General features: G+C 41.9%; 1 protein-coding gene and 1 pseudogene across 2 annotated transcripts; both read left to right on the top strand.

The window, feature by feature from the left end:
* Nucleotides 1-520: 520 nt before the first annotated feature.
* On the top strand, nucleotides 521-891 carry LOC132647955 (chromobox protein homolog 3-like; annotated as a pseudogene).
* A 24,679-nt stretch (nucleotides 892-25,570) lies between these two features.
* On the top strand, nucleotides 25,571-54,283 carry LOC110566940 (cytochrome P450 3A9-like). Of its 2 annotated transcripts, XM_021664860.2 has the most exons (13): nucleotides 25,571-25,757; nucleotides 27,943-28,036; nucleotides 32,205-32,257; nucleotides 32,816-32,915; nucleotides 36,759-36,872; nucleotides 37,094-37,182; nucleotides 39,850-39,998; nucleotides 42,405-42,532; nucleotides 44,978-45,044; nucleotides 48,557-48,717; nucleotides 50,613-50,839; nucleotides 53,418-53,580; nucleotides 54,004-54,283. In XM_021664860.2, the coding sequence occupies exons 1-13, from the start codon at nucleotides 25,687-25,689 to the stop codon at nucleotides 54,097-54,099; spliced, it is 1,512 nt and encodes a 503-aa protein (XP_021520535.1). In that variant the 5' UTR covers nucleotides 25,571-25,686; the 3' UTR covers nucleotides 54,100-54,283. The 2 variants fall into 2 exon arrangements, with proteins under 2 accessions (XP_021520535.1, XP_060223954.1); XM_060367971.1 differs by lacking the exon at nucleotides 36,759-36,872.
* Nucleotides 54,284-60,948: the final 6,665 nt, after the last annotated feature.

Raw genomic sequence — 60,948 nt, 5'->3', positions numbered from 1 at the left:
CAGAGGACAGGAAAGAGGGGAGGAGCTAGAGAGCAGGAAAGGAGTGGGAGAAGGGGTGAGGGGAGAGAGAGGAGAGCAGAGCTGGAGGAGAGAGCTTGGAGGACTTGGAGCAGGAACCAGACCTAAGATTTCACAAAAAGCAAGTATAATGTGGGAAATCTAAATGTTAGGAAACTGAGGGCTTAGAGGTTTAGGAGGGAGTAAATATTGCCCAGCATTGTGTTCTAGGTTAACTAAAAACCCAGTCTCTGTGTGGTGATTTGGTTATACAGCTACTGAGGATTAACAGCAGCATTACTAGAAGATAAACCAATAGTAAATTTCAACTGCCTACAACAAATATACCTTCATCTCAGGACCTTGTGGAATTTTCTCCAAAACTGACCACACAGGGCCTGGTGTGGGTGTTGCCCTCCCCACTTTGGATGGGGCTGAGCTAAAGTGCTCAGCCAAGAGACTCTGCAGTCTCTGAGGCCCTGAGCATCTGAAAGGTTCTCTTCAAATCTTTGATTAAAAAGAAATGGCTTCCAATAAAACCGCATACCAAAAAATTGGATAGAAACAGAATGGGAAGAGTAAAAATGTTGAAGAGGCAGAAGAATTTGTGGTAGAAAAACTACTGGACCATTGTGTAGTGAATTGGAAGTTGGAATATCTCCTGAAGTTGAACAAGGGGTTCATAGATGCTGATAATACTTGGGAACCAGAAGAAAATTTAGATTGTCCAGAATTAATTGAAGCATTTCCTAATTCTCAACAAGCTGGTAAAGAAAAAGATGGTACAAAAAGGAAAACATTATTTGAGTGTGAATCTGACGATAGCAAATCAAAGCAAAGACGCTGCTGACAAACCAAAGGGCTTTGCCAGAGGTCTTGATCCTGAACAAATAATTGGTGCCACAGACAGCAGTGGAGAATTACTGTTTCTCATGAAATGGAAGGACTTGGATGAGGTTGATTTGGTGCTGACAAAGAGAAGAATATGAAGTGACTTCAGATTGTCATCGCCTTTTATGAGAGAGGCTGACTTGGAATTCTTGTCCCAAAGATGAAGAGCTGAAGTGCAATAATTGTTTGCATTTATATATACAATCTGGATCTTGGGTTTTGAATTACTAGTGTGAAAAAACAGTGTTCTAATGAAAATCGAGTTTGAGATGCTGGTTTTGAAAGTATTGACACTAGTTGGGATATTTGGGGGTTTTGTTCTGCATCAAAAAACAATGATTTCATTAAGCAAATAAGAGCTTTCTGTACTTGCTCCCTTTAACAATAGAATATTTGATACCATGTTGTATTCCCTCAACTTTGAAGAACAGCTTTTCTTAAATACTAGGGAGATTTTATAGTCAGTACTCTATTGGAACTTATGTTTAACTGGGACACAGAAGAACTCTTCATGGTTTTTTGTGTTGTATGAGTGTATATGCATAAACTACTTAGGTAACTGTTTTTCTTTTGTTTTGGTTTTAATATTCGAAAGAACTATAAATGAAAACACAAGTTGATGAGATCCCATTGTTGTGAACATTTTCCTGAAACCATAACCTTTCAAATTAAACATATTCTATACTTTATTGGACAGTTTTATCGGACAGTTTAAATGCAACCACCAGAATGTATGTTTTATCACAGGAATACAGTAGTTTATTTACCAAATTTTGTCCATAGTAACTCCCCCTTCAGAAAATGGAATTAGACTACATAGTAGTATGATTTAATGACAAGAATTATCTGGAGTGTGGTGGTGCATGCTGTTCATCCCAGCACTCTGGAAGCAGATGGATCTCTGATTTAGAGGCTAGCCTGGGCTACAGAGCTACATCTAGGTCAGCCAGGGTGTGTAAAGGCTCCTCTGGCGAACCATTCCTTTGTAAAAAGTTGAAATCGGTACTAAAAGGTAATGATTCATGAAATCTGTTTGCTGTGGAAATGGGATCATGGTTAGAGATGTTGGCAGTTTAAAACCTGCTGACACAGTGAACAATATTTGCTAATGTCAATTAATGACCTGCATGCTGTTTGTTTACTGTGACTCATTCCTTGATGGAGGGATCAATCTTTTCAGTATTTGGTTCTGGTTTAACGAGTCAGAAAAGTAACTTTGTGGTATCTTGTCAGACCACCATGGATTAAATCTAGATTTCAACAACAGAAACAAGAGAAAACCTACAAACTCATGTAAACGGAACAACTCTCTACTCAATGGCCACTAGGTCAGGGATGAAATATTTTCAAAAAATTAAAGACTTTCTAGAATTCAATGAAAATAATGGCACAACATACCCAAATTCATGGGACACAATGAAAGCAGTGTTAAGTGGAAATTTCATAGCACTAAGTGCCTTCATAAAGAAATTGGGGAGATCTCATACTCACAGTTTAAAGGCTTTAGAACAAAAAGAAGCAAACACACCCAAGAGAAATAGATGGCAGGAAATAATCAAACACAGGGTTGAAATCAATAACTTGGAAAAGAGAGAACAATAAAAGGAATCAATGAAACCAAGAGATGGTTCTTTGATAAAATTAACAATATAGACAAACCCCTAGCCAAATTAATTAAAGATAGAAAGAAAGTATTGAAATTAACAAAATCAGAGTGAAAACGTAGAGATAACAATAGACACTGAGGTCTCGCCTCAAAGCCTATACACCACAAAATTGGAAAATTCTAAATGAAATGGGTGATTGTCTCGATAGAATCCATTTCCCAAAGTTACATCATGGTCAGTTTAACAATCTGAATAGTTCTATATCCTCTAAGGAAATATAAGTTATTAAAAGTTTCTGAAACAAAACAAAACAACAACAAAAAACCCCATGACAGATGGTTTCAGCACATATTCAAACAGATTTTCAAAGACCGCCAATACTAATAGTCCTCAAACTATTAGACAAAATAGAAACTGAAGGAAATTTGCCAAGCTCATTCTATGAGGGTATAGTCACCTTGATACCTAATCCACACAAAAATTCAACCAAGAAAGAAAATTTCAGACCAATATGCCTCATGAATATTGATGCAAGATACTTAATATAACACTTGCAAACATAATGTAAGAACATATCTAAAACCTCATCCACCTTGACCAAAAAGTCTTCATCCCAGTGATGCAGGGATGGTTCAACATACAAAAATCCATCAATGAAATCCATCAAATAAAAAAAATGAAAGAAAAAAAAACACATGATCATCTCATTAGAGGTTGAAAATGCTTTTGACAATATCCAACACCACTTCATGGAAAAAGTTTAGGAGAAAGCAGGGATACAAGGCCCATATACCAAGCAGATAACCAACATCAAATTAATTGGAGAGAAACTTAAAGCAATTCCACTAAAATCAGGGAAAAGCCAATGCTTTCCACTCTCTTCATAACATTTCAGTGCAATACCTGAAACCTAGCTAGTACAATACGACAACTGAAGGAAATCAAGGGTATACAAATTGGAAAAAGGAAAAGCCAAAGTATCACTGTTCCCAAGTGATATGATAGTATATATAAGTGACCCCCAAAATCATACCAGCAAACTTCTATAGCTGATAAACATCTTCAGCAAAGTGGCTGAATAAAAAAATGTTTCAAAAAAAATCAGTAGCCCTCCTTTGTATAAATGACAAACATGCTGAGAAAGAAATTAGAGGAATAACAAACTTCACAATAGCCACAAATAATATGAAATATCTTGGTGAAATTCAAAGCAAGCAAGTGAAAGACCTATATGAGAAGAACCTCAAATCTCTGAAGAAAGAAATTGAGGAAGCTATCAGAATATGGAATGATCTTGCATTCTCATGGATCTGTAGGAATAGCATAGTAAAAATGGCCATCTCACCAAAAGCAATGTCAATGAAATTCCCATCAAAATTCCAACATAATTCTTTTCAAACCTTGAAAGAGCAATTCTCAAATTCATATGGAAAACTAAAAAACCCATGATCATGTACAATGATCATGTACGATAAACAATGATGTACAATGAAAGAACTTCTGGAGTTAACACCATCCGTAATTTCAAGTTGTACTACAAGAGTATAACAGTAAGAATTTCATGGTATTGGCATGAAATCACATAGATTGATCATTGGAATCTAATTAAATACCCAGAAATAATTCCACACACCTACAGACACTTGATTTTTGACAAAGAAGTCAAAACCTTACATTGGAAAAAAGAAAGCATCTTCAACCAACTGTGCAGCTCTAATAAGATGTTTACATGCAGAAGAAGGCAAATAGGTTATATTTATCATCCTGTACAAATTCAAGTTCAAGTGGATCAAAAACTTCAGCATAAAACCATATACATAAAATGTAACAGAAGAGAAATTGGGGAAGTGCCCTGAGCTAATTGACACAGGTGACAACATTCTGAACAGAACACCAACAGCTCAGACACTAAGATAAGCAATTCATAAATGGGACCTCAAGAAACTAAAAATCTTCTGTAAGGAAAAGGACATTGTCAATAGAACAAAATGTCAGCCTACAGGTTGGGAAAAGATCTTCACCAACCCTACATTTGACAGAGGGCTAATATCCAATATATGTAAATAACTCAATAAATTAACTACCAACAAATCAGATAATCCAATTAATACACAGGGTACAGAGATAGAGAATTTTCAATAGAAGAATCTCAAATGGCTGAGAGGCACATAAAGAAATGCTCAAAGTCATTATTCACCAGGGAAATGAAAATCAAACAACCCTAAGATTCCATATTACACCAGTCAGAATGGCTAAGATAAAAAACTCAATTGACAACACATGTTGGATAGGATATGAACTAAGGGTCATACTCCTCCTTGCTTGTGGGATTGCAAACTTGTACAACCACTTTTGAAATCAGTCTGACACTTTCTCAGAAAATTTGGAAGAGCTCTTCCTCAAAATCTAGCTATAGCACTCCGGTCATATATCCAAAACATGTTCCACCATACAACAAAGACATTATATCATCTGTGCTCATAGAAACTTTATTCATAAAAGCCAGAAACTGGAAACTACCTAGATGTCCTTAAACCAAAGAATACATAAAGAAAATGTGGTACATTTACACATTGGAATACTACTCACCTATTAAAAATAAGAAAGCAATTAAATTTGCAGGCAAATGAATGGATGAATGGAACTATAAAAGATCATCATGAATGAGGTATCCCAGACTCAGAAAGACATCCACGGTATGCACTCACTTAGATATCATCCATATAGTACAAGATAACAATAGTATAATTTAGAGACCCAAAGTATAAAAGGAGCAAGGAGGACCCAAGGGAGGATGCTTAAATATTACTCAGAAGGGGATATACAATAGACAACAGAAGAGGTTGAAGAAAGCGTACAAAGTAGGAGAATGAGCATATAAAGATATGAGATTGGAGATCAGGCTTGGTGAGAAAGGGTGGGAGAACAGAGGGTTTGAGGAGAGAAGAGAAAGCTTAGATGGGGCATCTCTGAGACAAGCTGGAGACCTATGACAGGGTAGGCTCCTGGGAGGATATGTGGGTGACTCTAGCTGAGAGTCCTTATAGCCAGGGTCACGGAGACTGAAAAGGACACCCTCTAATTAGACAGAACATTTAGTGGAGGGAGGCAAACACCAACTCACCCACAAAAACTTCAACCTAAAATTTACCTTACCTACAAAATGTGTAGGGAAAAAAAGAGCAAACATAGGGAGAATGTTCAATCAATGCCTGGCCCAATTGCTTCTTGGCCTTTTGGCTAACATCAAGTGTGACACCTGGCCCAACCAGAGACCCACCCCTTGGGAGAGTGCCCACTCCCACACTGTTAATGATTCTCTAGTATACTTGCAGATGAGAGCCTAGCATGGCTGACTTCTGAGAAGCTTCGCCAGCAGTGTATTGAAACAGTTGCTGTTGGGCACACCACAGGGAGTCTTGAGGAAGGGTAGGTGTAAGGACAGAAGGACCTGGAAGAGACAGGAGCTACACAAGAAGAGTAACAGAGCCAACTAACCTCACCCCAGGAAGGCCAGTGAAGAATAATGCATCAACCAAGGACCATGCGTGAACTCAACCTAGGCCCATTACACATACATAGCTAATAAGTATCTTGGCCATCAGTTGGGTCCCCTAGAAAGGGGAGACAGGACTGTATCTGACATGGACTCTGTTGCCTGCTTTTTAATCACTTCCCATTAGTGGAGCTGCCTGCCAGGCCACAGGGGAAGAAGATGTGCTAAGTCCTGGTACAACTTGATGTTCTGGTGTGTGTTGGTAGGGGGGATCCCATTATCTGAGATTGAGGGAGATGGGATAGGGAGAAAACAGGTGGAGGATAGGAACAGGAGGAAAGGAGGGAGAGCCTAAGCTTGGATGTAAAGTGAATAAATAATAAATAAATAGATAGATAGATAAATACATTTTTTAAAGATTTATTATTTTTTTTCAATGCAGTTTATTCAGGAACCTTGAACAATCATCGGACCCTGGGGAAAGCCAGCCCACAGCTTAAATAGCCTCTGGGTAGCCAACCCCAGTGTGCCACGTGGGCAATGTAGATAGGTCCACATACATGGAAGCAAGCCAGATCCTCAGCCTTAGCCAAATGTGGAGTTGTTTGTGACAGAGAGCACTCACCATCTCTCTTTATAAGGACATGTGCAGCAACAACCTGGAATTTCTCTTCATGCAAATGAATTATTCCTCAGCCCAAGCCAATAATGTTCACTCACCTGAAAAGCTGTACTCAATTTCTAAGGTTTATGTAGCCCTTGTTCCCTCCAAAAAAAAAAAATAGCTGTTTTACTGAAAACTGCCTCAGGAGAAGGCTGTCTCTCCCATATTTATACTGATTGAGATCCTGCCTAAGCAACACTCCCTCCGGTACACCCCGGTGTGCAATGTGCCTAGATACCCAAGGAGAAAAGCAGACTAGGAGTGGAAGCTGATGCCCACTGTGACCTCCAGTTTGAGGAAAAGGGTGAGTGCCCACCCACACCCCAGCCTCTGGCATTAGCTCAAAGGCCACAGGCTTCCCAATCTGAGGGCTGTCATTCTATCTTTTTTCTTTTGTGGTTGGTTTACCCTGTTGCATTGGGCTTAGACACATTTAATGGACAACAGAAACCTTATAACAAGGGTGACTCTTTGGATTTGATAGAAGGTCTGAAAATGTCTATGTGAAATATGACAGCCTGTTTGGTAGTCAGCAAAAACCTATATTTCCTCCCACCTTCACCCCCCCCAAAAAAAAACTGCCAACACAGGAATGGTTACACCCAAGAGAACACAGAAAATTAATAATTTCCCACAAGCAAAAACAAAAGAAGGAAGTCACACACACACTACTACCACAAACATCAAAATATCAGGAATCATTAGTCATTAATATCTCTCAACATCAATGGCTCCAGCTCCCTAATAAAAAGACACAGGCTAACAGAGGGGATGTGAAAACCGAATCCATCGATCTGCTGCATACAAGAAACACACCTCAACAACAAAGATAAACATTACCTGAGAGGAAAGAGCTGTCCAAGCAAATGGATCCAAGAAGCAAGCTGGAGTAGCCATTCTAATATCTAATAAAATAGACTTTCAAATAAAATTAATCAAAAGAAATGAGAAAGGACACTTTATGTTCATCAAAGGAAAAAGTCCACCAAGATGACTTCTCAATTCTAAACATCTATGCCCCATATGCAAGGACACCCACATTTGTAAAAGAAATGTTATTAAAGCTTAAATCACACATAAATCCCTATGCATTAATAGTGGGAGACTTAAATACCCCTCTCTCACCAATAGACAGATCATTGAGACAGAAACTAAATAGAGAAATAATAAAACTAGCAGAGGTCATGAACCAAATGGACCTAAAAAATATCTACATGAGAGATAATACCAATACTCCTCAAACTATTCCACAAAATAGAAACATAAGGAGCATTGCCAAATTCATTTTATGAGGCCACAGTCACCCTGATGCCTACACCACCCAAATACCTAAGAAAGAAAGACAAGTTCAGACCAGTTTCTCTTATGAACATTGATGCAAAAATACTCAATACAATATTCATTAACCAAATTCAAGCACACATCAAAAATAGCATCCACCATGCTAAAGTAGTCTTCACATGATAAAACAGTCTTCATCCCAGGCAAAACAGGGGTGGTTCAATATATGAAAATACATTAATGTAATCCACCATATAAACACCATATAAACTGATAATCCATCATATAAACTGAAGGAAAAAAAAAAAAACATGATCATCTCATTAAAAAGCTCTTGAAAAAAAATTGAACACCTCCCATGATAAAAGTCTTGGAAACATCAGGGATACAAGGCACATACCTAAACATAATAAAGTTAATATCCTAACTGCCTTTATTATAATTAAAGCAAGCCTATTGCCAGCATCAAATTAAAAGGAAAGAAACTTAAAGCAATTCCACTGAAATCAGGGACAAGACAAGACTGCCAATTCTCTCTATATCTCTTCAATACAGTACTTGAAGTCCTAGCCAGAGGACTAAGACAACTAAAGGGATCAAAGGAATAAAAATTGGAAAAGAAGAAACCAAAGTATCACTTTTTGCAGATGATATGATGTGTGACTTAATCTTTAGTAATGTTTCTTCTATGAATGTGGAAGAAACATCCTATGAATAGAAACATCTACACATTTGAGGCATAGATGTTCTGAATTGAGACCTCATCTTGGTGGATTTTTTTTCCTTTGAGGAGTATGTCATTTCCTTCCCCATCTCTTTTGATTAATTTTGGTTAAAGTCTATATTTTTAGATACTGGAATGGCTACTCCAGCTTGTGTTTTGGGTCATTTGCTTGGAAAAACTTTTTTTAGCCTTTTCCTCTGAGGTAATGTCTTACCTTTGCTACTGAGGCATGCTTCTTGTATGTGGCAGAATGATTTATCCTGTTTTCACATTCATCTGTTAGCCTGTGTCTTTTTATTAGGAATTGAATCAAATGATGTTGAAAGATATTAATGACCCATGATTGTTAATTTCTGTTATTTTGATGATGGTGATTGTAGCACACCTCTTTACAGGTGTTTAAGTGTGTGTATGTTTCTATTCTTTCGGGTTTTGCTCTTCTGGGAGTATTCATTTCCCATGTTTTTTTAGATGTAGTTAATCTCCTTCAGTTGGAGTTTTCCTTCAAGTATCTTCTGTAGAGCTGGATTTGTGGATAGCTACTGTTTAATTTTTTTCCTTCTTTCATGGAATATCTTATATTCTCTATCTATGGTGATTAAAAGTTTTACTGGTTATAATAGTCTGGGCTGACATCTGTGGTCTCTTAGAGTTTGTAGTATATCTGCCTAACCATTCTGGCTTTTAGAGTCTTTGTTGAGAAGTTGGCTGAAATTCTGATTGGTCTGCATTTATATGTTACTTGACCTTTTTCCCTTGTTGCTTTAAATATTCTTTCTTTGTTCTGTACATTTAGTGTTTTGATTATTATGTTGTGAGGACTTTTTTGTCTACTATACTTGGTTTTCTGTAGGCTTTGTGTATGTTTATAGGCATTCCTTTCTTTAGGATGGGGAAGTTTTCTTCTATGAATTCGTTGAAAATATTTTCAGAGGTCCTTTGTGGAAGTCTCCTGTCCTGTTCCCTCTCTTCTCCTACTTCCGATGTCTATCCTGTTTGATAGACATCTATCTATCTATTCTGAATGAGAATTAAGCATCATCCTTAGGGTCATCCTTGTTGTTTAGCTTCTTTAGGACTATATGTTTTAGTATGTTTATATGTCTAATATCCAGTTATAAGTGAGTTTATACCATGTGTTTCTTTTTGCTTCTGGGTTACCTCACTCAGGATGATCTTTTCTAGATCCCACCATTTGCCTACAGATTGCATTATTTCCTTGTTTTTAATTGCTGAGTATTATTCCATTGTGTAAATGTACCACAATTTCTGTATCCATTCCTCCATTGAGGGACATCTAGGTTGTTTCCAGATTCTACCCAAACAGGGTATCAAAGGAGATACTGAGACTCATAGCCAAACTCTGGGCAGAGTGCCAGAAACCTTATGGAAGAAGAGTGAGATAGAAAGACCTGGAGGGGACAAGAACTCCACAAGGAGAACAACAGAGCCAAAAGACCTGGGCCCAGGGGGTCCTGTAGACCGATACTCTAACCAAGGACCATGCATGGAGACAACCAGCAGTTTCTGGGTAAAGTCTCTAATGACCATTAGGCTAGGCACCAATCTGTGAATATAGCAGAATATCATCAGGAATCATTCCATTGACTTTTTTTTTTTTTTTTTGCCAGTTTTACTTGGTTCTATCCTAGGTCTCAGCAATCCAGCTTCTTGTTCCTGGCCCTCCAGACAATGTCAGCAGTGGGCTGCCTCTAGTGGCATGAGTTTCTAGCTAGCCAGTCATTGGTGGGCCACTCCACAACTTCTATGCCACCTCTACCCCAAACATCATATAGGCAGGACAAATTATAGGTTGAAAGTTATGTGACTGGGTTGGTGTCCAAATCCTACCACTTAAAGTCTTGCCTGATGACAAGAGATGGTCCATTCAGGCCCCATATCCCCCAGTTGCTAGGCAGCTTAGTTAGGGTCACCCTCACCAATTCCTGGGAGTTTGCATTACAATAGGTTTCTAGCTCATCCCTGAGATGCACCCCTTAGTTCCAGCTGTTTCTCCCAGTACACTCTCCCTCTATCCTTCCCTCACCTGATCCCTCTTGTTCCTGTACTCCCCCACCCACAATGCCTGTTCTATTTCCTCTTCCCAGGAAGATTCATGCATCTAGCCTTGAATCCTCCTTCTTACTTAGCTTCTCTGTAGTATGGCAGCTTGTTTTTTCTCCTGGCCCCACATTCCCAGAATAATGACTCATGAGACTCTAAATACATTTACAGATAAGTAGGCCATATAGCTAGGCTCTTCTCTGACTATCTCATAACTTAAAACAACCCATTTCTACTAATCTACCTTCAGCCATGTGTCTGGTGACCTCTGCTCAGGTACCATGCATCTATCCTCTTTCATGTTTTCCCAGGGGTGAATCTCCCATGCCTGGCTCTATCTAAGAATCCTCTCTGCCTGCCAGATGTCCCATCTTCTAGTCTATCCTTTCCTATAGACCATAGAGTTCTTTTTTTAATTGACAGATGATGCTTCCATGCAAACACAAGCGATTTCTCCTACACTTCTCTGGGTCTGTGTGTTGTAGCATGGCTGTCCATTACTTTACAGCTACTATCTACTTATAAGTGAGTGCATACTATGTATGTCTTTCTGAGTCTGGGTTACCTCAGTCAGGATGATCTTTTCTAGTTCCATCCATTTGGCTGCAAATTGTAATGATTCCCTTGCTTTTAACAGCTGAGTAATACTCCACTGTGTAAATGTTTCACATTTTCTTTATCCATTCTTCAGTTAAGGAATATCTACGTTGTTTTCAGTTTCTAGACAGTATATATAAAGCTGCTATAAATATAGTTAAACAGGTGTCCTTGTGGTAGGGTGGAGCATCCTTTGGGTATATGCCCAGGAGTGGTATAGCTGGGTCAAGTCCCAATTTTCTGAGAAACCACAACATTGATTTCTAAAATGTCTGTACAAGTTTGTATTCCCACCAGCAATGGAAGAGGGTCTCCTGCTCCAGATCCTCTCCAACATTACCTGTCACTTGCGGTTTTGATCTTAGCTATTCTGATGGATGTAAGATGGAATCTCTGAGTCATTTTGATTTGCATTTCTGACGGCTAAGGATGCTGAACATTTCTTTAAGTACTCAGCCATCAGAGATTCTTCTGTCAAGAATTATGTTTATATCTAAAACCCATTTTAATTGGGTTATTTTGTTCGATGATGTCTAGGTTCTTGTGTTCTTTATAAATTTTGGAAATTGACCCACTTTCAGATGTGGCACTGGTGAAGATATTTTCCCATTCTGTAGACTCCCATTTTGTCCTTTTGATGGAGTCTTTTGCTTTACAGAAGCTTTTAGTTTCAGGGGGTCCTATTGATTAGTGCCTGCTCTATTCATGTTCTGTTCAGGAAGTTGTCTCTTATACCAATCAATGCATTCAAGGATATTCCCCACTTTCTAGTCTATCAGGCTCAGTGTATCTGGTTTTATTGTGAGGATTTTTTTTATCCACTTAGACTTTAGTTTGTGCAGAGTGATGGATATGGATCTATTTGCATTCTTCAGGATGGGTGTCTTTTAAAGTCCAACTAGAGACACAGATGTAGATAAAGACAGGCAGTGTTTAACAGATCTTATGAGAAGAAGAAAGAAGACTTTGGATCTCTTAGGTAACTCTGGTCAAGACTCACTGACAGGTAAAGAAAGATCCCCAGGCATGTCTAAATTCTCACATTTCCTACTATTCAAAAATTGTTTACAATCAGGATGTAAAACAAATAAATTTTAAAAATTTAAATAAAGAAAAAAAGACTTGTTGATTCTGTGTTAGTATACTTCAAAGAGACAGCTAGGGGAAAAGACTGTTAAAGAGTGCTGAGAACCAGTTAAAAGATTTCTTACCTAAAATACTTATCTCAGTGTGTGTGTGTGTGTGTGTGTGTGTGTGTGTGTGTGTGCAGGTGAGTGTTTGGTTCATTTCTCTTTTCCTTATTAAATGTGGAGCTTTGTGAGTACAGGATTCAGAATCTCTTCTCTTTTGTGCTCTGCACATGTCATAAACACTACAGGTCCACAATGCCATTAAGGAGAAATTCTGCCTTTCCCTCTTACTTTCACACATTAAAAAATTAATGCCTTTATTTATTCTTTGAGAATTCCAAGTGTGCATGCAATAGATTTTGACATTAATGAATCTCCTCCTTCCCTTTAAAATCTTGGGTGCTGGAGTTGATGTGTTTTGCTTTTCTGGCCTCTCCCACCTTTAGATCTGATCATGGTCTCAAGGTCCTTCCTCCTAATGAACCTCATTTCCAAAGTATAATTATATGTTGTCTTCCTTGGGGGAATAAACAAGCTATTTCATCTGTGGTAACAAATTCAAGAGACTATTTTATTTTATTTTATCTTATTTATTACAGTTTATTTACTTTGTATCCACACTGTATTTCACCCCCCCCCCCTCCCAATCCCACCTTTCTTCCATCTTCACCTCCTATGCTCCTCCCTTAGTCCAATGATAAGGGAGGTCCTCCTCCCCTTCTATCTGACCTAGTTGTCAGGAGCCAAAGCTATCTACTGAAGTCAAAGTTAAATAGCGAGCCAAAGCTATTTAGTGGAGACAAAGCTATTTACTGAGGCCAAAGCCAAGTAGTGAGCAAAGGCCATTTAGTGGAGACCTAAAGCTATTTAGTGAAAGAGTTACTTAAGACCTTAAACCATGGGTGATAGATTTGTGAGGATATCCGTCTGTTAGTTTTAGAGCATCCGTGAGATATCTTAAGAAAACATCCTTACAGGTACAATATCTAACCCATGAAAGCACTCTTCCTATCCCCTGCAGCAGTAAATTAACCTTACCCCCTTTCCTGCCTTTTTCTATATAAGTTGGGTCAAATTTTCTAATAAACGAGGCTTTGATCAGACAAACAGACTTGGCCTCATTCCTGTGTCTCTTGTTCCTCCCCTCCCCCATTCCTTCCACTCTCCTCCTTAGAAACCCCGTTGAAGTCCCGCTATCATGTCTCATCAGGACTGGCTGCATTTTCTTTCTCTGTGGCCTGGTAAGGCTGCTCCCCAATCAGGGAGAAGTGATCAAAAGAGCCTGCCACTAAGTTCATGTCAGAGACAGTCTCTGTTCCCCTGACTAGAATTCCCACTTGGAAACTGAGTCTATGGACCACATCTGAGCAGGGGTTTTAGGTCCTCTCCATGCATGGTCTTTGGTTGGAGTATCAGTCTCAGAAAAGACCCTTGGGCCCAGATATTTTGGTTATGTTGGTCTCCTTGTGGAGCTCCTGACCCCTAAAGGTTTTCCTATCTTCCCCTTCTTTCATAAGATTTCCTGCCATCAGGGGCTTGTCTGAGACTGATTCTCCAACCAAGGACCATACGTGGATATAACCTAGAACCCCTGCTCAGACGTAGCCCATGCCAGCTCAGTCCCCAAGTGAGTTTCCTAGTAAGGGGAACAGGGACTGTCTCTGATATGAACTCAGTGTCTAGCTCTTTTACCTTCATACCTCCCATGTGAGGAGCAGCCTAGCTAGGCTACAGAGGAAGACATTGCAGCCAAGTCCCGGTGGAACGTAATAAGCTAGGGACAGATGGAAGAGGAGGAGGACCTACCCTATCAGTGGACTTAGAGAGAGGCAGGGAGCAGATGAGGGAGACAGGGTGGGGTTGGGAGGGAATGAGGGAGGGGACTACAGCTGGGATATAAAGTAAATAAACTGTAATTAATATAAAAATTAAAATTTAATTTAAAAAATATTTCCTGCCATTAAAAAAACAAGAAAATTATGAAATTTGCAGGCAAATGGATGGAACTAGAAAAGATCATCCTGAGTGAGGTGTCCCAGAAGCAGAAAGACACACATAGTATATACTCACTTACAAGTGGATATTAGACATATAATATAGGATAATCATACTAAAATGTATACTCCTAAAGAACCTAAACAAGAAGGAGGACCCTGGGCAAGATGCTCAACCCTCATTCAGAAAGGCAAATGAGATAGACCTCAGAAGAAGGGGAAAACAGGGAACAGGACAGGAGCCTATCACAGAGGGCCTCTGAAAGACTCTACCCTACAGGGTATCAAAGCAGATGCTGAGACACATAGCCAAACTTTGAGCAGAGTGCAGGGAAATTCAAGAGACTACTTAAAGTGAGTTTTTAATACAGGAATCCACAGTGTAGGAGGTCAGTATAGAATAAAGCAAAAGTTGCTGGTGTAATGATTAGGTGTGAGACAGTGGTCCTAGGGAGGTGGCTCAGGAGTTAGAGCCCCAGCAGATCTTACAGTGGGTTTGGTTTTCTACACCCACATGGGGACTCAGTTATCTACTTTCAAGGGATTTGAAACCCTCTCTGGCCTCTGTGGCCACTGCACTGCACATTCTAAACAGACTTGCAGACTAAACACCCATGCACACAAATTAAAAATAAATATTTTTAAACAGCCTTACCAGGCCATAGAAGATGACAATGCAGCCACTCCTGATGTGATCTGATAGACTAAGATCAGAAGGAAGGAGAGGAGGACCTCCCTTATCAGTGGACTTGGGGAGGGGCATTCGTGAAGAAAGGGGAGGGATGGTGGGACTGGGAGGGGAGGAGGGAGGGACTTATGGGGGATACAAAGTGAATAAAGTGTAATTAATAAAATAAAATAATCAAAAAACATTCTCAAATTTTTTTAAAAAATATAATTTCCTGCTCACAAGAAATTTTTGCCCTTTTTATCTCACAGGCTGGTGCCCCAGGAGTAACAGAGTCATAGACCTTAGCACAACTGACTCCATGATAGAAATACCATTTAGGCTGTAGAACTCAGGATGTAGACAGCACAACCTGCCAAAAATGAAAACAAAGGCCGAATCCATCAAAGTCCATAGTTATGAAAAAGGCCCTAAATGTATTAACCTTACTTTTTCGCTTCTGTGGATCCACTTTTGGCTAATTGCTCTTGTTAACTAAAGCATATCAACTCATTAATATGGTGCTTAAAATCTCACTCTGAGAAAGGCTGAAGGATACCCTGGACTCCCAAACACCTGGTGTAGTCACTAGCAAGCCGATAAAGACTTTCTATACGTGGTTTTCTCTGGTGAAGCCCCACAGCACAGAAAGTTTCAGTTTCCACATTCTTTTACAATAGCCTCCCTTGCCAAATTCTCCATGCTGTTGTTTCAGGGTGCAAAAATTTTATATAACTCATGTCTTGGGTCTGGAGATTGCCTCTTTCTCTGATCATGGTCTCAGTCACATGGGAGACCATCACTTTTCAGGTCTTAGAGCTGTAAGACCAGTGGGCATCAGCCTCCAGCTAGGAAAGACCAGGACTTAGTGGCTCCTGCTTATCTGTGACTCCTGACATGCTTATCAGGCTACCTCATCCTGAAAATGGACCTTAATGATTTATTTTGTGCAGTTTCCTCGTTTTCTTTCATTTTTGTTGGTCCTATTTTCAAATTTATTTTTAACTTTTTGAACTGATCTAACAATTTTTAACTCTCTTTAGCATAGGATCAACGTTCTACTAAGGTTTCTAAAAGCATCTAGTTATGTTGTTAATTGTTGATGTGTTAATTTATTTGTTAATTGTTGACTTAGTGGATTCCTGAGTTAGCCCTCTCATACAAAGAATAAAGCAGCATCTGACTGTAGTTAGATTTGCTGTAGTTATTTTTGCTACAATTATGAGAGAGGCCAGGACTGAAGTCACCAACCCTTTCTGCTTTTCAAACTACCCTCAGTCAGTGTTAAGTGTATAGTGTGTGCTGCATCCTTAAAGGGTATCATTGATCACAACTTCCTTCTCTGTCCTTCACCACTCTACATATCTTTCACTGTCACATGGAGATGGTGGCTCAGACTTACTCTGTTGTAATTCTTAGAGCCCAGAATTTTGCACTGAGCCATGTAACACAGTGATTATCAACCTCTGGGTCCCAAACCCCTTATGGGTAAAATGACCCTTTCACAGGGATCACCTAAGTCCATCAGGAACTGTATTAAAATGTCATAGCCTCAAGAAGGTTGACAACCACTGGGGTAACACATGAATATCATGAATGTTCTCAGTTATGAGCCTAATGGCTTCCCTTACTGCTATCTAAGAATGAACTTTGACTTTTTAGAGAAACTGAAAAGGATAAGTAAATAATACTGATAAAGGTTTTATGTTGTATGATTAATTTTAGCTCAAGGTACTATAATTATCACCTTGTCTCTATCTGCAGCCAATAATAGAATATGGGTGTTGTTAGTCTGTGTATTCTGTCTGCCTGTGCATTATCTGCTTAGTTAGACCATGTGTTTATAGCAGGCATTGAAATGTAAAAAATGAATGCATTAATAAATAATGCATTAAATAAAGTGCTGAAGTCATCAGGACATATTGTAGGTACAGAATATTTTCTGTCACATCTGCAAACCAATTCTCAATGTGCACATTTTGTCACGTTTAAATCTATTACCTTAAAGAACAATTTTTACAAAAACCATGTCTGCTTTTATGACTCTTTGTAGGCTATATTTTGCATTCGATTGTCCATAGTGCCGGCTGAGATTTAGTCTCAAGAAATAACTAAGCTATCCCACCCAGATGGATTAAAGGCTTTGTAACAGGGTCCCAGACCTTAGCACAACAGACTCAATGATGGAAATACTATTGGGACTATAATGCTCAGTACATAGATAGCACTATCAGCCAAAACGAAAACAATGAATCAATCAAAGTCCATAATTATGAGAAAGTCTCAAAATATACTAACCTCCCGGTCTAGTTTCTGCAGCTCTGCCTCTGGGTAACTATCCTTGTTAACTGAAGCGTGTCAACCTAAACCATGATTCTTGTCTTTAAAACTCTTGCCCTGAGAAAGGCTCAGGGCTACCCTGGGATTCTGAACACCCTGTGTATTCACCCCTGTCTAATAAAGACGTTCTTTTGCTTAAGACCAGGTCTGATCTGAACAGCCCTCTCTGGTGAATGCCCCACAACAGGCTTGTACATGGATAGAAAAAGTCAACTCATATTACAACTCATTGCATGATCCTTTTAAGCATGATCCTTTTAAGTGTTTCAGAGTAAAATGTAATTAGCTCTAAAAGAGTTTTACATTTTGTGTGGTTTTGTGTACTTATGAATAAGTATGTCTATTTGACTGTGAGTGTGTGTAGGAGAGAGATAGAGAAGAGAGGAGAGGGAGAGAATGTTTGTGTGCATGACTGTATTATTTTCATTTTTTTTTTGAAGTTTCTATTGAAAAGTCATCCTATAATTGAGAGCTCAACAGCCTCTGTGGTGTCTTCTCCAGAGGCCACCTTCCCCATATTTACACTCCACCCTGTCCTCAGAGTTCTTGGCCCTTGCAGAACTGGGGGCCCTCTAATTGACACATGAGATAAGGAGGATAATATGGAGTGGGTGAGTATCTTGAAAGTTCAAGGGCAGGTACAGATGCAGATCAAGGCACACTATCTTTAACAAAATGTACGATTAGAAAAAAGAAGACTTTGGATCTCTGAGGTAACTCTGGTCAAGTCTCTCACTGACAGAGGAAGAAAGAGCCCTGGTATGCACCACTTCTCACACTTTCAGCTATTTAAGACTTTCTGATTTTGCTTTAACATGCTTCAAAAGAGGGCTAAGGGGAAAAGACTGCTGGGAACTATAGTTAAGAAATGGAATCGGATTTGATATGGGGGGAGGTGTGAGAGATGCTGGGAGGGCTGGAGGGTGGGAAAACTGTGGCTGGGGTGTATGGTAGGAGAGAAGAGCCTATTTACAATTCTTAAAAAAGAGAAAAAACAGAGTTCTTTTACCATCAGCTAGAGACTTGGCGTCTTGTTACACAGGCTCCCCTTAAGTGCTTTCCTGCCACCTTTCACAGCCTTTCCTACTCCTTCCACCAACCTGCAGAACCTCTCTCTCTTCAAGAAATACATAGGGCCACACTAGTGTGGGGTTCATGTGGGGAAATTCATCCTTCTCCCTGTCCTCCTTACTGCTCTCTTCATTAGTCCTGCTGCAGGTTGCCTACCAGAGACCCTCTTTCCAGCCCACCTCCATCCCATTGACGTAGCTTTCTTGTTGTGTGGCAGATCCCAGGGTCTCCTGGTTCTTCTTGAAAGCTACTCTTTGAAGTTTCTTCTAGCTTATCTCCACTCTTCTTTGACTCTTCATGACCTGCAGAACAGTTTTCTACCAGGGACCCGATGGCCACCACACCTGGTTGGAACCCAGAGTGAGTAACAGCAACCAAAGAACAGAACATCCACCCAACAAATACGAGTCCAGATGTCTACACCAAAAAAACAGCTCAAACATCATAACTTCACATGCCTTAGACGCCACTGCAAAAACAAAAACACAAACAACCAAGAACGTGTGTGTCCTCCAGAAGCAACCATATGTGTCAGGCCCTGAGAAAAGCAATTTATTTGAAGCACAATATAAGTACTCAAAAATAGAACTGCTCAATGTCCTTAGCCATCACAGTGACTCTAATCAAATCAAAATGACTCTAAGATTCCATCTTAAACTAGTCAGAATAGCTAAGATCAAAAATGCAAGTGACAACACATGTTGGAGAGGATGTGGAGAAAGGAGAACACTCCTCCATTGCTGGTTGGAGTGCAAACTTGTACAACCTCTCTGGAAATCAATCTTGTGCTTTCTCAGAAAATTGGGAATAGTTCTACCTCAAGACCCAACTATACCACTCCTGGGCATGTACCCAAAAGATGCTCCACCACACAAGGACATTTTCTCAACCATGTTCAAAGCAGCTTCATTCATAATAACCAGAAACTGGAAAGCACGTACATGTCCCTCAACCAAAGAATGGATGCAGAAATTGTGGTACATTTACACAATGGAATACTACTCATTTATTAAAAAACAAAGAAATCATGAGATTTTGCAGTCAAAAGGATGAAACTAGAGAAGATCATCCTGAGTAAGGTAACCCAGACCCAGAAAAACACACATTAAGTGAATATTAGACCTATAGTACAGGATAACCCTACTACAATCCACAGACCCAAAGAAGCTAAGTAATGAGGAGGGAACAAGGGAAGGTGACTGAATGTCACTCAGAAGGGGAAATAGTATAGACAGCAGAAGTGGATGAAGAGAGAGAACTGGAAAGGAGATGAAATGGGGAGGGAAACAAGGGTGAAGATCAGATATGGGGAAGAATGGGGGTGAGAGGGCTGGGAACAAGAAGGAAAACTGAGGGGGGACATCTCTTTGTCAAGCTGGAGGCCTGAAACAGGATAGGTTCCTGGGAGAATGTGGGTGTGACTCTAGCTAAGACTCCTAACAGGGGGACTCATGCAGACTGAAGTGGCCACCTCCTAGCCAGGCAGGACTAGTGGAAAGAGGGGAACAACAACCCAGGGACAAAACCATATATTCTCTGTCACTCACTCACTCACTCACTCATTCACCCTCTCACAAAAATGCAACAGACATACAAACATACACACAACAAAATATAAAACCTTTCTGGAAATAACACATTTTACCCTGAAAAACTTAATATGAGGTTCTGTAATGAGGTGTAAATATGACTTTCACTTGTCCTTGTTACCTCCAGTCTATTTGGGTGACATAGTCTAGTCATTTCTTGAGAGCAAAGCCCAGTCAGGACCATGGCCAATTCAAAGCAAAAGGTCTTAATCTACAAAGGGTCATAAAAGGAGGCATGCTTTTTGTGAAATTTTTTCTATAAGGTAACATCTTTAAACACAAAAAGACATGACTACAAAGAACTGAGCTGCAGGCATGGAGGAAGACACTCTGGCCAAAGGTACACCCTGATGACCTCTGTGCTCCTGTCTGCACACTCTGTCTGCCTTCAATGGCCTTCTGTGAACACATGGAGCAAACAGATGACTCACAGCCTGACAGGGAACACAGACAGGAACAGTCAGATTCCATTTTTGGTTGCAAATAAAGACAGGGTGATAATTATAGTACGTTGAGCTAAAATTAACCACATAGTGACGTAAACCCTTTATCGATATTGATATGCTTATCTTTTTTCAATTTCCCTAAAAAGTTAAAGTTTAATTTCAGATGTCAGTAAAGGAAGCCATTAAACTCATAAATGACTACAACTGTGCTGTCGATGTTAAAAGGTTGTGAGCCTGCATTTGCATAAAGGGAAACCAAAACCAGGTCCCTTGCAAGAGCAGCCTGGTTTCAAAAGTGGTCTCTTCAGCCCATGATTCAGAACTTTATTAAAAGCTCATGTTCATTGGCCTATTGAATTTTTTAAAATTTATTTATTTATTTATTTATTTATTTATTTTTGTTTGTTTATTCTATATCCCAAGGATCCCCCTTCCTCCTTTCCTTCCAGTCCCCCCTTCCCCTTATTCCCCCTTCTCCTCTCCCTTCCCCCCCAAGGGTCCCCCTTCCTCCTTTCCTTCCAGTCCCCCCTTCCCCTTATTCCCCCTTCTCCTCTCTCCCATATCAACCTTTCCGAGCACAGCAAGTGACCATATCTTCATCCCTTGAGGCCGGGCAAGGCAGCTCTGCGAGGTGGGAGCAATCTAAAAGCCAGCAGTAGAGTCCATATTAGAAACAGTCCCCCAACCTCTACTCTCCAGGTGCCCCATAAGTAGACCAAGCCACCCATTGGCCACATGTGTGCAGGGAGATTAGGTCCAGACCATCCCTGCTCCTTAGTTGGCGTCTCAGTCTCTGTAAGTCCCCATGGGACTGGGTTGGTTGACTCTGTTGGTCTTCTTGTGAAGTTCCTGTCAGCTCCAGATCCTCCCATCTTTCTTTCAACACTTCCACAGGACCCAGGGCCTCGTGGATGTTAAGCAAGCATTCTACCATCTGAGCCCGTCCCTAGTGCCAGTTAAAGCAATCCTAAATCTCCCTTTATATTAACTTTATAGGCAACATTGAATATCCATTGTCATAGTTCCTTGCTATTGTTGTGAAGAGACACCATGCCCAAGATTTACTGCTTGCAATTTCAAGGGGTTAGTCGGCAGCCATCGTGGCAGGGAGTATGGCAGCAGGGAACAGTGCGGTGCTGTAGCGGTAGCTGGGAGCTTACGTGTTGAAAGAGCGACTACAGGCAGATAGAGAGGCAGCTGGAGTGGTGCTGTCCTCTGAAACCTCAGCGTCTACCTCCTCCAATAAGACTGCACCGTCCAATCCTTCCCAAATCGCTCTAGCAAGTATGTGAACCTCCCATGGGAGCCATTCTCATTCAAGCCACCACACTCCCACACCATAGTCCATCACTGAAGGAAATCGGGTCAAGAGCTCAAGCAGGGCAAGAACGTGGGGGCATGAACTCTGCAGAGACCGTGCAGGAACACAGCTTTATGACTGACTCTGCACGGATGGCTCAGCCTGCTCTTATAGCACCAAGGACCATCAGCCCAGATGTTACACCATCTGAAGGGGGCTGGGTCCTCCTGCATCACTCACTGATTAAGAAAATGCACTAAACACTTGCCCACAAGTCAATCTGGCAGGCATATTTTCTCAATCAAAGTTTCCTCCTTCAAAATGTCTTTGCCTTGTGTCAAAAGTTAACATAAAACTAGCTGGAACAGAAACTAAATGGACCTTTCCAATGATGAGCTAGAAATGGGGAAAACATCAAGAAATAAATGTTCAGCATCTTTTTTAAAAAGATTTATTTATTTATTTTATGTACATGAGTACTCTGCCTTCATGTACACCTGCATGCCAGAAGAGGGCATCAGATCCCAGTATAGGTATGAGCAACTATAGATGTAGTTGTGAGCCACCATGTGGTTGCTGGGATTGAAGTCAGGACATCTGAAAGAGCAGATAGTACTCTTAACTGCTGAGCCATCTCTCCAGCCCACAATGTTCAGCATCTTTAGTCACCATGGAAATACAAATCAAAACTACTTCATCTTTTATTAAATAACACTGCTTTCTTTAATAACCACACTATTTTGTCCCCAACTTTATAGATCTGTGTATGTGTCCTTACCAAGCTGCAAACTTTTCACGTATTTTCTCTTTGCATTGTACTCCTTTCTCTCCTGATAAATCTGGCTAGAGGCAGGTTGCAGTAACCACACCAACAATCTTAATGCCCTATTACCTTACATTTTCCTTGATAATTAGCGCATCACCTTTAGACTCACTCTCCAACACTCTTGGGTATGGATAAAATGCAGACATGTTTGTTGCCAGCATGTAGCATGAATGGCCTCTGGTTCCCCCAAAAAAATCCAACAAAGTTCTCATTCCCATCTGAAACACCATCAGCCAGGATTCTGTGTCCACACTGTTGCAGTCCTCTGTGTTAACACCACACTCATCTGTCAGCCTCCACTAACAGCAGCCTAAGCTCTAGCTTCCTTCCCAGATTTTTTTTCTTATTCTTCTGGAAACAAGTTCCACAGGTTTCTGGGTCTCACAGTCATTCAATGACCTCACTTATTCACGTCAATTTCATATGTTATTCATAGTGACTTTTCATAAACATGAGGAAATCCCTCAGATAAACACCCTAAGCAAGGAAAAAAAGACAAGTTTTGGTTCATAACGTCAGGAGTTCTTATTTTGATCAATTGCTTTAGGCATGTTGCAAGTCTGAATGAAACATCAAGGCAGGGAGCATGTGTCAGATCAAAACTGCTTACCAGTGGCAGGTGAGAAGGGAATGAGGGGAGAGTGAGGACAAGAGCAACTTAAAGAATCTGATAAAAGAACACACAGCCTTCAAAGGCAGGGCCCCAGGTATAATTTCTAACCTAACTTCTGGACGGACCCTACTCTATGTTTATGGAGCAATCATTCATTTATCTGAAAGCAGGGTCATGTCTGTTTTCATACTCCTTTTCCCCAAGCCTATAGCTGGAATCATATTTTATTTTGGAGTCCACGTCACCCCTGAATGCCATATGCCGTAATATCTGCCATAGATTGGTGGTCAAAGGGCTTGTGGTCAGTCTGTCTTCTCAGGCCACTGTCATCTTCTGAAACCTCAATGTTTCATCTTAGATGAACACATTCATCTTAGACATGAAGTCTTTTCAGAGACTCCACATTCTTTGGTTAAGAATTTTACTAACTTTGGTACTGGGATATGGCTCCATGGAAGAACTGTCTTCTATGCAAGCATAAGGACCAGAGTCAGATTCTCTGCACACAACCTCTGGCATAGTGAACCACCTGTCGTCCCTCGTGTGGGATGGAGAGCCAGAGGAACCACAGAGCAGGTGAATCAAACTAGAAAGCTCAGGGTCCAAGTGAGAAGTGCTGACAAATACATAAGATGGGCTGTGATTAGGAGATCTGCTATGAACCCCACAGGCATGTGCACTGCACATGTCCACACACACACACACACACACACACACACACGGCTAACACCATCAAGGGTTCTGGATCGGGTTTGTTCTGTCGGCCAGGTAAAGAATTAAAAGGCAGGAAGAATTGAAGCAGAGCAGAGAGCAGCGGGGAAACTCAGGCACAGCAGCGGGGGGGGGGGGGGGCTCAACTGTTGAAAAGCCCTTTCACTGAAGGTGAAGAAGCATGCACACAACAAAGCATGCACAGAGAAAGAACCCTGAAAACAGAAGGGATTCCAAAAGCTGAAGCCCAGCCTCTTCTTGAGGGCTTCGGGCTTTAAGCTCTGGGGTAGACTAAACCAGGTTCTTCCCGTAATTTATGATTGGTTAATAAAAAAAAAAAAAAAAAAAAAAAAAAAGGAGGCTGAAAGGCTCATAACTTTGGATAAACTTACCCAGCTCCCATCTTGTAACTTGTTGTAAAGCCTGCCAGGCCTTTGTTTCAAGTCAGCAGAAGGAAGCCAGATATTTGCCATCTTTATCATCTGTCTGTGACACCTTTCCCTCTCTGCATGCAAATCGGGAATTTGCATAATCCCTAGTAACTCTCCCCTACTATAGTGAACAATATACACACAAACAGGAGTTTTTGTGGTGGGGGTTGTCTGCATGTATGTCTGTGCAGCACATGAGTACAGTGCCCATGGAGACCAGAAAAAGCTGGATCCACTGAAGCTCAAATACAGACGACTGTGAGCCACCGTGTGGACACTAGGAACTGAACCCTGGCCGGTTGGCAGAGCAGACAGTGCTCTAAACTCTTGCCACATCCTCCAGCTCCATGTGACCGGCCTGCATGTCAGGAAGAAGACTGGGTATAAGTGAACACGCAGGAGCATGAAGTAGTTGGTTCACAGGAAATGGACAGAGAAGACCTTCATCTGAACCTTCTAGAGGCCAGCTTTTCAAAGCATCCTATTAGGGACTAGAGACGTTATGACTATGTCTTGCAGAAGCTCTTGACGTGGTAATGAAAACATGTGTGCAAACCAATAATGTTCTCAGAGAAAGAGAAATAAAATTGTTTCCTAGGCATAATAAAGGCTGTCCAGGAGACTATGTTTTTTGTTGTTGTTGCTGTTTTGTTTTTTTATGGGTTTTTTTTTTTTGTACTTTTTTTTTAATCAGGTTACTGAGAAAGGAGTCTACCAGACAGAATTTTAAAGAATGGGTTTTTGAAGAATGAATAAGTGTCTTCTCTGAGACAGAGGATATTATAGACAGAGGGAAGTGAATTTAAAAAAAAATATCCACAGGTGTAGCTCACTTGAGTATTGGGGTGGGGGTGGAAAGCAGCCCTGGGCAAAAGGACAGACTTGAGGTTAAAGCCAATAACTTTACCTGAGTTTTTGATAGGAAGCAATAACCTTTAGATCCAGTGATAACACAGATTGTATTTTTCATTGATATGTCTACAAAACAAGTTCAGATATCAAAGTGGTCACACCCATGATTCTCTGCCAACTACCCAGGTGAAAAGTACACTGAAGTCTTAGAACTGTGGGTGGGGCTGGCCTCTCAGTCAGCCCCACCCCCTTTCCCAGTACTTAAGCACTACAGACTGGCCTTGACTCACACACAGCTGGCCAGTGAAGGGAGCTCATCAGGCTCAGCCCTGCAAGGTGCAGCACACAAAACTGATGGTAAAACTTGGAGAGAGACTTGATTAAAGAAAGCAGCCATGGACCTGATCCCAGACTTTTCTGTGGAAACCTGGATGCTCCTGGCCACCAGCCTGGTGCTCCTCTACCTGTGAGTAAACTGCCCAGGCTCCTCTTCTCCGTGATCAGGACTTGAGGATGTGAATCAGACAATTCTTCCCTTTACCAGCCTGGAAAATCTAAAGAGAAAATGAAAGGGGCATTGCTTGAGTGTAGGACGTGGCTAAGACCTAAGGTGTTGCAAATCCCTCCAAGGGGATAAGCAGACATTCGTCTTCTACTGAACTCCACTTTCTGTGGATAGGAGGATTGGGTAGCCTAGGTTAGACTTGGATTGTCCTTTGACTGAGTCTCGGTCTTTCCCCAGATTAACCAACCAGAGCTCAGCAGAAGCAGATCACAACTATCTGGTCGTTGTATTCGGTGGGAGGCCCCTTCTGCAAGGTCTCAGGCTGTGGGAACAGGAGGAGCTTTGGTGCCGTCTTCACCTCTGTTCTCTCTGATACAGGAGATGCGGAGGGTGGCCCCATGCGCACATGGCTACTTTCTGCTCCCTTGTCCCACCTCTAGGACCATTTATGCATTTTTCCTCGTGTACCCCAGGCTCTACGGTCGGCTCAGATTCCCTCTTTTATTTACTCCTCCCTGGAGCTCTCTGCCTCTCCAAACTTAGATCTTCTACATAATATGCAGAAAAATTTTCTTCTAAATCATGACTCTTTGAAGTAAAAAAGACTTGATGTTGTTGTTTTTTCCCCCTCCACCATTTCCTGTCAAATCCCAAAGCATCAGTACAGGGAGTTACTTCTCCCCTGCTATGAAATATGCTGGCATCCTCAAAAGGCTCACACTCTGAAACAATTTGGATTTAAAATATTTTCCTTCTAAGTTCCACTGGGAGCATTGGTCAAAACCTCTATTTTGGCACTTCCATTCCACATTGTGATGACTTCATAATGGTACAAGGGAAGAAAGAAGTTATCCTGAGTTCCAGGGTAACAAATGTGACCACCTGGACAGCTCGATAAACTGCGTGTGTGTGTGTGTGTGTGTGTGTGTGTGTGTGTGTGTGCAAGAGAGAGAGAGAGAGAGAGAGAGCACATTCCTATGTGTCTGTGGAAAGGAGATGTTCCCCATCACCACCACCAAAAACATCATATTTGACTTCTGTCACCATTTTACATTAATAAAAGACAGATACTCATGGTGATGTAAAAATAGAATTCTCAAACATGGCTTTATTCTTTGAAGGAAAGGCTAAACATTTGAGGTATTGTGGCAACATCTTTCATCTGATCGTGTTTTGCAATTAATTGAAAAGGTTTCATTTCATTCTACCTGATCCCACAGCTTCTATGAGAAGACCAGCGCTTCTTTCAGAGGGGTTATGTGGGGCTGTTGCTGTCAGTATTTTCAACAACAGCTGAGTGTAAAGTGACTTCATCTGTTCATAAATGTCAGGAATGTAAGTGTAATGCATAGAGAGGGTATGTGTGCATTGAAATAAACTTGCTTAGCAGGTTTTATAATTCTACAATTGTTACTGTGCCTTTCCATCAGGTCATGTGGATCTCTCAGTGTGGGTGGGTGAGGAAGAGGATGGGCCATCGATGATGTAAATTCTACCCAGGTATGAGTTAGAACAGCAGTTTTCAACTTGTGGCTCTTGATCTCTTCAAGGGGTCACGTATTATATACCCTGCTCATCTGATATTTACAATTTGACGCATAACAGTAGCAAAATTACAGTTATAAAGTAGCCGTGAAAATAGTGTTATGGCCGGGGGTCACCACACCATGAGTCACTGTGTTATTGTTGAAGTATTAGGAAAGTTGAGAACCACTGAGTTAGGAGGAAATAAGAAAACCTCTCGGATATGCTTGCGGATTGCAGCCCCACAGAGGTCACTAGAGGGGCAGACAGCCACTGGCATCCAATCCATTTCATAAATGACACAAGCGAATGAAATTATGTATTAGTGTTCTAGCTGAGTCTCATCACATGAGCAGCGAAGCTGGGGATAGTCGTAAATAATTTACTTTCGGACTTAGAGCCAAAAATAAATTCATCTACAAGTTTAGCTAACCTTTGCGGGTTTGGGGAGTCTCAGAAAACGTGAGGGCAGAAATGAGGACCAGCAGTGGCGGCGGCGGCTGAAGCTTTTGGTGGTCCTTGTTATCTCCCACTCCAGCGTGATGGTTACAATTCCGTGCCTGGGACTGGTACACGTGATGCCCCGTGATAAGCCCTAATACCTTCATCTCTCACTTTACAGGTATGGAACTCACACGCATGGAAATTTTAAGAAGTGGGGGATTTCTGGACCGAAACCGCTGCCCTTCGTGGGAAATGTTCTAGCGTACCGCAATGTAAGTGTGGACCGGGAGCCCCACCTGGCTTGTTGTGGTGCCGGCCCTGGCTTGGGTCCTGCCCCTGGAGAGGCCAGATCTCCTAACAGTTCTCAGATTCTCAGGTTCTCGGGAGCCTCTGGTTTCGGTGCCACTGATCAGCTCAGCCCTCTGGCATGTATGTTCTCATGATGAGGATTTGTTGTTAAGATCTGTGAGACTCAAAAAAAAAAAAAAAATTGTGTTTGATTTTTCCAGTACATAATCCAGCAAAGGACAGTACTGCCTCTGGAATCCTTTTTTATTTAGTGTCTGTGTGTGTTTGTCTGTGTGTGTATGTATGGTGATATGAACATAAAGGTTAGAGAATAACAGTGAGAGTTGATTCTCTCTTTTTTTTTTTAATGAATTTATTTTTTTTTCACATCCTAACTGCAGTTTCCCCTCCCTCATCTCCTTTCGGTCCCTCCCTGCTCCTCTCCTCTTCCCCCCAGCCCACACTCCTCCACATTTTTCTCCAGAAAAGGGCAGACTTCCCATGAATATCAACCAACCATGGCATACAGAGTTGCCATAAGACTAGATGCATCTTCTCCTATTAAGGTTGGATGAGCCTTTTAGAGGGAAAGGGTCCCAGAAGAAGGCAACAGGGTCAGAGACAGCCCCTGCTTCCACTGTTAGGAGCCCCACAAGATCAAGCTGCACAACTGTAACATGCAGAGGGCCGAGATCAGCCTCATGCATGCTCTCTGGTTGGAGGTTCAATCCCTGTGAGCCCTTATGAGCCCAGGGGAGTCTGTGGGTTTTCTTGTGACATCCTGACCCCTCTGGCTCCTGTGATCTTTCCTTCTCCTTTTCTGCAGGATTCCCCACGATCCACCTAATGTTTGGCAAATAAGTCACTGGGGGGAGCCTTCCTGAAGGCAGTTTGGCTAGGCACCAATCTACTAGCATAGCAAGATATCATTAGGAATCATTTCATGGACCTTCCGCCATTTGTGTGTGTTTGGTCCTAGCCTGAGTCTCTGGGCTGTCCAGCCTCTGAGTCCTGGCCCTCTGGGCAATGTCAAGGAAAGCTGGTTCTCTTCTTCAAACATGTGGGTCCTTGAGATCAGGTCATTAAGCTTAGGTGGCAGATACCTTTACCTACTAAGCCATCTCACTGGCAGCTTTTGTTTTTGTGGCTAAAAACATCATAAATGAAACTTTGTAGAAGTTTTGGTTTGTTTCATTTTGTCTTGTTTCTCTTTTTTCAGTTTCAAACATTTTCTAGTTTTTTTTAATATTTTTTATTTTAATTTTTATTAATTACACTTTATTCACTTTGTATCTCCCCATAAACCTCTCCCTCCTCTCCTCCCAATCCCACCTTCCTGCCCCCTTCTCCACGCATGCCCCTTCCCAAGTCCACTGATAGGGTAGGACTTCCTCTCCTTCCTTCTTATCCTAGTCTATCAGATCTCATCAGGAGTGGCTGCATTGTCTTCCTCTGTGGCCTGGTTAGACTACTCCCCCATCAAAATGAGGTGATCAAACAGCAGGCCAGTCAGTTCATGTCAGAGGCAGTCCCTGTTCCCATTACTATAGAACCCATTTGGACACTGAACTGTCATGGGCTACATCTGTGCAAGGTTTCTAGGTTATCTCCATGCATGATACTTGGTTGGAATATGAGTCTCAGCAAAGACCCCTGTGCTCAGATTTTTTGGTTCTGTTGCTCTCCTTGTGGGGCTCCTGACCTCTACAGATCTTATTATTTCTCACTTCATTCATAAGATTCCATGCACATTGCCCAACAGTTGGCCATAAGTCTCAGCATCTGCTTTGATAGTCTGCAGGGCAGAGCCTTTCAGAGGCCCTCTGTGGCAGGCTCCTAACTTGTTCCCTGTTTTCTCCTTCTTCTGATGTCTATCGCCTTTGCCTTTTGGGGTGGGGATTGAGCATTTTAACCAGAGTCCTCCCTCTTGATTAGTTTCTATAGGTGTACAGGTTTTAGTAGGTTTATCCTATATTATATGTCTATATGAGTGAGTATATACTGTGTATGTCTTTCTGCTTCTGGGCTAGCTCACTCAGGATGATCTTTTCCAGTTTTCACCATTTACCTGCAAATTTCATGATTTCCTTGTTTTTTATTGCTGAGTAATATTCCATTGTGTAGCTGTATCTCTAGTTTTCTTTCTGTTGCCATTTTAAACCATTCTGAACAAAGGAGCTGGCAAGATGGTTCGGAATGCCTGCTTCACTTACAGAGAACCTGAGCTTGGTTCTCAGCAGCCACATGTCAGCTGACATCTCTAACTCCAGCCTTCGGGGCTCTAACACCTTCTTACCTCCTTGGGCTGGTTGGGATTCTTCATTGAAAGCTGTCACGGCAGGAGCTTGAGGAAAAAAATGGAGGAATCCTGTTCTCTGGCTCTCTAGGCTCTTCTTGGCTATCTTTCTTATTCAGCTCAGAAGTGTCTGCCCATGTAATAGTGATCTGGGCCTCTTACAACAATTAGCCACATAAGATAAATCCCACAGATATTGACTCCATGGTCCAATCTGATCTTAAAAATCTCTCAGTGGAGACTCCCTTCTCATATCATTGGCTCTGTCAAGTTGATGATTAAAACAAACAAGTACAGGAAGTAAAAAGTCAAAGAAAATGCTTAATTTGTGTCTTTGTTATGGTTTTATTGCTATGATGAAACATCTTGGCAACTCTTTATTAAAGAAACATTTAATTAGGGCTTAATTAGTTCAGAGGTTTAGTCCATTACCATCACGACCAGTGTGCCAGCATGCAGGCAGACTTGGTGCTGGAGAGTTCTACCCTTGGATCTGGAGGCGCAGGAAGTGACTGCCACACTGGGCATGGCTTGAGCATCTGAGACCTCAAAGCCCACCCCCCAGTGGTCACATCCTACAACAAGGCCACACCTCCTCATACTGCCACTCCCTAGAGGCCTAGGGGGACATTTTCTTTGAAGCCACCACAAGCAGTAATGTTTCGTGTAGTTGTGTCCATCTTTCTGTGTTCCGTAGAAACCCTGAGAAGCAAGTTGTCTGTCATTCTTTGCTCACTTGTTTGCTCACTCAGCAATGTGCCTGAGACTCACCCACTCTCTAGATTAAAAGAGGTTCTGATACCACGAGAAGACCTACAGAGGAAACCAACCTATGCCCGTGGGGGCTCAGAGAGGCTGACCCGCCAGCCAAAGAGCCACACACGTCTGGCAGAGGTGCAGCTTGGTCTTCATGTGTGACCACTAACAATGGGAGTAGGGGCTGTCTCTGACTCTGTTGCCTGCCTCTGGACCCCTTTCCCATAGCTGGGCTGCCTTGTCTGGCTTTGGTGGGAGAAGAAGCTCATAGTCCTTCTCTGATTTGATGTGCCAGGGTGGTTGGTACCCTTTTCTGAGGAAAAGGGGAAGAGGAAAGGAGGGAGGGCTGTGATGGTGGGACTGAGAAGAGAGAAGAGAGGGGTCTTTGATCAGGTTGTAACGTGACTAAATAAATGAATTGATGAAGAAAAAAGAGATCCTGATTTTGTCCTAGATTCTACTTCCTCTGGTGTTCTAGGAAAAGCTTATGAGGTAAACAAAAAGTGCTTTAACTATGGAGCTACAGGATGACACCTGTTCCTGGTATCATCCCTGTTCATTTCACTTGTCTCCTCTTGTGCCTATGAAAGGAATAGCTCAGAGTCCTTGGGCATTTAGGGATGACAGGTGGGGGAGCAAACACACTTTAGAGAGACACAGACTCACTGTTATTCATGGACAGGAGCAAGTGACCATGCATGTGCAAAGTTGGGAGAAAACTCTGAACAAGTTCAAGGTCCTCATTTCAGATATCTCCTGTGTTCTCTCTCCTTCCCACTTAGATACACAAGAATGAGAGCATTCCCCTTATTGCCAGTGATAGATAGTAAGCTTGATTTAGTAAAATTCAAATCCTTTGTGCCCCAGTTAGATAAGAGCAATCTGTTTAAAATGGGGCAGCATGGTGGCTCAGCTGACAAATGTGTCTGCCACCAATCCTGGCCACCTGAGTGTGGTCCTTGGAACCCACATGGCAGGAGGAGAGAAGTGACTATCAGACATGGTCCTCTATTACACACACACACACACACACACACACATACACACTAAATAAATGTAAAAATAACAATAATGAATTTTCATGTCTTTTCTCTTCCCAGGGATTTTGGGAGTTTGACAGACAATGTCACAAAAAATATGGTAAAATATGGGGGTAAGTAACTTCCATTGGTTTACTTGAAATGATTACGTATCTCAGTGCCTGGAAGATAGCCATGGACTATAGCCTCTTGGGCTGAAGGATGATTATAAGTATTTTCGAGGCTTTTACAACCAAGGATCTCATATGTCTCCAGGTGTCATGGTTCACAGACTTAATTAGCTGAGAAACTGAATCTCTTTACTTTTCTCTTGGACCTGACGGCCCAGGAATGGCTCACCTGACTTTCTGCAGAGCGTCTGGCTATTCAGTTCAATATTCGTGTGTGAACCACCACATTTAATAATCGTTTCCATTATTTCCAAGTGTGATCTCTTTGTGGAGCTGTTTTGTGACTGCCCCTTCCTGCATGAGCTACTTTGTACTTCTTCTCATGAAGGTTCCTGTGATAGGTCAGAACTCCTGGCTTGAACTAGGATCTTACATAGCTGTGTACTACACAATTTGGATTATGTGTCTTGTAACATCTGAATCAACGTCTCGGTTCCTGGGCTTGCCTCCAGCTAGAAAATCTAGATGGCCGGTTGAATCTTCTCTGCTTTCCCGATGCAGGTTTTATGAGGGCCGACAACCTATTTTGGCTATCATGGATCCAGACATAATCAAAACAGTGCTGGTGAAGGAATGTTATTCTACTTTCACAAACCGGCGGGTAGGCCTCCATGTTTAAAATTATTTCAACATGTGTTCATGTATTTATGCATTAGGTAGGTGGTTTGGTGTGTGTGTGTGTGTGTGTGTGTGTGTGTGTGTGTGTGTTAGATGTGCAGTGTAGGCACACCTGTGTAGGTTAGGTGCTACTCTCTGTCACTCTCTCATTCCCATAAGATGGCATCTCTTGATGAACTTGGAGTTAAACCCGGCAGCCAGAAGCTCCCAGCATTTTCTTGTCTCTGCTGCTCACACAGCTGGGGTTACACACCTGCCCAGGCCTAGCTTGGGATTTAAACATACACACCCAGAAGTGGGTGCTTGGGATTTAAACATACACAGCAAGCACTCTTAACCACTGAGCCATCTCCCCAGTGTCACGTTTATGCATTAGCTTCTTATCGTGATGTAATCATAGCATCATAGGGAACTGGGCAAAACTGTGCAAGAAGCTTCCGTCTGTCCTTCCCCATTTTTCCAATGGTAATATCTGCAATTTTGCTATGTCTCTGTGACAGCAAATTAATAAAATTCATACATATTGTTCAGTTATTATCTGTTTTATATACCCTATTGTGTATGTATACATATATAATGCCATACGGAATTAACACAGGTGTACCTATCTGGAGCAACCAACAGTTAAGACATAGAACTCTCCCTTCAATGTGGATAGGGCTGCCTCAAGTGACCATCTATAGCTTGACTCTTTTTCTTAATGGGAATCTATCTTATTTCCTCCCTTATTGGCATATTTTATTATGCAAAAGAATGAGTTTTCTTATGACATTTCTTACTGTATATAATGTACTTTATAAATAGCCTTCCATTACTTCCATTACTTCCATTTCCCTTTTCCTCTGGTCTTCTTCCCAAATATAACTCCTATTTTTATTGGAATTTAATATAGATACTGCACAAGAAGAATGTCACACTTGTATTTCTGAAGCTGGCTTATTTCTCTAAACGTGATGACCTACACTTCCATCTACGTTTATGCAAATGGCATGATTTTGTTCTTCTGGTGGCCGAATCAAACTCGAGAATGTGTGTGTGTGTGACATTTTCTTTATCCATTCACCTATTGATGGGCACCTGTGATGCCTAATCTTGGTTGTCAACTTGACATATCCTAGAAAAGGGACCCTTAGTTGAAGAATTTTCTCTGTCAGAGAGGCCTATGAGCATATCTGTGAGGCATTTTCCTGATTGTTAAATGATGTAGGAGGGCCCAGCCCACATGGGTGGTACCATTCCTAGGCAGAATGAGCTTGACTGTAAAGGAAGGTAACTGAACACGAGGCTGGGAGCAGGCCAGGGAGCAGCCTGCCTCTGTTGGTTTCTGCCTTGAGCTTTTGGCTTGAGTTCCTGACTTGGCGTCCCTCAGTGATGGATTATAACATGTAACCTAAAATAAACCCTTTCTCCTACAAGTTGCTTCTGGCTGCAGAGTTTATCACAGCAACAGAAAGCAACTTAGAACAATGCCTAAGCTGATCCTACAGCATGGCTATTATGAATAGAACCACCAAAAACCACGGGTGCACAGGCTGCAGTGTGCTGAGCTCAGTTCCTTCACTTATACCCATCATGGTGGATCATATGGAGTTAAACGTTTAGGCATATAAGGATCCTCCGCACTGGTTTCCATAGTGACTGCACAAATTAACATTCTCACCAGTGGGATAATACAATAGTTCATTTCCCACACATTTTCATCAACATTTGTACTTTAACAAATGTAAGGGAAGAAAAACTCTTATTTGAAGGATGCAAACACATCTAGATTATGCTTTGGTAATATGTCTCAAAATTTATCCCAGAAAACTCCTTGTTTGTTGCCTGTTTTTCTTTACTAAACTTTACAGTTTGGGTTTTTTTTGGGGGGGTGGGGGGTGAATTTGTTTTCGTTTTTATTGTTGTTGTCGTCTGATTTTTTGAGACAGGATTTCTCAGTGTAGCCTTGGCTATCCTGGACAGCCTTTATAGACCAGGCTGGTCTCAAATTCACATATAGTGTTAAGTTTTAAGTGTAAATCTGTGATCTATTTTGTGTTAAGTTTCAGATGAGTATCATATTTACCGCAAGATTCTTTTTCCTCTTTTTTCTTCTGTCTTTCCAGTTTTTCTGACATAACTTTGTCGCTTTTGCACCTGTAGGGGAAAAAATACCTGGAGTCTGGGAAGATGGTTCAATATATAAAAGCACTTAGAACACAACCTGTGCTCAGCTCCCCAGAACCCATGTAAAAGCTGCCCACAGCACACGTGTACTCCCAGTACACACCTATGATGACATGGAAGTAAGGAAAGAATTTGGGAAAGCTTGCAGGCCAGCTGCCCTGGCCTAAGTCAAACAAGGTGGAAAAGTGAAGACCAATGTCCAAAGGTTGTCCTCTGACCACCACGCATGTCATGGCACACACACACCCGCCCTCATCCGTGAAAAGTACACACACTCACATAAGACACACAAACCAGGGGGAACATTCTGGCGTGCGGCATATCAGCTCATGTGTGTTGGTCAAACTTCGCTTTTCATGCTTAAGAGAAAGAAAGGTGCTCCTGCCTGGTGACCCATCTTCCCGGCAGAACCCTCTGGTCTCCAAATGTGATATGCTTCTCTGTTCCTTCAAATTTTGTTTGATTTCCTTCACCAATATTTTTACAGCTTCTAGAATACTGTACATTTTTGTTAGAATCATACCTAAAATATGTCATCTTCTTTAGTTATTTTTATTGTTTTATTTTGTGTGTGTGTGTGTGTGCATGCTGCTCTTAGTAGTTCATTTCTGTGGAATGATTGTGAGAGTGATTGTGCTTCATGCTGTCTTCCCTACTCTCACTTACCTTAGAAATGCAGCCACATCTTTGCTTATTTTTTCTGGTGTCTCACATAAAAAAAAAAAAAAAAGTTTGCCACAGCTATCGCTGCCATAACCCCAGCCCTGGATGCAGGCAGGTGGATTCCAGGAGCCCTCCAACCAGCCTAGAGGGAACAGGGAGCCTCAGGTTCAGTGAAGGCCCTGTCTCAAAACAGTAAGGCAGTGTGACAAAGCGGGACACCTGATGTCCTCCCTTTCCCTCCATACATGCACACAGGAAACACATGCACACACCAACAATGAAAAACGCTGAAAACAGTGATTTTCCTCTAAGCTTATTATGTTAGATTCAATTTTGATATCATAGGTAAGGGTTTTTTTTTCATTTATATATATCAAACACAAAATATTCTCATTTTTAAATACAGAATGACAAAAATGTCCATTTTGTGCAAAACGTGTTTTCTTGATGGGCATAGGTTCGGGGAGGTGGTGCCAGGCTGTAGACAGCACCATCATCTATACCTAAAGAAAAGAGATTTTCCATAGACTTGCAATAATTCTCCCACATGACGCCTATATGCCTTCAAGTCATTTTTTTCTCAAATCATTTTTATCACCTCTTTATCAAGAAAAGCTCATCCTACGAATACATGTAAATATATGACTGCCCTATCTTTACAAGGCCACCAGTTGTCACCAGTTCCTTCCTACTTGGCCGGAAGGATATGCCAAGGACTATTGCTATCTGGACTCTTTGAAACAGTGGCTCTCCAGTCATCTGGGACTTCTGTAGAAGAAGCAAGCCAGATTATAAAATCCTATGGCCACATGCATTGGCAGGGGGCCACCTCCACCCTCCCATGGGGTTAGGCCTTTGGAACAAATATTCTTTGAACACATTACATTGACTAACTATAGAGTCATAAATATTTTTAAATAAATTATACCTTTTTTCTTTCAACTGTGGTGTTCTCCAAGCTTATATATGGCAACATCTTTTTTGCTTCGGAGTCTAGGTTTTTGTTCCAGTAGGAATTTTTAAAAAAGCTATCACCGTATCTGAGAATGAAGAATGGAAGAGATTAAGAACATTGCTGTCTCCAACCTTCACCAGTGGAAAGCTTAAGGAGGTAATGAAGAATAAGCTTCTCATTGGAAACATGAAGAACAGATCTGGGGACAGGTAGAGTGGAAGACCACAGCCCTTTCCAAGCAGTGTCCTCTGAGCTGGAACTTCCTAGCAATGGCCTTTTGTGCTAATGAGACATCTTGCTTTGTCCTTGAGAAAGCAATGGCCATTGAAAATTGAGCCCCTCATCTCACTACAGATGGCATTTTGTTTTATGTGTAGATGTTCCCCATCATTAACCAGTATGCAGATTTGTTGGTGAAAAATATGAGGCATGGAGTAGAAAAAGGCGATCCCATCGTCATGAAAGAGTGAGTACCAAAACGGAGTTGGGTGCTGGGCTGCTGCATTAGTTACTTTCCTGTTGCTATGACAAAATGCTCCAACAAAAGCAACTGGGAAAAGAAAGGCTTTATGATGGCTTACAGTTCCAGGGGCTGCATGTCCATCATGGCAGAAAGACATGGTGCTGGAGCAGCAGGCTAGCTGACCACACTACATCTAACACACAAGAAACAGGAAGTCCAGCCTATGTAGATTCAGGATCCAGCTGTAGCAGCCTACTTTTTCTATCAGGGCTCCACCTTCTGAAGTTCAGAACTATCCCAAACAGTACCATGATCTCAGAAACAGGTGTTCAAACATGAGCATATGGGGATAATGCATATTCAAATCACAACAGTTGTTAACAGACACCACAGCTGCCTGCTGGAATGCTGAAGCTCACATTGTTAAGTCCCTTCAGGAGCCAGACAGGAGTGAGTTGTTGGTTTTACAACTGATAACAACAACTCAGTCTTCTACTGAAGCTGAGACAAGAGGAAACTGGAAACTTTCCTATAACTCTGTCATTATAATAGACCTTCCAAAAAAAGGACATCTCCCAGGAGAAAGTAGAGTGATGTCTTAGTTTGGGTTTTATTGCTTTGAAGAGACACCATGACCATGGCAATTCTTATAAATGAAAACATTTAATTGGAGCTGGATTACAGTTTCAGAGGTTTAGTCCATTATCACTATGGTGGGAAGCATGGAAGAGTCCCGGCAGACATGGTGCTGGAGAAGGAGCTGAGTGTTCTACATCTTGATCAGCAGGCAGCAAAAAGAGATTGTCTCACTGGGCACAGCTTGAGCATATACAAGACCTCAGATCATACCTGCATATGACACACTTCCTCCAACAAGGCCAAACCTCCTCATAGCGCCACTCCCTATGGGCCAAACATTCAAACACATGAGTGTGTGGAGGCCATACATATTCAAACCACCACAAGTGACTCTAAGGTGAAAGGATGCCACTTCTTTATATGGGAGCTGTGATTAATCCCTCTAACAATTGTTGTTTTGGAAATTCTAGAAAACAAAATAAATAGTTTAGAAAAAAAAGGGTCATGATTTAAAGCACATTTGTTAGTGTAGATTCCATAAAAAACAGACAGCAAAGAAAGCATTCAGCTCATACTAGGTGCATATTGTACATGCACGAGAGAAGTGAAAATGTGGAACTTAGCACAATTTATAACTCACCATGGGCTTGTGGAGAGTATCAGTGAAACAGTACGTCTTCTCTGAGACCAGCAAGATGGCGCGGTGGGTAAAGGCACTTACCACACCAACACTGAGGCCTGCACTTGATCCTCAGGACACATATGGAGGAAGGAGAGAATTGACTCACGCAAGCTGTCCTCCACATGCATGTCACGGCACAAGTGTGCCCACATAAACAGACATACATGCATACACACCACCACAGAGGGAGGTGCACATACATGCAAAATGCACCCAGAGTCAATAAATGAAGGTGTAGCCATCCTGCTGTTTCTCTTCCATCCCGTTCTTAAAGAGGGAAGTGTGGGCTTTGTAATCAGGTTATTTTTTTTTAATAAACTCGGCCTTTTGAGTTATTTAAGAAACGCTGATATAATATTCAACCCTCCTGGCAAATGAGGAACATGAAAGTGAAGGTTTTCCTTTTACACCTGCGCAAAGAATTTTTTGTGATTAACCAGGAATGTTATTGGCTTTCACAACTTACAGTAACACTTCTGCCTCTGGGGTGACATCAGCTCCCTGGAACTGAGGAATAGCAGATCTATCAGTACCTGGAGCATGGGGTGTGATCCAGGAAATCCATAACAGCTTTTATGTGTTGTACTGAAGATGAATAGGCTTTGGACACGCGTATCAGTGATATACAAATATCCGATACAATGTTCTCTTTCTTAGCCCCTAGGTGCAGACATCGTCCTGGTAGGGAATGGAAATACTCGCTGTCATCCATCCTCACAGTGATGCAGTTTATCTGATTATAAGTTTCTCTTTTTCCATGTCTCTTGATGTCTACTGTAATATCTCTTTCTGTGATAAAAATGTCTTGAATTTAAACAAACACAAGTTATGGAGGGAAAGAGTTCATAATATTTTACAGTTCCAGGTTCCAGTCAAACATCACAGGGAAGTCAAGGCAGGAAATTAAAGTCCATAGTCACATCCACAGTCAGGAACAGAGAGGAAATAAACACACATTGTGTTCAGCTCACTTTTTCTACCCTTAGGCAATAAGGAACCCAAACTCAAGGGAAAGTGGACTGGCTCTTTCCACATTAATTAGCACAATCGAGGCAATGCCTCACAGACATCCCCAAATACCAGCTGGATACAGACAGCTGAGACTCTCTTCCCAAATTAGTCCACACTGTGTCAAGTTGACAATGAAAACTAACCCTCATGGTATCCCTGCCACAGCCCAGCACAAGAATAGTTTTGACACTGCCATCCGATAAACTTCTCACCGGAAAGTGTGATGGGGGCCTAGATCTACCACACCAGGGGTTCTGGCAGTTTCTGCCTTGCCTTGGCTTGTGAATTTACCCCCATTTGATCCATTGTGTGTGTTAGAAGGAATAAGAGGAGGTACAGATGTCAATTTCATATATATCTCTCTCTCTCTCTCTCTCTCTCTCTCTCTCTCTCTCCAGCATCTTTGGGGCCTACAGCATGGATGTGATCACAGGCACATCATTTGGAGTAAATGTCGATTCCCTCAACAACCCACAAAATCTCTTTGTACAAAAAGTGAAGAAACTCTTGAAATTTAATTTCTTGGATCCATTCTTCCTCTCAGTGAGTACGTACACTAACATTCCATTATTTCTGGGGTTTTTTTTTTTCCATTTCTCCATTTTATTTTCAGCAGTGTCATGCACTTTATAATGGATTTTAGTCATTCTCACTCCCCTGTTCCTCTCTTTCATCCTCCCCCTTTCCCACTGGTAACCTTCTTACAGTTTTATGAACTTTATTTCACATGCATTACACATGGCCCATTTGAATAGGCTGATTTCTAGGTTCTGGCATATTTAAAGATATTCACAGTCCTCATTGTCAGCTGTGGGATCTTTTTGTCAACTCAGAAGCCATGTGAGTTTAGCTATCAAACGTACCTTTCTCGGGTATAAGCAATTAGAAGTCTAGTTTCTAACTTCCTGTGCATAGAATTGTACAATGTATCACCTTTCCTGTCTAGTTCCCTAATTGTTTCAAAAGTTCATGCAGGGCTGGAGGGGCGGCTCAGCCATTAGAGGCTAGTCCCACCGAGACTTCCGAAGTTCTTGGGTCCTGAAGGATGTTTCTGTATGTTCTTTCTACTACACAGCCAAGCATCCTTGAGGTGAATTTTACTTAGTTATGGTATAATAAAATTCCTTTTGAATTATTGTGCTGTATTTTAATAGTCACTTGGTTGATGTTTTATTATTTTGGTGAACATTTTGCAACTATTTTTACAAGTGATGTTTGTTTTCAGTTTTCTTTCTGAGCAATGTGAGTTTGATTATGGGGCTAAAGTTCCGTAAACCTACAGAGAATTTTTGAGATGCTTTGCTTCTGTATTTTAGAAGTGTTTAGGGGAAAGGGCGTTCATTTTCTGTGGATAGTTGGTAGAATCCACCACTGAAACCTTCTGGTCTTAGGCTTTTCCTGTGGACAGCCTTCTTTCACTAATTCTTTCGCATTATGTCACAGGTCTATTATACATGATACACAAATATTTTTGAGTCAGTTTCTATAGTTTGTGTATTTCTAGGAATTTGTGCATTCTAGCTAAACTATGTAATTAAAGTACTATTCTAATCTTCCAATTACTAATAGAATGTTTTAATATGCCCTGGTGTTTCAATATCAATATTATTTCCCTAAACCATTCTAGGGCAATCTCAGCTAACATTTTGCCAATTCTGAAGATATTTTAGAAGAAGCATTTTTCACTTCAACTGACTTCCTCTATGGTTTTTTTTTTTTTTTTTTTTTAGATTCTGCTTTGGTCTGTAGTATCCACCCCCTCTCTTCTCTCTTCGCAGCACTTCCCATAACATGTTGTCATTTAAGATCAGCTTTTTTTTTTCCTCAGCATCCTTAAATTTTCTTCTGGATGTTGCTTTGTCTGCATCCTTGTGAGGGTTTTCTTTATTGGTACTAATACTATTACTGTTGGTGTTGTTAGTTGTGTGTGTGTGGAAGTGGAAGTGCTATTTGTGAACACTGGAGGAAAAGATTTGGAAATCAGATCTCTCCTTCTACGATGGGTTCCAGGAACCAAACTCAGTTAGGTTGCACAGTAAATGATCTTACCTGCTGAGCCATCATCTCTCCAGCCCCTACGAGTTGTTCATTTTGTGTCTTTTTTTTTCCACTCTTCATTTTAACACAATTTGGAACTGTCCCATAGGTCTTTGGCCTTTTAGCTATGGAGGAGTGTAGTGATAATTAATTTACATACTAGTTTTCCAACTTTTCTTCTGCACTTGAATCCTGGCCTCATTCCCTGATGGGTTAAGAACAGAGACTATAGTATCTCTAGCCTGAAAATTCTATGTCTATCTGCCTTCACCTGCCTGCCTGTCTGTCTGTCTGCATTTGCTCCTGCATGTGCACATACACAGTTTTATAGAGTATGTAGATCAGAAAAAACCTTCGGTGTCATTTCTCAGGTTCCTCCTGCCTCATTTGAGACAGGCTCTTTCACTGGCCTAGAACTTCACCAAGTGGGCTGGGCTAACTGGCCATCCAGCTTCCAGGAATTCATTGTCTCCACCTCTCATGTTTCCATGGCTGAGACACTGCACGTGGCTTTAACATGGGTTCTGGGAACCGAACACAGATCCTCACATTTACAGGGCAAGCACTGTACCTGCTGAGCCATCTCTCCAGACCTGAAAGACCTTTCTTAAACATCATGATGAGCTGCAACTATAGACTAAAGCCTGATTTATCCAAACAGACCTTAGCCTGACATGGAAATGGTCAGAGGTCAAGGAATTTAACCTGAAACTATGCAGCAGGCACCACTGATATCACTGATTCGTTGGCATGCCCTTTTCCACCAAAATGGCCTGGAACCTGAGCAGTAGCACAGAAGGAATGCATCTTGGTTGAGCTCCTGATGGCTTTTATTGTTCTGAGTTTTAGAACAAGTGTAACCATTCCAGGTAAATTATGTATTTTCCTCATGGTTTCTCTTTTCTTTCCCCTCTAGTCCTCTTTCCATTCCTTATCCCAGTTTATGATGTGCTCGAAATCAGCGTGTTTCCAAGAGATGTTATAAGGTTTTTTAGAACTTACGTAGAGCAAATAAAAGAAAAACGCATGCAAGAAAAAGAAAAGGTAATAACTGGTCACTCGAGGATGTTTGTTTATTGATAAAGTGTTAAAATGTGTATTGTGTGCCTATACCATATGCTTTTTAGAACTGGACTATGCTAAGAAATGCAATTTTTATTATATTTTAAAGAAACTGAAGAGTTGGGAGTAGAGAGATAAATAAGCTAGGAAGAGAGCATTTAAATTAAATGATACATATTATGATCAATGTGCTATGAAATAAATATTTTTGAGATGAGAACTTCACATGCCATAAAAAATCCCTTGCATGCAATTTGTGAGAATATAAATGAGTTAAGGGGGTTATGGAAACCTTTATGGATATACCTCAAAAAGTTAAGTTTGTAATTTTCTCAGTGCTAAGGATAAAACACAGGACCGTATGCAGGGTGGCAAGCATATCATCCCTGAATAGGAGTCCAAGTTGCTCTGGGTGTACAACTCAGCTTATTCTAGAGTTGCATGCTGGGAACAGAGTTTATGACTTTAATGTTGGACCAGGAAATCACAATGGTACAACTTCATTAATGGCGCGTTTCTTCAAGGATTAAGGTCTGTGATCTTAGTTCATACCAGGAAGAAAGGATGAGCAAAAAGTTAAAACTCCAGTAGGATCCAGTCATCTTCCTGCTGGTCATGGAATGACATAAGCCTGTGTGACAAACATATGCACTCCCATGTGCATTGAGGCCATTTAAAAAATTCCAAAAGCTATCAGAGGAATGGACTTTGAAAGTTCTATCTTGAGTCAATAATATGTGTCTAAAAATGTTTAACCTGTCTTGAACATCATACATTATATGCATGTATCAAAACCCAACTACACCCATTGATAGGCGACTTTGTTATTTTTTAAAGTATGCCTTAACATAAATATTTAAAATAACTAGATGAGAAGCCTAGAAATGGCTCCGTTGTTGATAGTTGGCCGATTCTTGCAGAGGACCAGATTTCCAGCACCCATGCTGAGGTGGGGAGTCACAGAATACTGTAACATTAGCGCCATGGAGCCCAGTGCCCCCTTCTGTCGCTATGGACGCCTGCACTCTCACATGCACATGCTCACACGGGGGCCACACATTTTATATAAATAGAAATAAATCTTTTAAAAATGTGGGACACAGAGAAACAGGGGCTCCACAAGAAGACCAACATAGCCAACTAACCTGAGCCTAGGGTGGTGGAGCTTGTGGAGACTGAAGCACCAATCAAGGACCATGTATGGACTAGACCTAGGCCCTCTACACATATGTACCCAATGGACAGCTTGGTCTTCATGTGTGTTTCCTGGTAGGGGGAGTGGGGCTGTCTCTAACAAGGACTCCTTTGCATGCTTTGAGAGCACTTCCTTGTGGCAGGGCTGCCTTGCCAGGCCACTGTGGTGGAGAATGCGTTCAGTCCTGGTATGACTTGATGTGCTGGGATGGGGGGGGCTCCTCTTCTCTGAGGGGGAGGGGAAAGGGACTACAGGGAAAAGGGAAGGAGGGTGGGAATGGGAGGAGAGAAGGGAGAGGGCTGCAATTTTGGGGGGTGAAAAATAAATGAATAGATAAATAGATGATAGATAGATAGATAGATAGATAGATAGATAGATAGATAGATAGATGTGGAACAAGAGTTATTACATCCCTTTCTAAAAGGAAAATTATTCTTTATAAACATTACTTTCCGGATACTTTAATTTACCATTGGTAAGGAATAACTTCACTTCCAAACCTATTATTTTATGAATTTTCCAAAAGAAATCTATTTTAAATTATCTGGTGATGTTCAGTCTGCTTTATTTTTGGGTTTGTTTGTTTGTTTGTTTGTGTGTGTGTGGAGAGACAGTATGACTATGTAGTCCAGGCTTGCCTTTAACTCTCAGTCATCCTGCCTAAAAAGCTAGGGATACAATCATTTACTAACCTGCCTGGCTGACCTAAATTAACTTTGGGCCTCTCCTGCCTTGAAGTGGAGACAGGGCTATCCAGGTAGTCAGGCTTTATTGTGAATAGCCTTAATTTCAGAGTAAGGAAGTCCATAGGTCAGGGGGGCAGGACTGGGTGACACCTCCCCCTCAGAGAATCATAGCATTCTATTTCAGTGGAACATTTCAGGATGCTCACCCCAAAACTACTGATAAGACAGGACTAAGATAGGAGGACACGATTGAAGTCCAGAACTTCTTCCTGGGTAAGCACATTGGAGAAAAGAAGGAGCCCACCAGGCTGATCAGAAGCCAGAGAAGTCAGGGTCTAGGGCAATAAAGACCAGCACAACTGGACACACAACTGGCGTTTGCTCAGGAAAGCACTCTGCTGCCCAAAGCTGCTCTGTGCACTAGGTGCTCTGGCACCCCAGTGAGATTTCCTGACTTAGGTAAGTATTATTCTCAGAAGCACAGCTTTTTCTGAACTTTTTACTCTCTCTGCTCACACACCCTCCAAAACTTTTTTTTTCTTTTAGCAAAGATTGGATTTTCTTCAGCTGATGATAAACTCCCAGAATTCCAGAGACAAAGAATCTCATCAAGGTAAGCAAAGATGGGTCATATCTACTGATGTGGAACCACAAAGACAGATGTTTTTTCTGGGAAATATGCAAGGGGCTTTCCATGTAGATGAACATATCTGTAAATTACAGAATAACATTTTTTAGATATAATACATGCAGCCAGAGGAACTTTCTAGAAGCACAATGTTGTTTCTGTGTTCAAAGCCTGAAGGGCAGCCGTAAGCATGTACTTCAGGCTTGGAGGTCATTGGTGGTCTCTGGATCTTGTGCCACAGAACAAGTTCCATCTCAGCCTCATCTAGATCCCCCGAGTCAGAAACTGTGCCTGGAGATTTGTGTCTTCACATCCAGTGGTCAGGAGTAGCCCCACAATGGTGACAGTCACTGGCCACTTCTCCCACACTTTCCCCTCCAACACGATCACACATTAATCCTGGTCCCTTACTGTCATAATTTATTCTGACACACAGATCCAATGCCATTCATCTAGTGTAGAAGCTCTATCATATGAACTCCTAAATCCTTTCCTAAGCTAACTAATGTTCATTTATTAAAACTAAACAGCTTGTGTCTCCACTTGGCTACCACAACAAAGAGCAGAGTGTGGAAGTTTTTGCATCCATCCTCTACTTTCATGTATTGGTTATTTTCTTCTTGCTTGAGAAAATTCATGACAATGAGAAATCTAAAGAAGGGAGTGTTTAACTTGATGTGGGATTCAAACTAATCATTCACTCATTTTTGGAGACTTGGGAACTCATGTGACCAGCATGGTCCCAGGAAGTGTGGCCAGGCTACCAAACCTCAAACTCTCATCCCACTGACCCGCTTCTTCCAAGGAGGCTACACCCTTCAAAGCGTCACTGCCACCTGGGGATGAAGTGTTCAGACAGTTGAGATTGAAGGAATGCTTGACATTCAAACCACAGTAACACAAGATTCATGCTCACTGAGTCAGAGAATATGATTGACCATCTTTCCACCAAGAATAGATGTCATGATCAGCAAAACAGAGCTCTCAAACGTTCATTTTCCACTGTTTTGTTTTTTTGTTTTTTTTTTTTCTTTTCCCATTTGAATTTACAAGTTTGGGGCAGGCCACATGTTTCTAACGATCTGGTTCCACAGCCTACAACAGTGCTAAAGTATTCGGTGCTGAACTGAGCTGAGCTTCTGTGCAGATTAAAACCCAAGAGGAAGAGAAACTTGGGTCAGGAGCTCTGGGCGGGTGGCATGGAACACAGCTGGGGGAGAGAACTACCAAGGAAGATAGCACTCAGCCACGACTTGTTAACTTTAACCGCTCTATGAACACGTGTTTTTGTGTGTTTCATGCTCAGTGCTCCTTCCACTGGCCTTTTCTTTCTTTTACTACGTTAGTGCATTTATTAGAATGAGGTCAGTCATCACCCCTTAGCTTCTTATTTAGCATAATTTCTGGGCTCCTCCATTTTGGAAGGCTAGTAACCCTTCCTTATCAAGTGAGATGGTTCACAAAAATAGCACACTCCATTAAAGCTGTTATTTTGATGACAACTTTTGAGAAGAATTTGAGAAATGTAAGTTTGCTTTGAGACTCTGTGTTTCAGCTTCACTGATGCTGTGAGTCCACAGACTACACTGAGTATCTTTAATGCCATTGCCTTGGTGTGTGTAGCTCACAGATCTGCTAATGCTGCATGAACTCGAGTCTTTGTATTGAATGCTCATCCAAGTGTTCCAGCTATGTTTTACCAAGAACAATTTCATTTTTCCCAAGAGATGATACTGTTCCTTATTTTATCTGTAAATTATACCCCCTGGAGCTGGCTAGGTGTCTCCATGGTCGGGAACACTTACTGCACAGGCACAAGAACTTCAGTTTGAATTCTCCCAGCACCTGCGTGAGAAGCCAGGCATAGCTGGACATAAGTGTAGCCCCACATGTGAGGGCAGAGATACACAATCCTAAAGTTCTCTACCTAGTCAGCACAGCTGAAATGGCAAGCCTGCAGGTCTCTAAGAGACCCTGCTGCAAGGAAATAACAGGGAAGATGATGGACATGGCAGAGAAAGACATCCACAGAACTGCAATGGCATGGGAATGTGAACACTGACAAGTCAAGTCTCTGGCTAGTCAGCTCTGCTGATCTCTACAAGACGCCCTGCTCTTGCCTCCAACCAGCAAGCACTTACACCATATACACACATCACACTCACGTATGCTCACACACATACCACCCTTATACACACGCACGTATGTTCACATACACACACTGAATATACCACTTACACATGCATACACAAGCACACACATACCAAATACACCACACTCATACACACTCACATACATTCATACATACAGCACTCATACACACACACATACACTGCATATATACCACTCCCACATACATACACACACTCTGAACATAATCACGCTATTTTTTAATTAAGCAAATTGAAAGTTTAAACATGCCATACTTGCCTGTCTGTAAAGGAGTATTGGGAAATCTGTATTCTTTAAAAAGAGGAAATAAGGGGCTGGAGAGATGGCTCAGTGGTTAAGAGCACCAGCTGCTTTTCCAGAGGATCCCGGTTCAATCCCCAGCACCCACATGGCAGCTCACAACTGTCTGTAATGATTCCAGGAGATCCCACACCAATGCAAATAAGATAAAAAATGAATTATTTTTTAAAAAGAGGAAATAAAAAGTGAACAAAACATGTAGATTTTTTTTCTACAATCATGCCCAGCCATCCAGAGGCATGCTAAAGACACCGTGTCTTACCACATAGACATGCTTTGTCTCTAAGCTAAGGTGCTTTTGGGGGTGTCGGGATGAGGAGCAGACAGGCAAGAGGGGTGTAACTTGGGGAAACTGGATTGAGATGACTTCTCCATTTTACCCCCTTGTAAGGGAATGAAAACCAAACCCGATAGTCTCTGTTGTCTGTAGGGATTTGTGATCTTTCTTTGGGTTGCTTCTCATGTAATTTACCATGATGTATGCTAACCTCCTTCACTTAAAATGTCTGTCCTAGACTGAGGAGATGGCTCAGCTGGTAAAGACACTTACTGCCAAGCCTGGAGAGCTGAGTTCAAACTCCAAGACCCAAATAACAGGGAAAAAAGAAAGAAAGAAAGAAAGAAAGAAAGAAAGAAAGAAAGAAAGAAAGAAAACACTCTTGCAAGTTTTCCTCTGACTACTAAACACATACTTTGGCATGCTGGAGTTTACATGTCCATCCATCCATCCACCCATCCACCCACCTACCCATCCACCCATCCATCCACCCACCCACCCATCCACCCATCCACCCATCCATCCACCCATCCATCCATCCATCCACCCATCCACCCATCCACCCATCCACCCATCCACCCACCCATCCACCCATCCACCCACCCATCCACCCATCCACCCATCCACCCATCCATCCATCCACCCATCCATCCACCCACCCATCCATCCATCCATCCATCCATCCATCCATCCATCCATCCATCAATGTAAAAATAAATGAAATAAAATTTACTTCCTTTCCCTTCAGGTTTATCTGATCTGGAGATTGTGGCTCAGTCGATTTTCTTTATTTTTGCTGGCTATGAGACCACCAGCAGTGCCCTTTCCTTTGCTATGTATTTGCTGGCCACACACCCTGATGTCCAGAAGAAGCTGCAGGATAAAATTGATGCCGCTCTTCCCAATAAGGTGAGGGATGGGACCTACATGGGACATCATGTAGGATGATGAAGAAGCTCTGACATGCATTCATGGCTCCTTGTCCCATCCATCTTTCAACAAAGTTACAATCATTGATCTTTTGCCATCTTTACCTAAGAAGGCTCTAAAAGAAGAAATTAATGGGAAACAGACACTATATGCTGTTTTTTTTTTATGAAAATAACATCTTTGTGGGTGAATGTTGGTATATATTTATCCATTATCTGTCACAAAAAAACTACCAAGAAGCAGTCACAAAATCACGGTGGCATGGAAGTGCAAGCATTGGTTGGTCAAGTGTCTGGACAGTCTGTGTAGAGAGCATGCACTGTGCTGTTGCCTGCTGTTGGCTGTGTGGGACTGGCCATGGCTGGCTGGGCTAGGCAGCCCCACACAGCTCTCTCTGCTCATTGGGGGCCACTGAGTGGTGCTCTTAACCCTAAATCAAGGTCTTTCCAAAAATCCCATAAAGTAATAGTCACAGCAGTCTTCACACCTCTGCCCAAACCGGTAGGCTGTGCGGTGTGCGGTTACCTGGCTTACGGAGTGGTCTGGCTGCCTTGTCATTCTCTTCAGAGCTCACAGGAAAGCCCTGAAGGACAACCAGCAGGCAGAGCCAGCAGCAGAGGACAGGGCTGAGTGATGGAGGCTGTTCTCATTTTGGCTTTTACCAGGATTGAAATTGAACATTTTGATAGCAGTGACTTTAGTATCGTTAGTATATAAGAGACTACTAGTACCTCCTCAAATCACTTTTAGTTAAATTTAAAATGTTTAACTGAAATAGAACTACGTCACTTTCCTTTTTCCCTTTCTTCCCTCCAGCCCATGCCTCAAACCTCTCCCATCCCCTCATTCACAATCCTTTTGATTACTATTGTTACCTAAATATATGTATATGTTTGTATGTATGAGTGTGCATCCACACACACACACACTTCCTGCTGAGTCCATTTTAGTTGTTTGTGTATATGTGTTTTCAAGGCTGACCACTCGGTGAGGGGCAACCAATACAAAGGCTTACACCTGAGAGAGGCTAATTCTCCCTCTTACAGCAGTCAGTGCTTGCCTGAAGTTCTTTGTCTAGGAGCAGGAGTTGTAATAGCATTCATCTGCTGGTGCTGAGCTCCCATGATCCGCTGATCTCTGTACTGTGTCCAGATGTGCTTTCCTGAGATGGCCTCTGATGTAAAGAGGGGCTTCTTTAATGAATGCTAGTAGCTATTTTTATCTGGTCTAATGTTTCTAAATTCCATATATAATAAAAAGAATGACCGTGCAGGATATTTGCAACTAAATAAGAAAGGGATTTTCTTTCAGACTGGAAAGATGGCTCATCAGTTAAAGCTTGGCCATTGTTTCAGAGGACTCGAGTTCCGTTCCTGACACCTACGTCAGGATGCTCACAACCATGTGCAGCTATAGTTCTAGAGGCTCTGAAACCCTCTTCTGCCCCCCACCCCAGAGCACATGAATTCCCATGCATAAACCTCTACACAAATGCATACACATAAATAAAAATAAAGTTTTTTTAAGATTAGTTCTCATTTACATTTGTAGTCTTTGATGCAGATGTGGAAAGTAACTCTAACTGTAATGGTTCTTGACATGATAAGGAAAAAGTAGCCCATGGTGATGTTGAGCCTGGGGTCCAGGTTATCCTGAAAGGTTGCCCCCCCCAATGGGATATTGAACAGGCTGAAGACTGTGAGTTCTTCAAATGCCTTGTGGAGGCTAAGGGTCTTTATCAACGGGAATTACTCTGTGGCTCTCAACGTCCACAATAGAACTCCATAGATGAAAATTAATTCAAAATACTAATTTATAAATCTCTGTCCCTCTCCCTCCCCTTTCACCATCCCTCTCCCTTCCCACCCCTCCAGGCACCTGCTACCTATGATGTCCTGCAACAGATGGAGTATCTAGACATGGTGGTGAATGAAACTCTCAGATTATATCCAGTTGGAGGCAGACTCGAAAGGCTCTGTAAGAAAGATGTTGAGATCAATGGGGTGTTCATTCCCAAAGGGACTGTGGTGATGGTACCAACCTTTGCTCTCCACAAAGACCCAATGTGCTGGCCAGAGCCTGAGGAGTTCCGCCCTGAAAGGTACAAGGAAGTGGGAAAGAGAAACTACCCCAAGCCAGACTAGTCCAAGCATTATGTGTTATCTTTTGGTACTGAAGATGTATCTGTAGCAACAACAGTCTGTGTGTGTGTGTATATGTGTGCATGCGCATGAGCTGTCTGTCTGTTTCCATAACTTTTAGGAAAGCGTAGCATCTGATTTCCTTGGCACTCTCATTTTACACGTTGTGCTTTTCATGCATCCCAGGTTTTTCTTGCTGTTTCCACTAGTGGTCCCCATCACCTTTAGAGAGCAGGTGCACCTCCTGTTTGGTGAGGCTGTGTGAATGGTGTTGCTCTGTGCCTGGAGGCTGTCTTCCCTATGTTGGAGCAGCCCTGCAGAGGACAGAGGAGCCCAGAGGTTCTCACACTCCTGTCTCTAGCTGTCATCCTAGCCAGCTCCCTTACACTCAGGGACTCTTCAAGGCTACCTTAACTGTTTGTCTAGAAGCCTGAGACAGCCTTCTTTAGAGGTGGTTCAAGAATATTTTTCTGGAAATTTTGAAACCAAGGTCAGGTTTTAAGTCTAAATATACTGTTTGTTCTCCTGTTATTAACAAAAACAGAGAATGGATGTTTTCAGCACTGTGTCTAGCAAGTCAGAGGAGATATCGTCTAGACATGTGCTAACCCTCCCAGTGGACTTTCCCTTGTCAGGATACGTGTCTTGTGGCTGCTGTGGCATGCCTGTTGCAGCCGTACTTACTGGGGCAGTCCACTGGAGTTGATCCACTACAATGACGTCTGTGTTCCCTGCCATCCCAGCTGTTCCACTCCTATAACACTGTGACTATAAAAGCACAAAACATTGTTTACATTTATGTTAGATTATTTTAACAATTAAACAGATATTGCATGCCTACTTTGTATGAGGGATCATTCCAAACACTGTTAAAATCCAAATATTAATATAATATTTGGCAAATACAGAATGTTTGACAAATGCCCAAGAGTAGTCTATAGAAATTAGTATACACAACACTAAAAATGAATCTCTATGTGCTCAGCAACCATTCTCCCATGTTAGCTGTTCCACACACACCTTCCACAACTCTTTCTCAACTGTCATGGTGGGTGTGTGTGTGTGTGTGTGTGTGTGTACATATATGTGTGTGATGCATGTATGTGTAACATACAACCCATAAACATTTCAGAATTTTCTTCAAAATATAAAATACAGTTTAAAATGCATAACCATATTATAATTATCACCCTCCTCAAATAATTATTCTTCTCTTAAATATTTAATGAATCAAATTTAAATAAAATGTCTCTACCTATCTATAATTTTATACCCAAGGAAACATATAAAGAAAATCTTCGATAATTACATTATAGTGAAGTGACTTTGTAAATTTTGTAAAATATCTGATTTAAATACTGACTTAAATAAGGAAGGAAGGGAAATAGAAAGAGGCAAAAGAAGAAGGAAGACGCAAAAGCAGAATAATGAAAGAAGGGATGGAAGGAAGAGAGAATGGATGAGAACAACAAGGAAGAAAGGTGGAAAGAAAAGAAGGGAAGGTAGGATGAAGGCAAGAAGGGAGAAAGGAATTGAGAGAAAAGGAATGGAGAAAAGCTGGGAAGAAGAGAGAGAGGAGTGGAAAATAAAAAGAAAGACAGGACATGTAGTCAAAAATAAACAGAATAATTGAGAAAAGAGGAGAGAACTGCAGAGTGAATGGGGAAAACAAATTTTCAGTAGTAGCAGGTATTTCATCCTCTGAGTGACAAGCAGAAGTGTTAGCTAAGGCAAGAACACACTTCCCTTCAACTGGTCTCATTTCTTATGTGTCGGAATACGAACACATCACTGTGCTAAATGCACTTTTCTTGTTTAAAAATAAATTTTCATCAACTGAGTGTGGTGGCCCATTCCTTTAATCCAGCACTTAGGAGTCAAAGGCTGGTGGCTCTCTGTTCTACACAGTTTCAGACCACCCCGGGCTGCACACTAAGACCTGGTCTCAAAGATAGATGGATGGATGGATGGATGGATGGATGGATGGATGGATGGATGGACAGACGGACAGACAGATAACAATGTGCTATCTTGAACAGCATTGACTTCATCTCAATGCAATTAAAAGCTTCTCCGTGATAAAGGGAGAGGCCTGTGGCCCACAATTCCTACAGTGTATCACCCACTTCAAGGAAACATCACAGAGGAAGGGGTGGACTGTGGTGGCTAGAGGGTTGGGAGGTGTGCTGTAGATTGCCTTCTGGATAAGACACGGCCATTTCCACCGTAAACAAAAGCATCTGTGACCACCTATAAAAGACTTACACACACACACACACACACACACACACAAAGAGGCATGAAAGTGGGAGGGGAACTAGTTGGGAAAAATGAATTGAAAGAAATGGGATCACAGTGTGTTGTATATAACTAAGAAACTGCCAAAGGTTAACTCTAAAAAGTCCCAGCAAGATTTCCACAACCAGCCCAGGGAAGTTTCCCTTCTACCTCTGCTTGTGGGTATCTAAAAGATAGCCACAATCAGCTGTTGTGGTTCATGCTTCATGAACTTGTCTTCCTCTGCTCCTGTGGTACCAGGTTCAGCAAGAAGAACCAGGACAGCATCAACCCTTACACATACCTGCCCTTTGGGAACGGACCCAGGAACTGCATTGGCATGAGGTTTGCTCTCGTGAGCATGAAAGTTGCCCTTGTCAGACTCCTGCAGAACTTCTCCTTCCAACCTTGTAAGGAAACGCAGGTCAGTGTGCTTTCTCAGGAAGTTACATATGGGCTGGCTTTTTAATCGGGACATCTATGTGCAGTGAAGTCTATAAAAGCTTACTTACTTTTTAGTTTATTCTATAAACCAAGTATCTTCTTTGGTGACATCTGCTGAGGGTTGGGGCCTTCGGTTTGGGGCCTGTGTCTTTTGCTTTACAATAAATGTATAAAGATTTTCTAAATTCTGGGGAGTGATTCATTCAGGAAAATGCCAGTGTTGTAAGCATGAAAAACTGAGTTTTACCCAGACCCCAATTATTTTTTTTTAAACTTGGATGGCTCCTAAGGAATGATATCGGAGAAAAAAGTAGTTTGATGTGCTTATAAAGCATATTCATCCTTAATGAATCTCTGACACTTCTTTACTTGGCTCTCGCTGACCTTCATGTAACTGTTGCAGATCCCTTTAAAACTAAGAAAGCAAGGATTTTTCCAGCCGGAAAAGCCCATCATTCTAAGGGCTGTGTTAAGAGATGGAACCGTAAGTGGAGCCTGACAGAAAGTCTCCCATAAGGCTGTGTCCCATGACACCAGAAGCTGATTTATTCTGTGAAGAAATGAAGATGGGATTGATTCTTTTCGTGTGTGGGAGAGTCTGGGCACTCACCAAGCTGCTTACCTCCCCTAGCCATCAAAGTTCAAAAATCACATGCTTCCCAAAATAAACAAAAGCAAGATAATTGTGTGTGTGTGTGTGTTTATTTTTGTTTGTTTTACTTTTGGTTTGGCTGGATTGGGTTGGCTGGTTGGTACCCCAGGCTGGCCTCAGACTCATTAAGTTGCAGCAGATATCCTGGAGGCCCTGACAGCACCTCCCAAATGCTGAGATTATGGTCCTGCAGTGCTGGGCCCAGCTAAACTGTTACACCACAGAAGAATGGGCAGGTGTCTTCATTAGATAACAGTGCTGCTCTTGCTTGTGAGGAACTTTTGCATAGTCAGAATACATTGGCTGAGGGCATGAATGGGTGGGCAAAGCAGTCATTGTGCAAGGGTAAAAACTAGAATTCAGAGCCCCAGGACGAAATTAAAAGATAAGAAGGCTTGAGGGCCACCCATAATTCCAGTACCAGAGAGGCAGGGGCAGGGAAACCCCAGGGCAAATGGACCAGCTAGAGCACTGGCGATCTTCACACCTCAGTAAAGCAGCTAGGGACAGAGGAAGACCTTGTTACCCCTGAACTTTCAAAAGTGCCCTGCATATATGTGTGCATACACTCCCATCCACACACCTGTGTCCCTGCACGTGTGTACATGCACACAACATGCATACATACATATGCACAAATTTAATGAAAATATTATCATTTCTGAAATTTGAACATGATGCGCGGATGGTTCAGAGCAAGACTTCCCTTACCCTACTGAAGGTAATTCATTCAGCCATGGAAGTCAGGTCAGGCTTCCCATGAACTATCAATTTAAAAAAGAAGAAATAGCGCACTGAGTGTGATGCTCATATCACCAGGCGCACAAGTCAGGAGGACCTAAGGGAGAACACTGGGAACTGGCCTAACCTACTCCATGTTGTCCTGTTTCTGCCTCTCCAGCTTCTTGCTCCTGAGTTACTCTCCCATGTGTTTATCTTGTATTATATGAATGACATGAGTGATTGATAAGCATTGAAGAACAAGGACGCATTCACACAGCAATGAATCCACAGCACAGAACACACGTGCAAACACACACACACACAGAGAGACTGAGAGTAACTTTGATGGTGGGCTGTATCTCAGAGTAGAAGCAACCATCTCATGGGAATGCACACCATGACAGCAACAACAGCTTCTTTCAAGGTCCCTGCAGAGAAGCGAAACTGAAAAAGAATTATTTACACCACTGGTTTGGCCAACATTACCTGTCTGTCTGTCTGTCTGCCATAGATACCTGTCTGTCTGCCATACACACCTGCCTTAGTTGGAATTTGTATTGCTGTGAGAAAGCACCATGACCAAAGGCAACTTGTGAAGGAAAGGATAGTCAGTCCACCATCCAGACCTGGCAGGACAAGAATTCAAGGCCGGAATCTGGAGGCAAAAATTGTAACAGAGGCCATGGGGAAGCACGGCTTACAGGTTTGCTCCTCGTGGCTTGCTCAGCCTGCTTTCCCGGAGGCGCACGACCACATCATTCAGCTGAGAAAATGCACTACAAGCAGCTGGGTGCACATCAGGAAAAGCCTAAGGATTAGATTGTAAGGAAAACGGAAGCCGTGTTTTGAAGACCTGTGTTACAGGTGTTTCATCCGTTTGGATGACAGGAATCTAAAGTAGCCAGCAGGTTGGTTCTTGAACGATCTATGAATCGTATTCAGGTACTCAGGTGAGTAGGTCAGGACCCTGTCATGAGACAGGTGGAAGGAAAAACTCAGTCACGACATTTTCTCTAACAAACGAGATGTGACCACCAGAGACCGTGGAGTAGACCACGTGGGTGACGTCAGTCAAAAGACAACATGGCACAGAATATCAGTGTTTCAACCGGACCTCAGGGATGTGGAGTATCAGGGATGTGAAAAAGGGGGCTCGTGTATTTGTGGAAGAGAAAGTGGACTATGGTGAATACATGGATAAAAATATCATGGGGCAAAAAGTAACAGTCATAGCTGATAGCATCATGTTTCTGAGCGATCAGACAAAAGGAAAAGATGACTTTTCTTTGATCATTGTCTGGCATACTCTCCAAGTCATGTAGAGTCTATAGTTTAAAGGTGAAGATTAAATTGTTTTCTATAAACAAAAAGAAAATGCGCAGCAGACTTGCCCACAGCAATATTTGGCATCAATTTTCTCCATTAAGATTTCTTCTTTCCAGACAATCCTAGCTTGTGTCGAGTTGATATCAATAGCTAGCCAGCATAATACCCTAAACCCATCCTCTAATTTTTTCCTATAAAATCTCAAATCTCAGGGGCTGAGAAGATAAGTCACCGGGTAAATAAAGTGCTTACTGTACAAGGGCGAAAAGAGGAATCATTTTTCCAGCATCCAGAAAGCTCCCTGGACTCTATGTTTAGACAGTGTAGATAGTGGGTGATCGATCATCCCTCACAAACCAAGGTGGGGAGCAACAGCAGAAGGCACTTATGTCAACCTGTAACCTACAGGCTTTCACAAAGTTGTGAGCACACACACACCTGTGCCTACCACACACTCACACAGTCTCCAAACTTCTGTTAACTGACGTGTTAACATTGTTGTCAGTGAACCCCATCGTCTGTTCTCCTCAACTTGGCCTCCTTGATCAAATCTGCCCTCTTTGTCTTCCACTGCTATTCATCCCTTTGATGCTCTCATGCAGAAGGGCAGTTCAGCCTGCACTGTGGGGACTTTCGGAACCCAGACTTTTGAGCTATCCCTCGTATCCGGTATCAGATCAATAGCAACATTGCATTTATTTCCTAGCCTCATGCTCTCTTCCCGTTGTCTAAACTTGAACTTTGACTTGTTCTGGACACAGCAGGTAAATACATAACATTGATAAGTCTGTGTGTTTCAAACCTGTGTGGCTAATTTTACTTATAGCTTCCGGCTATAACTCGTGTCTGTCCTCTAGCTGTGAGTCATCTGTGATTACAGGAAGTTGCTAAAGACATGCAGTAAATGATTCTATAAAGCATGTGGGGTTGGGGTGCTGAGGTTACCAGGATGTATATCCAGTATGTAATGTCTGCCTGTACATCTGCAACTCCAGCCTCAGCACACACATCTTGCTGTGCTTAAAGCTAGCTCTTAAAATAGAACAAAGTTCAGGAAAAGCATGCCTCCCTTTATGGCCCGTTGTATCCTAAGACTTTGCACTGGATTGCCACAATGCTGGCTGGGTTTTGGTGTTAGGAAATGATCAGGCTCTCCTACCCAGTTAGGCTACAAGCCTGTAGGTGAGCAGGAGAGACCAGGGTCATATTACCCCTATAGCAAGATCCTCTTCAGCAAATTAGGTGTTTCAGAGTAAAATGTGTTAGTTCCATTTATATTTTGTGTGTATTTGTGTGTGTATGCATGTGTGTGTGTGTGTGTGTGTGTGTGTGTGTGTGTGTGTGTGTGTAAAAGCATACATCCCTTTGTGGAGGCCAAAAACCTACAAAAAGTGTGTTTCTCAGTCACCCTCTACCTCACTTTTGAGATATTTTTAGCTGGATCTGACTGGCTAGCAAGCTCCAGGGATCCTCTTGTCTCTACCTCCCCATCACCAGGGTTACATGTGTGACCTTCTGACCTGGATTCAGGAATTCCAAGTCAGGTCATCACAGCTATGTGAACAATATTTCCCCCTGTCTTGGGTTTATATTTTAAAAACATAAAGGATCTTTAAATTGGGGTAAGCTCATTAAGCCAATCAAGAGTTAGGACATGGCGGGGGGTGGGGGGGACAAGATGGCGGTGCTAGGGGAACACTACTACTGAGGATCAGGACAACATTTTCCATACAGTGACCAAGAGACTGAACTCAGGGCTCAGGAACAACAGTGATAGTGTTTCCCAGGTGAAAGGAAACCCCGACAGCGTGGGAATCAGTCGGGTCCACTCTCAGGTCACCCAGCCAGAACCTGGAAGAGATCCCAGGTCGTGCAGGCACTAGGTTGCCAGACCAGAGCCACATGCCTGCGTGTCCTGATCACCTTCTCAGGCTGATCGGTGGGCACAAAAAAACACCAGAGACTGGAAATCCCAGTCACGAGAAAACCCCACAGGGAAGGAAGGAAATGGTACTGATGTGGGTCACCCAGTCTTTCCCTGGAAAAAGTCTCGTAGACCGGCGGGTACGAGCCGCCATCACTAAACTGGGCTCCAGCCCTGGGCACAGACAGTTGCTTCATGCCCAGATCTCTGGCACAGACAGAGCTGTGTGCCCCAGGGCACAAGAAACTGGGAGTCACTGTTGGGAGAAATCCTCACAGGGAACAAAGCAAAGGGGACGACATACTTAGGCCACCCCTACATCCCTAAAAAAGGTTCCGCAGACCAGCCCAACCAGGGACTTGCTGTGCACCAGATAGCCTGCTGTTACCAGGAGAGCAGTACCCATACCTACCCGCCACAGATTACCGCTTGAGTACTGGGGCACAGAGCCCCAACCTCAGACCTACAAAAGCCCAGAATCCCCGAGATCAACCCACAGATACTGCTTCAAGGGGCAACCAGTTATCCCTAACAAAACCAACCAAACCACAGAACACACAGGTTACAGCAGCAGATCATTAATTTACAGCAAGAAACCCAGAAACAAGGACAGCTGTCTTCAGGACTTCTCCGGGTGAGAGGAGAGCCCTCTCCACTAACAAGAACCACAGTTACCACTCAGGTCTCTATGCCTGAGGTGAGCTGTGACAACTCCTGAAAAACACCGGCCATCCAGTAACTATAACCAAAAAGCTGAGAAGGCTTCCTTCAGGAAAAACCATCTTCTTGCCAAGGGATTCTCTCCACCACGGCATTCCAGGAACCACCAGAAACTAACTCCAAACACCTAAAATAGCCCAAGAGGTAGAGGCCAGCGTTAAAAGCTCAATCAACAAAAGACAGAGAAATATGGAATCTCCAGAACCCAGTTTTCCAGGGGCAAGTAGCCCTGGACACCCCAGCATAATTGAAATTCAAGAAGATGACCTAACATCTATACTAATGAAGAGGATAACAGAAAAAAAAAAAACACAAATAAAATGCATAAAAACCTAGAGGAAGATAGACTCGAACAGATTATGGCCATCCGTAAAGAAATAGAGGAATATAAAAACAGACAGATTATGGCCATCCATAAAGAAATACGAGAAGTTACAGCCGAACAGTTTGTGGCCTTTAGACAGGAAATGCTTAAATCACTGAAAGAAATAAAAGAAACAGAGGATTGTTCAAACAAACAGCTGAAGGAATTGAAGGAAAAACAGGAAGATGCAGTCAGACAGGTAAAGGAAATTTAAAAAAATGGCCCAAGATCTGAAGATAGAATTGGAAAAATTAAAGAAAACACAAATGGAGGAAATTGTGGAGAGAAAGAACTTAGGGAAGAAAACAGGAACTACAGAGATAAGCATAACCAACAGACTACAAGAGATGGAAGAAAGAATCTCAGGTGTGGAAGATACAATGGAAGAAATAGATGTATCTGTCAAAGAAAATGTTAAATCTAAAAAATTCCTGACACAGATCATCCAAAAAATCCAAGACAACATAAAAAGACAAAACTTAAGAATAATAGAAATAGAGGAAAAAGAAGATTCCCTCCTCCAAGGCCCAGAAAATATTTTCAACAAAATCATGGAAGAAAATTTCCCCAACTTAAAGGAGAGGCCAATAAGAATACAAGAGGCCTATAGAACACCCAATAAATTAGACCAGAAAAGAAAATCCTCCTGCCATATAATAATCAAAACAGTAAGTATACAGAACAAAGAAAAAATACTAAAAGCTGCAAGGGAAAAAAGGCCAAGTAACATATAATGGCAAACCCATCAGAATGACTCTTGACTTTTCAACAAAGATTATGAAAGCCAGAGGGCCTGGACGTATATCATGAAGACCCTAAGAGAACACAGATGTCAGTCCAGGCTACTGTACCCAGCAAAACTCTCAGTCATCATAGACAGAGAAAACAAGATATTCAATGACAAAAACAAATTTAAACAATACCTACACACAAATCCAGCATTACAGAAGACACTAGAAGGAAAAATACAACCCAAGGAGACTAGCTACTTTCAAGAAAACATAGGAAATAATTAACCTCGCTACAGTAAAACGAAAAGCACCCAAGCACACAACCTTGTGTCAGCCACAGCCAACATCAAAATCAAAGGCTCTAACAGCCACTGGTCATTAATCTCTCTCAACATCAATGGACTCAATTCTCCAATAAAAAGACACAGACTAACAGAATGAATGCGTAAACAAAACCCAGCAATCTGTTTCATACAAGAAACACACCTAAGTCAGAAAGATAGACATTATCTGAGGGTAAATGGTTGGAAGACAGCTTTTCAAGCAAATGGACCCAAGAAACAAGCAGGAGTAGCCATTCTAATATCTGATAAAATAGTCTTTCCAACAAAATTAATCAAAAGATATGAGGAAGGACACTTCATACTCATCAATGGAAAAGTCCACCAGGAAGATATCACAATCCTAAACATCTACGCCGCAAATACAAAGGCACTCACATTTGTAAAAGAAACATTGATAAAACTTAAACCACACATACATCCCCACACATTAAGAGTGGGAGACTTCAACACCCCACTCTCAACAAAGGACAGGTCAACAAAACAGAAATTAAACAAAGAAACAATGTCTCTAACAGAGGTCATGAGTCAAATGGACCTAACAGACATTTACAGAACCTTACACCC

This window comes from Meriones unguiculatus, chromosome 15 (assembly GCF_030254825.1).
Source record: "Meriones unguiculatus strain TT.TT164.6M chromosome 15, Bangor_MerUng_6.1, whole genome shotgun sequence".
In the NCBI taxonomy this organism is placed as follows: domain Eukaryota; kingdom Metazoa; phylum Chordata; class Mammalia; order Rodentia; family Muridae; genus Meriones; species Meriones unguiculatus.
Note: the sequence above shows the minus strand (reverse complement) of the source record. Positions and strands in the feature narration are given on the sequence as shown.

Coding starts and splice junctions, on each gene's coding strand:
- LOC110566940 (XM_021664860.2), top strand. CDS start 25,687: ATGGACCTGATCCCAGACTTTTCTGTGGAAACCTGGATGCTCCTGGCC. Junction 36,873..37,093: donor CCAGTGGAAAGCTTAAGGAG/GTAATGAAGAAT, acceptor TTTTATGTGTAG/ATGTTCCCCATCATTAACCA. Junction 37,183..39,849: donor GATCCCATCGTCATGAAAGA/GTGAGTACCAAA, acceptor CTCTCTCTCCAG/CATCTTTGGGGCCTACAGCA.